This window comes from Quercus robur, chromosome 9 (genome assembly GCF_932294415.1).
Source record: "Quercus robur chromosome 9, dhQueRobu3.1, whole genome shotgun sequence".
NCBI classification, from domain to species: Eukaryota; Viridiplantae; Streptophyta; class Magnoliopsida; order Fagales; family Fagaceae; genus Quercus; species Quercus robur.
The window spans coordinates 8758403-8830093 of NC_065542.1; the positions used below are offsets into that span (position 1 = coordinate 8758403).

General features: G+C 34.7%; 4 protein-coding genes, 1 long non-coding RNA gene and 2 other non-coding genes across 9 annotated transcripts in view; 5 read left to right on the plus strand and 2 right to left on the minus strand.

Annotated features, from left to right (window-relative positions):
* The first annotated feature begins 2829 nt into the window (after nt 1-2829).
* Nucleotides 2830-5865, plus strand: LOC126699850 (histone-lysine N-methyltransferase ATXR6). The gene is made up of 6 exons (XM_050397825.1): nt 2830-3177; nt 3983-4063; nt 4170-4399; nt 4592-4692; nt 4773-4985; nt 5620-5865. Exons 1-6 carry the CDS (start codon nt 2883-2885, stop codon nt 5777-5779), a joined length of 1080 nt encoding a protein of 359 aa, XP_050253782.1. The 5' UTR covers nt 2830-2882; the 3' UTR covers nt 5780-5865.
* An 848-nt stretch (nt 5866-6713) lies between these two features.
* TRNAW-CCA (transfer RNA tryptophan (anticodon CCA)) lies at nt 6714-6785 on the plus strand. The gene has a single exon. It is a non-coding gene; the product is annotated as a tRNA-Trp (tRNA).
* Nucleotides 6786-25202: 18417 nt separating this feature from the next.
* On the plus strand, nt 25203-30665 carry LOC126698225 (uncharacterized). 2 transcript variants are annotated; one of them, XM_050395314.1, is made up of 8 exons: nt 25203-25374; nt 25868-27129; nt 27220-27310; nt 27462-27619; nt 27709-27760; nt 28433-28512; nt 28630-28723; nt 29065-30665. In XM_050395314.1, the coding sequence occupies exons 2-8, from the start codon at nt 25981-25983 to the stop codon at nt 29595-29597; spliced, it is 2157 nt and encodes a 718-aa protein (XP_050251271.1). In that variant the 5' UTR covers nt 25203-25374; nt 25868-25980; the 3' UTR covers nt 29598-30665. The 2 variants fall into 2 exon arrangements, with proteins under 2 accessions (XP_050251271.1, XP_050251273.1); XM_050395316.1 differs by having other exon boundaries at nt 27462-27574.
* Nucleotides 30666-43944: 13279 nt separating this feature from the next.
* LOC126698983 (thylakoid lumenal 17.4 kDa protein, chloroplastic) lies at nt 43945-49138 on the plus strand. Its single transcript, XM_050396527.1, has 4 exons — nt 43945-44117; nt 44557-44678; nt 46746-46992; nt 48689-49138. The coding sequence occupies exons 1-4, from the start codon at nt 44000-44002 to the stop codon at nt 48910-48912; spliced, it is 711 nt and encodes a 236-aa protein (XP_050252484.1). The 5' UTR covers nt 43945-43999; the 3' UTR covers nt 48913-49138.
* A 656-nt stretch (nt 49139-49794) lies between these two features.
* On the plus strand, nt 49795-49865 carry TRNAG-CCC (transfer RNA glycine (anticodon CCC)). Its single transcript has one exon. It is a non-coding gene; the product is annotated as a tRNA-Gly (tRNA).
* Nucleotides 49866-52315: 2450 nt separating this feature from the next.
* On the minus strand, nt 52316-53182 carry LOC126698984 (uncharacterized). The gene is made up of 2 exons (XR_007646660.1): nt 52809-53182; nt 52316-52728 (listed from the first exon to the last, which is right to left on the minus strand). It is a non-coding gene; the product is annotated as an uncharacterized LOC126698984 (long non-coding RNA).
* Nucleotides 53183-69891: 16709 nt separating this feature from the next.
* The window catches only part of LOC126700032 (uncharacterized), a 1954-nt gene continuing 154 nt past the window's right edge, over nt 69892-71691 (minus strand). The window contains exons 1-3 of one of the 2 annotated variants that reach the window (XM_050398012.1): nt 70771-71691; nt 70380-70687; nt 69892-70299 (exon numbers count right to left, since the gene is read on the minus strand). The exon at nt 70771-71691 is cut by the window's right edge and continues 154 nt beyond it. In XM_050398012.1, the coding sequence (XP_050253969.1) occupies nt 70529-70687; nt 70771-71394 (783 nt within the window). In that variant the 5' untranslated portion in view covers nt 71395-71691 and the 3' untranslated portion in view covers nt 69892-70299; nt 70380-70528. Of the gene's footprint in view, nt 70300-70379 lie in introns of both variants that reach the window. The other variant, XM_050398011.1, reaches the window with a different exon arrangement.

Below are 71691 nucleotides of genomic sequence, written 5' to 3' on the forward strand. Positions count from 1 at the left end.
GCAAGCATTGGGGATATTAAGGGTGTTTCTTGATGCGGTAATGGCCCTAAACTAACACATCTCCTCTTTGTAGATGATAGCCTAATTTTTTGCAGGGCTAAGGAAGATGAATGCTTAAAGTTGCTTGAGATTTTGGCGACCTATGAGAGAGCCTTGGGACAGCAAATTAATAGGGCTAAAACAACTCTCTTTTTCAGTAAATCAACCTCATATGATTTGCAAGAGGTGATCAAAGAGGCTCTTGGGGTACAGGTGGCTCAACAATATGAAAAGTATTTAGGTCTACCTTCTTTTGTGGGTAGAAAGAAAAAGGAGAGTTTTGCCAATCTAAAGCAAAGAATTTGGAAGAAATTGCAAGGATGGGAAGCTAAACTACTATCACAGGCAGGACGATAAATTTTACTCAAAGCGGTTGTACAAGCACTCCCTACCTATACGATGTCTTGTTTCAAGCTACCAATCACTCTTTGTCATGAGATTGAAGCTTTGATCCGGAAATTCTATTGGGGGCAACGTGGAGATGCTAGGAAGATACATTGGGTAAAGTGGCAAGAGTTGTGCAAACCAAAGTCACAAGGTGGTTTGGGCTTTAAGGACCTCTCCCGGTTTAATGATACTCTCTTGGCCAAACACACTTGGCAACTCCTCCATGATCATCACTCCTTATTTTATCGGGTCTTCAAGGCACGATTTTTCCTGGATTGTAGTATTATGGAAGCAAAAGAATCTAGTAACACTTCGTTTGTGTGGAGGAGTATCCTTAGGGGTCGAGATGTAATTAAAAGAGGGGCTATCTAGAGGATTGGGAATGGCAATTCAGTTCACATATGGAATGATAGGTGGCTGCCAGGGGCGGTCAATAATAAAATCATCTCCCCTACTATTATAGCAAATAATAATGCCACGGTTAGCTCCTTGATTGATCAGACCAGAATGGAAAGGGGAACTCATTGACTCCTATTTCTTTGAGTGGGAAGCTAATATCATCAAGAACATACCTCTTTGCCGTTCTATTCAAGAGGATGTACTAATATGGCCTTTTAGCCCGAACGGAGAGTATACGGTTCAAACAGGCTATAAGTTTCTACAGCAACAGTACACGGCTAGTGAAGCTGGATCCTCGGATGGTACCAAACTACAACCCCTGTGGAAGAAAATTTGGGGTTAAAAGTTCCTAGGAAGGTTAAACACTTGGTATGGCATGCATGCAAGAATGCGCTGCCCACCAAGACGAATTTGCTTAAACGCCAAGTGGTTACCAATGCTGTGTAATCTGCACACTGAAGACTCAGCCCATGCCTTATATCACTGCCCAAAACTGGAGAATCTTTGGTAGAGTACCTCCTTATGGTGTCATAGCACCATCAAGCAATGTAGCAGTTTTTTAGATATAATGTTTGTTGTTTGTGTAGATGGCAGGGACCCGGAGCTGTTCTTATCAGTGGCTTGGACTTTGTGGAATAGAAGGAACAATATCAGGCTTGGGAAACCCTCTCTCCCGCTGGAGCAAGTGCTGAACAAAGCTCGTGATCTCAAGTTGGGCTGCTTACCTGATCCTACAATGGTAACAGCAATGCCGAAACAGCCAATGACAGCGTGGTCACCTCCACCTTTCCACGCCTACAAGGTTAACTTCGACGACGCACTTTTTGAACGCAAAAACGGAGCTGGTTTGGGAGTAGTCATACGGAACCATGATGGCTTAGTGATGGCCTCGCTATTTGAAGTTGTTCCGTTGCCGGCCACAGTCATTGAAGTGGAAACTTTGGCAGCACGCAGAGTTGTGGAGTTTGCACTAGAACTGGGATTTGAAAACATCGTCCTTGAAGGAGACTCCGACGTCTTGATCAAGCTCTTGAACAGTTGCAGCAGGTCTTTGGCGCCCTTTGGTCACATTATCAATGATATTATGTTTCTTGCTGCGCGCTTCACTTGCTTTAGAGCTACACACGTCCGAAGACATTGTAATAAGGTTGCTCATTTACTAGCTAGAAAATCAATCTCATTCTCCCCTTTGTCCGTCTGGATGGAAGATGTTCCACCAGACCTTTTATTTGTCATCCAGGCTGATTTGAATAGCCGTCCTTAATAATATATTGTTGATTGTTTTCTCAAAAAAGAAAAAGAAAAAGAAAAAAGTAAACTGATATAAATAATAGTTGACTATAGCAAGTTGTTAAAAATAAAATAAAATATTTTATTAAGATTATATTTATTCTCTCAATTAAAAATCTCAAATTCTCTATCTTCCTTTATTATTTTAAATGAAGTGATAAAAAAAAAAAACATTTGATATTGGGTGTATTGTAAAGTGAGGTGGTAAAATAGATAAAATAACTTTTTATGATGTTAAAACTAAAATTTTTAGCACCATTACTATAAATGCTCTTACTTCAACAAAAAAAAAAAAAAAAAAAAATCCTAGCCAACCTAAAATAATGATTTTGTGTATTTATAATTATTTAATACCATATGAATGCTTATTTAGTTTTTTTTTTTTTTTTTCCTTTATACTCTGGCTCCTATTGGCTTAAAATCTTGGATCTGTCTTTGGCGATCATAGTTAATTATTAATTTGTTACCATATAAGTAAAACAACATGAAATGAAATTAATATAAAAGTGTTATGGATCATACTCAAAAAGGCCACAGCATAAGGCCCAACAACAAAATACGACCTTTGCCGGCAAAAAAAATATTGGCGCGGGTTTAGTCCACGTGGGCAGCCCAACGCCTGAAAACAGTGGCGCCAAAATTACCCATTTCCCGCGAAACCAAAATTTAGCGCCAAATCATTTCATTCAACATAAATAAACTCACACAATACCAATCAAATGATTACTACAACAACCATTTGAGAAATTTCTTTGAAGCTTTCAGCTATGGCGTCGAGACCAACAGCGAGAATGGTGCTGAGGCGAAGGACTCAAGCTCCAAAGCCAGTGGACGTGAAAGTGGAGGATGGGTCGGAGTCAGAAAATGGGTCGGGGTCGGATTCAGAGTACGACGGCGTTAGCTGCCAGGAATGTGGGTCGGGTGATTTCGGGTCGAAGCTTCTTCTGTGTGACAAATGCGATAAAGGGTACCATTTGTTTTGCCTTAGACCCATCCTTGTTTCCGTCCCCAAAGGCTCTTGGTTTTGTCACTCTTGCTCAAATCACCATAACAAGTTGAAGTGTAAGTTCACAGCTTTTTATTTATTTATTTTTTATTCAAAGAAATTTATTTGATGTAGTTTAGTATACTCACATGCTTATTTTTTTGATTTTTATTATTGGTTTATTTATTTATGCTAATTGCCAACTGGGTTGTGTCAAATGCTTTGTTTTGATGCGTATATATGGGTTTTATTGTGTACATGTATTAGATACGGGTTTTGATTTGGTCCCTTTAATTAAATCAAGGAATTTTAATGGTTGATTTATACATTTCATGCCTATTTTGCTTATTGCAAGCAGTATTTTTATCTCTAATGATCCATTTTGTTTGAGGGAGCGGAGGGAGAGGAGAGTAGAGTTGACCGAAAATTAGCTTAATTTTTGGCCAATTTTACTCTACTTTCCCTCCCTCTACCCTCAATACAAGCAAGCCATAAAAGAGCACCTTTGCATTAGGATGTTTGGTTTTTTTTTTTTTTTTTTAGGCACATAATAAAATAAACCCTTTTAATATTTCCCTTATTTATTCAAGCCTAAAAGTGTCATTTTCAAAACATTTGAGAAGTTAGGGATATTTTTTGTTAGTAAGCTAATAAATCTCATGGTTGTATTACATTGGTTAATGAGCCACATCATTGAATTTAATTGGCGAGCCTGAGGGACAATACTTACAAAATTGTACTAAATTTTGCCCTTTGTTAATATTTAATTAATCATTTAGCATAACTAGTAAAGATTGAAGATTGAACAACCTAAAATATTGTCTGTCCATTTGCATTGTAATTTGTCTCATATCAATTGGTTTCTTCAATGATGATGTGCAGCATTCCCCCTTGTTCAAACCAAAATTGTTGATTTCTTCCGCATTCAAAGATCTTCAGACCTAAGCAACAAACTAGTTGAAGGTAAAGAGAGTTTTGAACAATGTTGCAATTCTTCTGTCTAACACTTGTTTTTAATTTTTTTTTCATCTCTTATAGTTTGAAACTAATGTAGTATGTTTTTTTTTAGATTATCGAAAGAAACGGAGGCGACCTAGTAGCATAGTGATATCAAAGAAGAGAAGAAGATTGTTACCATTCAACCCGAGTGAGGAACCTGCGAGGAGATTGGAGCAAATGGCGTCACTTGCAACAGCATTGACAGCCACTCGGACAGAATTTAGTAATGAACTCACATACAGACCTGGCATGGCACCGAGGTCAGCTAATCGTGCAGCCCTTGAGCTGGGGGGAATGCAGGTAGATTGGAAATCAGTGGCTTTTAAATGAATATTTTCATTTTGGTCATGCAAAACTGTACATATACATTGTTATTAGTTCTCAAATCTCACTTGAGGGATATATACATGAAATACTCTTTTGCTGCTAGAGGTAATGTTTTGAAATTGATTGGTCAATATCTGATACCATTATGTCATAACTGGATTTCAGGTATTGTCAAAAGAAGATAATGAAACCTTAAATTTGTGCCAGAACATGATGGAGACGGGGGAATGGCCACCTCTCATGGTTGTTTTTGATCCTCAAGAAGGGTAAGTGATATACAATTAAGCTCTAAATTGATTTTTGCACATTTGGGTACTAGCTTTAGTAACCTTGTTTGATTAAACAGGTTCACGGTTGAGGCAGATAGATTTATAAAGGACTTAACGATAATTACAGAATATGTTGGAGATGTTGATTACTTGAAGAATCGTGAAAATGATGATGGAGATAGCATGATGACATTGCTTTCTGCGACTGATACTTCAAAAAGCCTTGTCATTTGTCCTGACAAGCGTAGTAACATTGCACGCTTCATCAATGGCATTAACAATCACACGCCGTAAGCTCATCTTCCACCTCAAATCTTGAATTTCTCCCTTTCAATCAGCACTAGCTACGCTTGTCAAATAATAGCCTCCAGAAAAATCTTCATGCTGGGACAGATGGGTGAGAGGGATTCATTGTTTTTTCATGTTTTAGACACTTATAGGACGGTTATGACTTATGGCACCCTGCAGAATTTTGTTATGTTCTGTGAAACATAATATACTGCATATCATAGTCAGGTAGCATTCTGGCACATGGATTGCCACTGGCAGTATCAATACATGGTAGGAGTCATTCCTGGCAATGAAAATAGAAAGCAGTTTATTTAGGACTCAGGAGACCTCTAGAGTAGCTAAGTGTTCAGAGAAACTAATAGGCCATTTAATTGTGTAAAGAGCACAAAATACTCACCTAGTCACCTATTGTTTTTGTTCTAGTCTAAATTAAAATCTAATATCTACCTCTGCCCTTCCCAGCCCTAGAAATATATCAATCGTTTTATAAGCTGCGTTAAGCTTCTTTAATTCTTATTTTCTATAGCCATCCAATTGGGCATCGCATTTCCATTATAAAATTGTAGATATATTTGAAAGTATAGGGGCTATGTTTGGTGCAATCTAATGAAGCAAACTGATCTTTTGTTGCAGGGAAGGGAGAAAGAAGCAGAATCTCAAATGTGTGAGGTTTGATGTCAACGGTCAGTGTCGGGTCTTACTGATTGCAAACAGAGATATACGAAAAGGAGAGAGATTGTACTATGATTACAATGGATATGAGAATGAATACCCAACTGAGCATTTTGTCTAACACTTTTTCCTTGTCACACATACCCTCACGGCCTCACTGTGTTCAATGAAAGCATTTGGCCACTAACAGGCTAATTATATTGTCAATTTTTCATGATCTCTTTCCCTTAGCCCACAATTCTCTTTTTATTTAACTGCAAATGCTGAAGAATGATACTCATTTAGGTGAGACATCGGAATAAGTCACTGCAATTCCAGTGCCATTCTTGACCAATTTGAAAGTCCTATGATTTTATAGTGTTCCAAGTGCCTTGAGACTAGCACAAAATGCATTATTTATTTATTTATTTTATTTTTTTACATAGTAACAATGATTATAATGGTGTAAAATTCCTACAAATTCAAAAAAGTTGATTCCAAGGGCGTGCAAAAAAAGGAAACTTGCGGGTAATAGTAATACGGTAATACCTTTGGAGTTGGAGTGACTGCAATAATTGAAGTAGAGTTGATTGTACTGAACGTGGACAGAGTTGTAAAAACTTTATTGTGGTTAACTATGATGGGGAATTTTCATAACCTGCTCCACTGGATCTTTTGGAACCTTTTACCAACTTGAAAGTGACTTCAATGGGTCCTCCACCTTCAATTTCTCATCTTGCAATAGTATTCATTGTGGTTGAGAAACTCCTTAAGATTCAAATCATTAAAATTCAGTAACTACTAGCTATGAAATATTGAGAATGCCCTTTAGAAAAAGGAAAAGAAGAAGATAAGCATTCAGAATAATTCAAAAAGAAAACCCTCAATTCTACAGTTTGAACTTTGTCACTCTGAATGATATGAAGAGATAACTAACTGCTAAGCAACTGAATATTTGTGTGTTACTGTTAAGTGATGTTTTGGTTTGTTTGACAGAAAAGGAGGAAACCAAAAAAAAAAAGGTTGTAAGTAAACAAAGTATATTAATAATAGAAGTACATTAAAAATATAAAAACGGATCCGTGGCGCAATGGTAGCGCGTCTGACTCCAGATCAGAAGGTTGCGTGTTCGATTCACGTCGGGTTCACTTTTTGGGCCTTTTTGGAGCTTCATTTTTAGTTGGCCCAATAGCTTTTTCATTTTCATTTTTGGGCCTTTTTGGAGCTTCATATTTATTGGCCCAATAGCTTCTTTTTCATTTTTTTTCTTTTTTCTTTTTTTTTGAAATTTCTAATTTAAAATTAAAAAAGAGAAAGAGATCAAACCGCGTAAAGATTGATTTTTTTTGGGTCTATGTCAAACTACGATGATGCTACATGAAAGGCTAGTATGGTATCCATCGTAATTAATGCACATTTCATTTTGCACGTCAAAATCATTGAAGTAGGTCTCATACTATACTATGTGTTAACATCAAAATTAATATTTTTGCCAATTTTTAATTATTTTATAAAACAAATTGTGTACCTATTTTAGTAGGTAAATTTGACTAATCAAACTTAAAAGGTGATTGATTGGATCCATTAAGTTTTGGTAATGGTGATTAGATTATTGGTGAGTAAAACTTTAGTTCAGTGTATTGAACAAGACTTAAGGTCAATATGCGATCAATTTTAGATAAGTGCTATGTTTATATTACATCTAGTGAATAGAGCATTAGACAAAAGTTAAACTCTCGAATAATACGCTAAGTTATACATTAAACAAGTTCAAATATCTTTTTTTATTTAGACCCTAAATAGTTCAATTTTTTAATTAGTTTTCCAAATCAATTAGTTGAATTGCATTTTTGACATTTTCTTTTCTCCCTCCCGCTTGGGGCACATGAACCAGGTACTGGATTATTCATTTTCCTTGAATAATTGAGCAGACGTTTTGATGCTTATAATTGTTTCTTTAATGATTCTTTACATTTTTCCATGTCTTATAGAGAGCTCAATGTGATTAAATCATAAAGAAAACTTAGAAAAGACACCAGACAAAGTTGGCATTGCATTATTAGTAATAATTACAAACTTGGCAGTGCTTTGTAGTGTTACTAAACAAAAATTAAAACAAAAAGCTTTTGCTATGGCATTCATTTATTCTCTAACATGGATTTGTAGCCAATAATATGGCATGGGAATAATGATAGAGAAACATTATGCACAGAAAACGTGTACAATTGTAATTTCTGCTGCAGAAATTAAAATAACTTTGAAGTCAATTAAAACCAATCTAAATGATTCTAATTCCTCTTAACCAAACTTGTGCCCTCTATAGGCTCTTAGCTATGAATAAAATGAGAGAAAATGACAAGAAGAAAAAAAAAATAGAGGGCAACGGTGCAGAGCCCAGGCTTAAAGACAAAAAGTGGCCTGTGGGTGCCCACTGCAATTAACACTATGCAGAGAAATGCAGCCATTAGAGACCTACCCCACAACCTCAAGCTTGTCTGGTGGAGGATTGTCTAACACTTCCTTAAAGTTTTACAACACTTACTTTTCAAATAGATTTATCCTAGCCGTAGTACTTTTAGAGGGTAAGGCCTAATCAACATAAATATCAATATCACAATCATCTTTGTAAAATGTCCATCCCACCACCTCTAGACAGTTTATTTATTTATTTATTTATTTATTTTTGTTCATTTCGCTTCTTGAAAGATATTAAAAAGATAACCCTTCTATCTTGTCTTGGGTTATTTGAATTGTAATTGGAGTTAGATGTCTTGTGTTGATTAGGGTGGGGTTTAGGACATAGATTGAAAAAAAATTGGTGGGTTGAAATGATCACGCGTGACTGAGTAAGAGTTTAAGTTCACACTAAACTCATCATCTTAAGATGTTACTAAAAGTGAACAATGACGTATAAACACATGAATGAGCCCACGTCAAACCAATGTAAGACTCACAAGAAACGATAAAATGTTTGGAACACAAATCCACACCAACAAATTTGATACTTGGAAATAATTTAAATATTGTAGGCCATTATTGTAATATTTATATTATTATATTCGATCTTTTGTAACTCCTCTAATAGTGCTTTTGTGAATGAAATCCTAATTTTGGGTGAACCACATAAGTTTAAATTTCAAAGCTTTTGTGGATGTGGTTTCTTGTTTTCTAATATTAATTATGGAATACGGTAAACCTCTATCAAAGTAGATATTGATGGATCTCATACTCCATATTTTTCCTTTTCCCAAAATTCCACTCTATCGAACAACTATATGGACATATTAATCATTCATATGCATTCCTCTAGAAGTAAATCATTAACACCTATACGGGATTCGTTACTCTCTGTATTATTCAAACAAACAAAATCCTTTTACCATTGAAAACATAAAGTAGAATGTTACTTTAACCAAAACTTGAATCATTCAACCATCTTTTAGTATCTTACATGATTCATATCCTTAAATAATTGGAGTTCCTATTGCATTCAAACTCTATCCTATCGCATTACAGAAAGACAAAAGGGAACAGAAAAAATGTTAGATGTGCTATGTGGGATTAAAACTCTTACGCATATGAAATCGAAGGCTAGTTTACAATTCATGAGGAGCATGTCACATCATGGTATGAAATTATGAATAGTGTAGGCGTCGTGTATTGTTTCAATAAGTGAACGGCAATAATTTATTTGCATGTCCACGCTGAACTCCACTAGATTTGAGTTAATTGAGAGAAACAATAGGCCATGACATGATAGTGACACGAATCATCTTTTTAATGGCAAGACTTGTCACGTTTTTATGGTCTTATCTTTGCCAAGATCAAATGCAATGGCTATTGTTGGCCCGTTATCTTCTTATACAGTACCTAACCTTACACACAAACTTACTAACTTACACGTGCGGTTGTGCTCATGTACTCAGGGAGATGGTTTAGTGGTAAGAAGAAGCCCACATTATATTGCGAGTTTGAAGTTGTAGATTTGAGTAGTGGCAAGTCTCATGCCATTCATGAGTAGGGTCTAAGTAGGTTGAGAGTAGTGACTACACCTATCGGCCCATTTTTTTTTTTTTTTTTAAATAAAAAAATGTTAGCTATATCTAAGCAAATAAATAAAGGATAATTGATTAATGCAACCATACTTAGCCCAAAAAACAAACTTCTTAATGCAACCGATGAAGCAAATCAAGTGAAAGTAAGGAGTGAATCACCAACAGGCTTGTAGCTCAATTGACATCTAGCCCTATTCTCAATCTTTGTGTTGTGAGTTCGGCTCGCCTCTTCCTCCTCTCCCCAAAAAAGGGGAAAATGTTTTTTTTTTATATAAATAAAAAGGTAAGAAGGGAATCAACTAAGTTGGACAGCACACAATACTCACCCTTAGTAGTTATCATAGCTTTTTAGTGGAGTTTGTGATTGCATTTGTGTTAAAATCTCATTCTTTGTGTTTGTGTGTGTGTGTGTGTTGTTTAAACTAAGTTTGACAGTGTTTTGCAATATACTTAGTTGTCTAGCTCTCTATTTGTTTTGATACTAACATTTTTTTGAAAAATGAAACATTTTTTTGAAAAATGAAACATTTTTCAAAAGGTATTTTTTTAAAACTATCTTATTTTCCTATATTTGATAGCGACCTTAAAATAAGTTGAAAAACTATTTTTTGACTTCTCTTATTTAGTTTGGTGTGAAATAGAATTGTTTTCCATATTAAGCTTAATTTGTGTGCGATAAAGTTGTTTTCCAGAAATTTTTTTTGTGGAAAACAACTCTATCTCACACCAAGTTAAATAAAGAAAATTAAGAGAGAGTTTTTCTTTGACATTTTTTTTTTCCTGATACTACCAAATAGAAAAGTGCAAAAAATTATATTTACATAAGATTTTCCATTGAAACAAACAAAGCTACTTCATGGTAATGTTTCATAAAACCTTCCAGCAGTCCATATTTGAAGTGGCAAAAATTAATATGGTTTTTCAACTTGGAGATTAATTTATAAACTCTACAAATCCATGTTCTCCAAGTAATAACCTTTTTATTATTTTATTATTATTATTATTATTATTATTATTATTATTATTTTGGTTTAATTCATCTGATCAATTTCCAAGTAATAACCTTATTATTAGACTAAATCTAACATATATGCTATCCTGCAAGGACTCTATTTTGAACTAAAACACCTCAATATATAGAAAGTAGGAATAAATATAAAAATCTTCAATAGTTATTGACTTAATTCTTTTTTTTATTTATTTATAAAACAGTCTAACTATATTTTTACATATCAAATCCTCACTAAACCTTAAATTTTAGACATTCTATCCTAAACCCATCGAATCCTATATATTTATATTTGAAAAACATAAATGTATACTAAACCCCCCTCATTTATCCTATCATAAGTTATTAAAATAGGTCCCATTAAATTGATTCAACCTAAAATTAAAAATTAAAAATATTACTATTTAACTTTGTTTAGAAAAAATACTATTTAACAAAATTTAAGCATTAGTAAGCACCTTTACACTGAAGTAAGTAATATTTTAGGAGAGAAAGAGATGAACACTTACTTTTATTATAAAAACCATATACTTTTCGTCTAAATAAAATGAAAAATATATGTATTTTAATCATTTAAATTGACAATTAGGTTTGATTCGGGTATATATCTAAGTTAAAAAAAAAAAAAAAAAAAAAAAAAAAAAAAAAAAAAAAAAAAAAAAAAAACTCAAATATTTTCCAAACCCATAAAACCCTTTTAAAAAATCCTAAACCTCAGGATCAAGTTGATTTAGACAACCCACATATCCGACCCATTACCATCCCCACTTCAATGATTGAGATTGAGCTTTCATATCTTGTCCTAAATCAAATATACGTACGAAGAGATTCTTCCCCACCCTACCTAATTGCATGAAGTAGAGTTGAACTTTTTGTGATTATTATGATGTGCAAACTAATACTCCAATGGTACCCCAGATTTTCAAGAGTTTTAATATCTTATCATGTACAATTAATTGAAATCTGAAACCAAGTGTTTAGAAACAGCCAAAATAACATATAGACTAAGAAAATCATAGTTGGAAATCTTCATAAATTGTCGGCCAAAACTGATCAACTAAGAAAAATCATATAATTGAAATTCTTCATAAATTAAACTAACAACTATAGATGTCTGAATTTTTTTTTAATACATGTCGGCTGTGTCATATTTTTATAGACTAAATTAAGAGTTGAACACCAATAATGTTCTTTATACAACCCATTCGTGAGCTCAATATATATGAGAGAGAGAAAGAGAGAGATTTAAATTGGCTAAATGAGATGCATCCTCTATATTCCAAGTGGTATTAACTTAATTTGTGTATGAATCATCAAAAAGAAAAGGGTAGGGTTCATTGGCAATTAAGGTAAACTAGGTCTAAAAGAAAGAGTTGTTGGGATTTGGGTTTCTTAAAAAACCTATAAATTATGAGCATGAAATATGTACAAGTCAACTGTGAAGAGAATTTGGTGCTGTTTCACAATTACACAACCATGCACCTTGGGATATCGTGGACTATAGGAAAGAGTTATTAGGGCTACAATCTTGGGGTGGACGTGTGGGGGTTTCCAGAGAATTATTTGTTCCTTAGGATGTAGGCATACCCTATAAATAAAATATATTCAATTACATGTAATGTCTGGTAGATTTACAACTCATGAATCATGATCATATATCTTAGAAATGACATGACAGAGAGCTATATAGCTCTTGTTTTTTAGAATCATAGGGCTTGTTGTTAGCCAAACTATAACCCCTGTTCTTGATTTGTTGGTACACCAACTTTTGCCCATTTTTATTGCACCATTAATAACAACAAGCATTACATGACACATAGCAATCATGCGTTTGAAGTTTGAACCCATGTGATATGAATAGATAAATATATCATCTTATTAAATTGTACTGCAAAGTTTCTTTAATCTTTATGCATGCTTGCATAAATCATGGAATGTTTTTCAAATACTTTTTTATTGGGATTTTGCTTCATGTAGATTGTAGAGGCACGAGGCAACTTCGCTCATGCATGACGATTATTGTAACAGATAAAATATTGTAGTGCAATATAATCTCATCCTTACATCATTAAGATTGACAACTCCTACATTTTTTTAGGCTAAATAATAAATTACTCGAAGCACTTGACTAGTTTCTAATATATACTTTATTGTAGAGTTTGAATCTACCTGATCTAAAAAAATGTTAAGAATGACCACCGCGGGGTGTGGCTTGATGGTAGAAGTCTTTAAATTGCTTCACTTGGTAAGTGGTTCAAGCGATAATTTCAGCAAAAACCTTATAGTACACGTGGTATTATTTATTGCTATCACGTGGCTTGTGGTCGATGAGTCTACACCAAAAACCTCATTTTTTCTTCAACCCAAAAAAAAAAAGTGATAAAGACTTAAAAAGAATGTGCATTTGACATAGGAAACAATGGTGTGTGGTAATCAATATATTTTTTGGTAAAAAGGAAATTGCATTAACGGAGAGAAACTAAGGGGGGAAGGGGAGGTTCAGTGATGGTTGTAATTAATATATACTTCATCAAAACAACATCAATGATGAGCTTTATAGCTTGATTACCGCCAAAGATGAAAAGTAAAAGTGTCCATCTACAATGCACAAGCAGCATTGTCTGCTTGTTTGGGGTTGAGTAAGACTTGAGCGGCACACAATTACACTAAAAAAAAGGTAAAACAAAAGAGAAGGCCGACAATGAAGTAGTAGTAGTTAGGTGAAACATTGTAGTTTACTAGCTTTTTTTCTCTTTTTTACTAGGGATCTCTTTTTTAACTAAAGGGTTATCATTTCTACCTTCTGTATAATCTATAGCAGCCCTTTTTTAACTTTGTTGTAGGCATCAAATATTTCATAATAATAATGCAATAGACAGCCTTTGCGTAGAAAGCTTTTGATATTGTCATCAAGACAATGACCAAACACTGAGACTATAATAAAGTGAAAGGTTAAAATTTTTTTTCTTTCTTTTTTTTGCTAGGTAAAGTGAATGCTAATTTGCTTGAATTGATGGAGCAAAAAGAATTCATAATTCAAATGGGTTGATGTCATGAAAGCAATCCAAGTAAATTGTTCGGTTAATTGGGGACAAAAGTCTCTTTTACTTTTTGACTTTTTAGGATTGTATGGCTTTAAACGAGACAATATAAGTCTTATAAAGGTAAACTAATCAGCATTAATGTCTCTAATCATTCTTTATGATCACCATATTGACACAAATGTTCAACATAAATTGCGGTGGTTTTCAACCTGATAATAATTTCTCATAATTAAAGTATAATTATAAGGATTATAATATGAATAAAAGTTAGATACATGTTCTTGACTAGCTCAACCCAAATAATGTTATCATTTTTAATGACTATTAAATTCAATGCAATTATAAGGTACAATAAAACTATGTACCATTAAAGTATGCAAAATTATTTCAAATAACTCCCCTCCAATTGCAAAATTATCACAAACATTCTTCACCTTGATCACAAAAATTATTTTCATATTTATTTATTATAATTAAAATCATTTAATATGATCTTAAAAAGTTAATCAATTACAAGGAACATGCTATACATTATTAAAACAGGCCCCAACGAGAATGAACATTAACTAAACAAATGATGGAAGGACACTATCCAAAAAAAAAAAAAAAACAATAAATCTAATTTTACAATAACTTTCACAATCATAGTTCATTATTATTGAAGTGACATATTATGATTAGTATATAATAAAAGGAAAAATTCTAGAGATATAAACTTTTTTGCCAAAAAAAAAAAATTAATGTTATTGGTCAGTTCAGATAAGAATCAGTAAGAAGTTGACAACAATAATAGTTTGTAAAAACATTGTAAAATAATTTATGGCTATGGTATTACTTTAATAAAAATATGGTCATGTTAAAGAATGCCCTTAAGAAACCATTTTAGGAAAAATTTTATACTATTTTTATGGAAAATTGAAAAGGCTATCAAAATTCTATCTTTTTAAAAATAGTTCACTAACAAATGTCTTCTTTAGGGTATTCATTAACATTAAAAGTATCGTTAAAGATAACCTAGTAATTTTGTATAAAAGTGATGTTCCATTAATAATAAAACTTAGAAACAGGATGAACAAGTTGGGCAATGGGCACAGATCATAACCCAAAACCCATGTCCCATAGATGATATAGATTGTCTCCAAAGGCAGACATGTCAGTCTGTTACCTGGTTATAAATGGAAATGTATTGGACTAAGGTTTGTGACATCAAAAATGCCCATACCATACACTGCCAAATTTAATTTTAATCAAAGGAAAAGGGGTTGACAATTTGGCTTGATCATCAACAACAATAACAACACCACTGATTGATTCAGAAATAAGGGAATAAAAACAATGTCTGGGTCATCTCTGACCGTTGACCAGTCCATCATGTGGTTATATGATATCACTTTTCAATATTTACTTGTATAGTTTACAAGTATATTTTATGAGAGAATAAAGTAATTTTCTTTTTGGTCATACAAGTTATATTATTTAATTTTTTTTGTACTTAAAATTTTGGAATTGACCCTTTTTTTTAAATGGAAAGTTGGGTAGTGTACCTACCCAAGCTTGCAATTTCGGCAGTACAAGAAACAAAAATCCTTGTTCCATTTTAACTAATATTTATTACTATATTTAATTCAAATCAGATTTGACTGGATTTGTGTAATGGATGATTATTTATTAGGGTATTTTGAAAATTTTTATTTTTTTTAATATCTAAGATATAGATTAGTAATTACTAGGATTGAGATCCGGTGCAATCAAAGGTTGAGATTAAAAGTTTTAAAATTCACTTTTAATTTTAACCTCTAAATGAAATAATTTTTAACCTTTAACTTTTTACTATTTTACTTTTATACTTTTTTTTTTTTTTTTTTTTAACTTCTTTCACACATCTAATGATAATAGTATTGCTATTGCATCGGATCCCAATCTTAATTGTTATGTCAAGACAATGTTGTAAATGGTATGATATTCTTATAATATTTTAGATATAAGTTATTTAGAATATTCTTTTTTAAGCAATTGATGGTGAAATTGATTGTAAAAAAAAAAAAAAATTGATGACGAAATTCTTAATTCTTATAAATTTAATAATATCTAATCTTTCTGTCTTGGATAAAATTATAAAGTGTTTTGTTGTTGTTGTTTAGTAAAGGGTAATGGAGAATAAAGTTTTTAGGTTCAATTCAAAGCCAACTTTTAAAAAGAAAACTCCAAGTCGGTAGTAGTTTAAAGAATATTTAATTTGACTATTCACATCTGTAGGGACACGATACGCAACGAACCACAACAATGTTGGGTTCGCACGCGAAAAGGCCCAGACAATATCATTTGTAGAGAGTGGGTTCGAAAGGCTAGGCCTTGGTTACCCGGCGGTGGGTTTTTTGTGGTGTTCATACGTGTTTAAGGCGTTTTCACTCCTGGAATCTTTCTCCTGGAGGTGGACTGGGAGGCCCTCCTTTTTGGCCATTTTTCCCGCCCCTTATCCAGATTACTTACTTTTTCTTTTATACTAGCCTGCGTTCGCTTTCCTTCGTCCACGTGTAGGGTCGACCTTTCCAAGACTGATACTTGTCCCGTCAATCCAAACCCAAAGTCGTTGGGGATGGTTGATAAAGCCAAAGAATACGGCTCTGTTAGGTGCAGAATATTGTACGGGAAGGATAGTAAGGGCAGCTTTTCCTTAATATTTTAGATTTTCTTTCAAGTTTGTTCCTATACCGTTTTTGCCCCTCTTCTCGGTGGAACTTTGGGTCAGCCGAGGACTGAGCTGTCCTCGGCTGCATCTCCGGGCCATTTTGTGCTTTATGTTATTGAGCTTGGGCCATAGCCTTCTTTGGCTTGGGCCTTTGGACTCTCCCATGAGTAAGTGGGCCTGGCCCATAAATTATTGGGCCTCATAACAGCCCCTCAAAACCCTGCTATCCGACCTCCTGGTTGGAGAGAGGGGTTTTGATACTACCGAACCTTTATTACGGCTCATTTAATTCAGCCTTTCACTGACGTTGGCAATTCTCCACCTGCCCAGGAAATGCACCGGTCTACGAGATGTTCTTCTTGATTTATTCACGATACGTTCATGTCGTTTGGTTATCCGAAGCATGTCTTTAATAGTTTCCCTTCACGAGACCTCTAAAATTTAATGGTTACTGATGGTGTGGGGGAGCGGAACGGGCACATTCTTGTTTGCAGATTTCCTTGGAGATCTGAACACATTAAGTACCCTCCTCTTCGTCCTTTATATAAAGAGAAAAGACAAGGGTTGTTTCTCCCATACATGAATCCCTTTAATCCCCCCGAAATTTGAAACCCTTAGATTCCTTCCAGAGTTTACTTTTACCCCCTGGTTATACCTTAACCTGAAATACGTTTACCATAGTAATAAGCAATGAAGAAGCCATTCCCCTCCCAAAAACACCATGTTCTAATAAATCTCGAAATGGCTCGGTCAGGGCAAGGATGGTGGAGACTCAAGATTTGTCTCACCTTCCTTTCAGCCAAAATCCGAAGCAGAGACTCGCCATGTCTCACTTTCGGCGTGACTGAGCCGAGGACACCCATTATCAGTACCATTCGCTCTCTCATGAGCATATCTAACATGGCACCAATGTGTTAGAAGTCAGGACTGGGGCAGGGACTAAGTGCCCTTACTTCTTCCTCTCTTCGTTCACTGGCGCCTCCTGTTGCCTCTCTTTCTTCTTCTTTCCACCACCAGATCCATCCTGGTGCTTTTCCTTCTCCTTCTTTTGCTCCTTTTTCTTTCTTTTCATCTCTTCCCTCTTCTTCTCCCCCTTCTTTTCATTCATCTCCTCCATCTTCTTCATTCATCTCCTCCATCTTTTTCTAAAGAAGGTCCTTCTCTCAATATGGGCGATACTGAGGCAGAGTTTGGAGGGACTTCGGAGACGAGTTTAAAAGACACCTGACCGTTTACTTATCTGTATTGCTGATGTTTTTTTTTTTTTTATTGTTTCGGCAGTTCACCTTTTGTATAGGCTGGTTTAAGCCCCTCTTTGTACGTTGTAATACATCTTTATATTAATAAAAATTGTTATCATTTTACTTCGCATGTTCTATCTCTATGTTTCCGAAATGATAACGCAATGCATAGACATACAATTTTGTAAAATTGTTTTTGTTTTTAAACCGTGACCGACGTCTAGGACCGAAGTTACGGTTAATAAAAAGATCTTGCCCGAATCGGTCGGGCACAATACCGCCGACCTTAGAGTACAATACTTAGGTCCTTAACTCCCTTATCAAAGAGAAGGGCGTTTTTACGAATTTGCAAGTGCTGTTCGGCACAATAATATAGCATTTGAATCAATGACAACTAGGGCCAAAATACTTGCTAAGAAAAAGATGTCGCCATAACTTTAATAGAATTGTTTGGCACAACAATGCAGACCTGTGAAGAACGATACTTACCCCAAAACTAGCCGAGATGAGAACTGGATGCTCGATACGGTGTAGGAAGTAACCATCCGAAGACATATCACCCGCAGAATGAACAGCCCCCTTAGGCTACTGAATAGTGGGGCGTTTCGCCATCTTCTTAACACTCTTATTGGCCTTAACCTTTTACAGTATTTGAGTCGAGGACTTTCCCCATCCGAGTAGTTGGTTTCCCCATAGGCTTGAGTCCGAGGACCTCGCAACGCCTTGGTTCTGTCCAAAACCTAGTTTTGTCATCCAAGTAGTTGATTTCCCCATAGGCTTGAGTCCGAGGACCATGCAGTGCTTTGGTTCTGCCCCTGAACTCAGTTTCTCCCTTTCTTCAGGTATTTCATGAGGTACCGAGCAGGAGGTTGTCTTCGGCAATGACTATTCCTCGGCATGGGCCGTAGCCCCTGGGCTTCCATGCAGAACGGGCCTGGGCCGCGAATTCATTAGCCCCACAATATCGGATTAAGAGGCATTCTTGTATTCTTTGGTCACGCGGTCCCCTTTGACATCCCAGTGTTCGAGATGCACCTTCACGAGAATCCTTTAATCTCATGGTTGCAGGTGGCGTTGGAGATTGAGCCGGAGCCATTTTGTCTGTAGCGTTCCTTGGGACACTGCATGAATTAAATGCCACTTCCTTATCTTTTTAAATAAATAGGAGAGGAAGTTGCTTTACCTACACACAAATCCTTCAGTTTCCTCCCAAACCATAATCCCTAAGCCATAATTACAACTCCCCCATCCGGTGCTATCTTCCCTTAGTATAACATGTTTGAGGCGCGAGTTGGGGTGAAGGAACTCCCTCCGCCACAGCGGCACTGGGTCCTTACGAGATTCAAGGTAGTATGGTCTGGGCATGGGGGGTACAGATTCAAGAAAATACTCCGTCTTGACGAAGGGAGAAATGGTGTTTCTCCTTCTTTTAGTCAAAATCCGAAGCAGGTTCTGTTCACGCCAGATTTTTGGTGTGTCAGAAGGAAGATTCTCCGCCATCAGCGCCGTCTGCCTTGTTACAGGCAAATTTTGGGGTAGGCTCCTCAACTTCCGGCTCCCTGCACCTTTCCTTCAACGGTGTGAGCCTCAAATTGGGTTCCCTGCACCTTTTCTTCGGCTGCGCTAGCCTGAAGCTGGGCTCTCTCTGCACCTTTTCTTTGATGGTGCAGGCCCCAAGCTGGGTTCTTTTGCTGCCTGAGTTATGGGCATGTAAAAGTATTGAGGAAGAACAAGGTCTTGAAACAGCAGCCAACCTCTCCTCTGTGCCACCTCCTCAGCTTTATCTTATTCTCTTGTACCTTTCTTTGCAATTATGTAGTTAGCTTTAGAAGCCAACCTCTCTTCTGTGCTGCCTCCTCGGCTTTATCTTATTCTCTTGTACCTTTCTCTTCGATTATGTAGTTAGCTTTGATATAAGCTGATTCCAGCTTTTCATTGTACGCTGTACTATTTCTTTGTTTTAGTAAAAAGGGAAATTTATTTACTTGTTTTGAATACTTTTCTTTTTGCAACACTACTTTGTGAATGGGTGTGCTCCATGTGTGTTTTTCTTCAATGATATTTAGAGCAGGAAACCTTGAAACATAATCCAACTAATTCTGATTTACCGACACTACCAGGCATTATAACGATAATTCATAGTAAGTTCAACTTAGGAAACTAACCGAGGTAACAGTTGAATATTCTGTAATAAGTGCGAGAATACCGTCCGAGAATGATAATCTCTAAATAATTCATCCGAGGAGGTGACTGAGCAGTAGGGAACTCTGATTGTATTTTAGGCAACATATTGCTCTATATTGCATCGATCCCTTTGGTGCTGAAGATCCGAGAGCAGACTTGAGAATCCTCGCAATTTAGGAATTAACCCAATTGTTAGTGGAGAGTTTTCCTCGGATAGATCCTAAGGTCCATGTAATGTAGTTTTTCCTTGTAAGTAGTTGGTCTTCCCAGGGGCTTGAGTTCGAGGACCATACAAGGCCTTGGTTCTGTCCAAAACTTGTATTTTGTTGTAAGTAGTTGGTTTCCCCAGAGGCTTGAGTCCGAAGACCATACAAGGCCTTGGTTCTGTCCAAAACTTGTATTTTGTTGTAAGTAGTTGGTTTCCCCAGAGGCTTGAGTCCGAGGACCATACAAGGCCTTGATTCTGTCCAAAACTTGTATTTCCGTTGTAAGTAGTTGGTTTTCCCAGAGGCTTGAGTCCGAGGACCATACAAGGCCTTGGTTCTGTCCAAAACTTGTATTTCCGTTGTAAGTAGTTGGTTTCCCCAGAGGCTTGAGTCCGAGGACCATACAAGGCCTTGGTTCTGTCCAAAACTTGTATTTCCGTTGTAAGTAGTTGGTTTCCCCAGAGGCTTGAGTCCGAGGACCATACAAGACCTTGGTTCTGTCCAAAACTTGTATTTGGTTGTAAGTAGTTGGTTTCCCCAGAGGCTTGAGTCCGAGGACCATGCAAGGCCTTGGTTCTGTCCAAAACTTGTATTTTGTTATAAGTAGTTGGTTTCCCCAGAGGCTTGAGTCCGAGGACCATACAAGGCATTGGTTCTGTCCAAAACTTGTATTTCCGTTGTAAGTAGTTGGTTTCCCCAGAGGCTTGAGTCCGAGGACCATACAAGGCCTTGGTTCTGTCCAAAACTTGTATTTTCGTTGTAAGTAGTTGGTTTCCCCAGAGGCTTGAGTCCGAGGACCATGCAAGGCCTTGGTTCTGTCCAAAACTTGTATTTCATTGTAAGTAGTTGGTTTTCCCAGAGGCTTGAGTCCGAGGACCATACAAGGTTTTGGTTTGGTCCAAAACTTGTATTTCCATTGTAAGTAATTGGTTTCCCCAGAGGCTTGAGTCCGAGGACCATACAAGGCCTTGGTTCTGTCCAAAACTTGTATTTTCGTTGTAAGTAGTTGGTTTCCCCAGAGGCTTGAGTCCGAGGACCATACAAGACCTTGGTTCTGTCCAAAACTTGTATTTCCGTTGTAAGTCGTTAGTTTCCCCAGAGGCTTGAGTCCGAGGACCATACAAGGCCTTGGTTCTGTCCAAAACTTGTATTTCCGTTGTAAGTAGTTGGTTTCCTCAAAGGCTTGAGTCCGAGGACCATACAAGGCCTTGGTTCTGTCCAAAACTTGTATTTCCGTTGTAAGTAGTTGGTTTCCCTATAGGCTTGAGTTCGAGGACCATACAAGGCCTTGGTTCTGTCCAAAACTTGTATTTCCGTTGTAAGTCGTTGGTTTCCCCAGAGGCTTGAGTCCGAGGACCATACAAGGCCTTGGTTCTGTCCAAAACTTGTATTTCCGTTGTAAGTAGTTGGTTTCCCCAGAGGCTTGAGTCCGAGGACCATACAAGGCCTTGGTTCTGTCCAAAACTTGTATTTCCGTTGTAAGTCGTTGGTTTCCCCAGAGGCTTGAGTCCGAGGACCATACAAGGCCTTGGTTCTGTCCAAAACTTGTATTTCCGTTGTAAGTAGTTGGTTTCCCCAGAGGCTTGAGTCCGAGGACCATACAAGGCCTTGGTTCTGTCCAAAACTTGTATTTGTTCATTTATTTATTTATTTTCTAAAGGTTAGCTCCTCGAATAGGGTGGAGGAAGTCAGCTTGATGTTTGAAGCCCCTAGACCTGCCCACGCCAGGGGCACTGCGAGGCGTAGCCTCTAGTAGGAACTTATGTTGGAACAACAACAATGTGTCGCCGGTCATAAAGGCATACTCATAGACTCTTGCTCGACAAAAACCTAACTCCACTGTCTTCTGAGCCAACGCGCAAGCCTTCCCCACAGACGGCGCCAATTGTAGGGACACGATACGCAACGAACCACAACAGTGTTGGGTTCGCACACGAAAAGGCCCAAACAATATCATTTGTAGAGAGTGGGTTCGAAAGGCTAGGCCTTGGTTACCCGGCGGTGGGTTTTTTGTGGTGTTCATACGTGTTTAAGGCGTTTTCACTCCTGGAATCTTTCTCCTGGAGGTGGACTGGGAGGCCCTCCTTTTTGGCCATTTTTCCCGCCCCTTATCTAGATTACTTACTTTTTCTTTTATACTAGCATGCGTTCGCTTTCCTTCGTCCACGTGTAGGGTCGACCTTTCCAAGACTGATACTTGTCCCATCAGTCCAAACCCAAAGTCGTTGGGGATGGTTGATAAAGTCAAAGAATACGGCTCTGTTAGGTGCAGAATATTGTACGGGAAGGGTAGTAAGGGCAGCTTTTCCTTAATATTTTAGATTTTCTTTCAAGTTTGTTCTTATACCGTTTTTGCCCCTCTTCTCGGTGGAACTTTGGGTCAGCCGATGACTGAGCTGTCCTCGGCTGCATCTTCGGGCCATTTTGTGCTTTATGTTATTGAGCTTGGGCCATAAGCTTCTTTGGCTTGGGCCTTTGGACTCTCCCATGAGTAAGTGGGTCTGGCCCATAAATTATTGGGTCTCACAACATCCATTATCCAATACCATTTCCCCCAAGTAGAAACAAAAATCAGAGGTATTAAAGCAACTATATTAATAGAATATAGTATCATTTATATCATCTTACCAAATTTGTGATTAGTCAATTCATAAAAGAAATTGTATATTAATCACAACTTATCATTTCATTTTTAGCGACCAACAAAAAAAAAAAAAACTAATCATCATCAATTTTTGCAAAAGTAAAAATTGTATTGGAAAAGTGATATCTATATATTTTCAGTTAAGTTAAAAAGAGGTATATATTTGTATATTTTATTTGCTCTTTGTATATATTTGAAATTTGTAATATAATTAGTAAAAGTTGTATTAGAAAAGTGATAAACTTGTATTTTATGTTAAGTTAAAAAAAGTCATATATTTGTATATTTTATTTACTCTTTGTATATACTTATAATTTGTAATATAATTCTATAATCTATATAAAATTGAAGAAAAAAAATAATTTTATAATATTTTGATATATAAAATGTGGGGCCCAATAGTTTAGGGGCCCGGCTCGCTCGCTTATGGAGAGTCCACAGGCCCCAAACTAAAGGAGGTCAGGACCCAAGTCCAAAAATAGGAAGCCCAAAGTGACCCGAAGATACAGCCGAGGACAGCTTAGTCCTCGGCAGACCCAAAGTCTCCCGGATTAGAGTGGAATACAAGCTAACTTGAGAGATCAGAAAATATCTTGGGGCAGTTGTCCTTAATACCCTTCACTGATATGACACTGCACCCAACAGAGCCGGATTTTTAGGCTTTATTGATCATCTCCAACAATTTCGGGATTAGATTGATGGGACAGATATCTGTCCTGGAAAGATCGACTCTACACGTGGACGAGGGACAACAAACGTAGGCTAGTATAAAAAGGAAAGGTAAACTAATAAGGAAGGGGATCCCATCTCACTTCCTGAGAAAAACTTCAGGAGGGAGAATGCCCGGAGAATATATGCGTATCACCCCGAAAAACCCACCGTCGGGTAACCGGAGAAAACATTAGTGCTCCTCGGACATGATCCGAGGAGCCAAATCTCTCGAGATACCAAGGTGTAAGGCCTGAATATCCAAACTAAAGCCTTCTCTTGTCTTGGTTCATCTAAAGCCCGGCCTGAACTAGCGCCCTGTGACCCAACGATGGCCTTTCAAGCCCACTCTCTACAAATGTTATTGTAAGGGATTTTCTGTAGGCGAGTCCAGCATCGTTGTTGGGCCGCTAGAGATTCGTGTCCCTACATAAAATTTTACAGGCTCATAATTTTTAATTTTTATTCAATTTTAGTAAAAAGGAGAATCATTCAACTAAACAGAAAGTTCAAGACAGAGTCTATTAAAGTACAATCCATAATAGTTTCGACAGGTAGTTATCCAAAATATGAGCAAGATGAAAATTAAAATACAGCAAAAAATCAGACAAGCTCACAATTTTGGACATCTTTATTGTAATATATATATATATATATATATATATATATAAAATTATTTCAACTTTATTTTTTTTGGAAAATTACATTTTTTTCACCATAAATTATACATCTGATTACACTTTGCACCATAAACTTTTCGAATACACGTTTTACACCCTAACTATAATCATTGTTACACACTGGACTCCAACATTAAGTTTATTGTTAATTTGGATAGAAAAATATGGTATCACGTTAAAAAACTTAATTTTCCATCTTTTTAAAGATTTAAAAACAAAGAAGATAAATTATTACCACCCTACATTATACTCCTGGTTATACTTTACACCCTAAATTTTGAATTTCTATCCAAGTTAACAGCAAATTTAACTTCAGGATACAAAAAGTATGAGGGATAAAGTATTTGGTATTAAATGATACCACGTCAATGGTATTAAAATCCATTAAATGTGAAATATGTCAACAAAAAATAACTAACCCACTAACAATTGAAAGACATGTTAGTGGAGTAGTTATTTTTGTACACATGTCTCTCGTTTATTGAATTTTGATATAAATGACGTGGTATCATTTGATATAAAATATTTTTTCGTAGTAGAGATTATAGTTTAGGATGCAAAACGCGTATTCGAAAGGTTTATGGTGCAAAGTGTAATATATAATATAGTTTAGATTGATAAAATGTAATTTTCCTTTGTTAAGGGGAGAAAATTATTTTAACATTAAAAAAAAAACTTATATTAAAAAAATAGTGTGAGTGAGTGACACATGTAATTAATTAAAAAATTACTCTCTTAAAAAAAAGAAAAACTAAAAAATTACAGACTAGTATTAAATAAAAAAAAAAAAAATGTACACAAAAATCCATTTTAGTAAGTTCGTAGGGACAGAAAATACAAAGACAGCCTATTCTCGAAATCTCGTAAATCGGGCCGATTCAGTTCACGAACATCGAAGAACCTTAATTCTTATTTCCTGTTTTACCCCTGCCTCTTTTACATATTTATTACACTCACACATAAAAATAAATAAAATTACTAAACATAATGTAATACTATATTACTGTATTACGGTACTTAGATTTACATGTTTCATTGTTTTTTGGACTATTATATATACATATTATATATATTATATTTTTTTTCCATTTTATTTCCTTGCTCTGCTTCCTCTGCTTCACACAGAGAGAGAGAGAGAGAGAGAGAGAGAGAAAGAGACAGATAGAGAGAGAGAGAGAGGAAGAGAGAGGCTTAAAAGAAAGCTCCAAATTTCCATGGATGTTTCGATCTATTATGTCCTCCTCAGTTTCAAACAAATCTCTTAGAAACAAACCCATGTAAGCAAATTTTCTTCTTCCTTTTTTTATTGGAGAAACCAGCAAATTTTCTTTATTTCACAGAAAGAATATCACATTTGTTTTTATAAATAAAAATTTGTTTTTGGCTTATAAATGCGTGTTTCTGATTCGTTTCTTCAGCTATAATCATATGATCTTTGATTTTTGTTAATGGGGTTCTGTTCTCTTTGTGCTGAGAGCTGTATTGGACCCTTAATTCTCTGCAAAATTCTGGGTTTTTATTGATTTTTTTTTTTTATATTTTTTTTTTGGGGATTGTTTGTGAGGTAAAATCATGGCCTTTATTTTATTTTTTTAATGTGTGGAAGACCAGGTTCAATGGTTGTGGATTGGGATCCATGTTGGATCTCTTGGTTTTTGTTTTTATAGTTATTGTTATCATTGTTGTTTGATTTAATATAATATTTTCTGTTACACTAATCTTGGATTTTGTGTTTTGTGTTTTTTGTTTTCTCTCCTTTTTTTATTTTAGTTTCTTTTATGTGGGGTTGCTTGTTTGGAGGGGATTGAGGATTTAGCACATTGCCTAGGACATATAATGTTGGTAACTTGAGGTGGGGTTTCATGGGTTGAACTCAAGGAATAATGGGAAGCTCTAGTGAAGATGAAGAAAATCGATATTTCGATGCTCTAGAGGACATAGCATCAACATCAAATGTTAGTCCTGTTGGCAATGAGATATATGAGTCTAATTCTAGTGTTAACATTCGAGTTTCGGATGGTTTTTCTTATGATATATGGATTCAGAGCCCGGGAAGTGTTAAGGAGCGTCGGAGCAAGTTTTTGGATTGGATGGGAATGAGTATGGATCGCATTGCACACAGGAATTCACTAGATGTATGTAGGGATGTACAGGAAGAAGTGGTTGATAGGATTAGAGAGAATAGTGGGGCTGTGTTGAGGAACTCGCGTTTTGAAGATGAGTTTTGTTCGGGTCGGTCTTCAATGACTTGTTGGTCTGAAGGTGATATGGATTCTTCTGAACCTTTTATCTCAAAGGAGAACTTTGTAAGCCAAGATGGGAATATCGATAGAGAAGCAAGTTCAGACCAGTCAGGTAGGGCTGTAGAGTCTCGGAGCACTTTTGGGTTAGAGTCTCGGAGCACTTTTGGGTTATCCCTCTCGTTTAAACGACTGAAAAAGAAGGATGTTGAGGTGACTAACAACTTGGTGGGGTCTGTGAGGACACCTAAGAGGGGTTGGTTAAGTAGATTGCGTTCCATGACGTGTGTCGTTGATAGTCAAGATGAAGCTAATCAACTGAGACCTGGTGATGATGATGCAATTCTACAGTCTAGGGTTCAGAGAGTTAAGGTCCGGCAATCCAAGAAGCGGTTGAAAGAACTCTCTGCTCTTTATATGGGGCAAGATATCCAGGCACATGATGGTCCAATTTTGGCAATGAAATTTAGTCCTGATGGGCAGTATCTTGCAAGTGCTGGTGAAGATGGGATTGTGCGATTGTGGCAGGTGGTGGAGGATGAGAGATCTAATGAACTTGACATTCCAGAAATAGACCCATCCTGCTTATATTTCACAGTGAATCATCTCTCTGAATTGAAACCCCTCTTTGCTGATAAAGAGAAAATGTGTAAAGTGAGCAGCCCGAGGAAATCATCAGACACAGCATGCGTAGTTTTCCCCCCTAAAGTTTTCCGGATTTTGGAGAAACCATTGCACGAGTTCCGCGGGCACAGTGGTGATATACTGGATCTCTCATGGTCTAGGAATAATGTAAGTAAATTATTTTAGTGCCAATTTAATTTTATGGATTAAGTATAAATGGTATTGATTTTCACGTATGTGATGTTTATTTTGATGCAGTATCTGCTCTCATCATCAATCGACCATACGGTTCGTCTGTGGCAAGTGGGATGTGATCATTGCCTCAAAGTGTTTACACATAGTAATTATGGTGAGCTCCTTGATGTTTCATTGTTTCAACCTAAAATCTATTTTGTTAGTTAAGGAACCAGCCGGGGTTGGATAAATGTTGGGGCAGTATCCCGATAGTTTTATTATGCTGAAGTTATTGTTGCTGATTTTTACGTTATGCTGTGATGCAGTGACCTGCGTTCAGTTTAACCCTGTTGATGATAATTACTTCATCAGTGGTTCAATAGATGGAAAAGTTCGTATTTGGGCTATTCATGGTTGTCAAGTTGTTGACTGGACTGACGTAAGAGAAATTGTCACTGCAGTGTGTTATCGCCCTGATGGGCAGGTTTGGTGATTTTCTTGCTCTTTTGTCTTATAGATAGGATCATCAATAGTAAGTGATGCTATGTTAACGTCTCTTTGTTTCTGTCACAGAGGAGCATTGTTGGCTCTATGGATGGAATGTGCCGCTTTTACAATATATCAGGTATGCTAGTTGATAAGTACTTGCACCCTGGCCATCCTTTTGCTTTGCTTCCTTTGTATAAGTTGCAGTTGTTACTTCGAACAAATTTTTTGTAGGATATTAACAAGTTGTGTGATAATCCCATCTGTGTGCTGTTTTTCTAATTCGTCATTATGTTTGAATGATACTATCTTAGCACTTCTTGGTATTATGTTAACATGATTTGTTGTTTATAACACAAAAAAAAATATCAGTACAAAGAATGTGGTTGGGTAGTTTTTAGTCTATGAATAGAAGAAAGTTTTGGTAGGCATGCATGTGGAATCCTCAGAGCAAAGTAGCCCAGGCACTTTCTCAAAGATTGGAGATGCTCTTTTATATTAACAGTGACAACAAGAAACTTAAGCTGCTTAAGATGAAGCTGATGTGAATTACATTGTTCTACCAAGAATTATTTTTTGCCTCAATTATATAGTTACCTTGGAATTTAAATGATATTATTAAGTTCTGTGGCAGTTTAATTGTTTTTGTAATCGAATTAGTGTAGTCTGTATCTCCTAGTCTGGAATTGTTGACTTTGACTGAAAATGTTATGATTGACAGTGGCTTTATAATTATGTAGTTGAATCACTTTTTCACATTGGATGTTATTTATAGGTTCAATTAATTCATTCTCTGTTTTTCTTGGATCAGATAATCACTTGCAATTTGATACCCAAATATACTTACACAGTAAGAAGAAACCACCCTGCAAAAAGATAACTGGCTTCCAGGTAGTTATTGCTTGCCCACGTTTTTTTTTTCTCCTTTTGGCTGTTTCTTTTATTTATCTTATTTTCCTTTTTCATTTAAGAAGTGCAAACTTCCTAATCATATGATATTTCCTTCAGTTTTTTCCACAAGACTCTAGCAAAATAATGGTAACCTGTGCTGATTCACAAGTCAGAATTCTTGATGGGCACAATGTGATTGGCAAATACAAGGGTATGTTGTTGTTCCTTCATCTTTTTTCTTTGAATTAGTCTTAAATTCTAGTTTTTCTTGGTTTCTGACATTGAGGCCCTTTAGAGGCTACTTTTGTCCTATGTAAGCTATGAATGATAAATTGGTGTATATTAACAAATTTAAAATTCTATTTACTGTGGAATTTATGTTGGGAAACCTAAATGACCATTTACAACATGATAGTGTATGAGCATTGTGATATCTATCTCCTTGCTTTTTAGTGCTGAGTTTAGTTCTGATCTAAATGAGGGCTTTGTTCTATTTTTGCTTTCCCCTCTTAATGAAATATTAAATATTAAATTTTCTCTTTCTCTTTTTAGGCCTTCGCAATGCGGGAAACATTATATCTGCGTCTTTCACTTCAGATGGGAAACATATTGTTTCAGCTTCTGAGGATTCTAATGTATATTTATGGAACTGTAGTCAAGAAGAGTCTGCTCTCCCCCAACCCAAAAATATAAGATCTTTTGAGCACTTCTCTATGAATGCATCTGTGGCGATACCTTGGTGTGGTCTGAAATGTGGGAACTCAGAAAATAGAAGGCAATATCAAGTCTTGGATGAGAATCTGGCAGAAACTCCGTCCTTCTCTTCACCTGCTTCTTTTGTGCTGAACCAAGAATTCTTCTTAGAGTCTTTTCCCAAGGGATCTGCAACTTGGCCAGAGGAGAAGCTTCCCACTTCAAGCCCAACGGCCAAGTCAACTACATTAAATAAATCTCAATACAAGTTTCTGAAAAATTCTTGCCAGAATATACCCAGTTCTCATGTGTGGGGTCTGGTTATTGTGACTGCAGGCTGGGATGGACGGATCAAGTCATTCCACAATTATGGGTTACCAGTATCTGTCTAAAATCCTAGTGGCTTGGCAGAGGGTTTCCACTTTCCAGAGAATCATAATTCTGATAGCTTTGATTGGGCGCTAAATAAGACCCTTCTTTGACTACCACATGCTGCATATCTAATGTTGGGAAAGTGGACAAGTGACTTTATGCTTGGTAGTATCAAGTGTCACAACAGGTTCTGTTTTGAACATTTGGTAGGCATGTGTAGCAAGGTTGATTTTGAGAATTTTGTGTTTTTCCAGAGGGCCCCTTCTCAGATATCAGGTGTTCTATTGCGGATTTAGTTCATGACAGGTGGCACCAGTTCCATGGTTGCAATATATAACCTGACCTGTAATCAGCAAATGGCTGAGGTGCTTATCTGGTTACTTTGCTCAATTTTGCTACCTGATTTGTTAGTCTCAGAAGTTTTGTCTGCCGGCCCAGCAAAAAGGTGTGAAGTCGTGTTAGGAAGGCCAATTTGAGATGTTTATCTATGTATAATGCAGCAGGTGCCTGTGGGGCCTTGTATAACCATTTTCTTTTGTTCTCTAAAATACAAGGAGGATTCCAGAGCTGGTGGTTGGAGTTCATTTGAGAAAAAAAATGGTGGGGAACTTGGCCACGATAATATCTTAGCTGCTTTCAATGATTGAATTGCTTGTCTGCCATTTACAATCACTCTCATGGTAGGGCCAGTCACAACCGGAGCTGGTGGTGGGAGTGCATGGCCGGCCATTTTTTGCAAATTGGATTTACAATTGCTGACCCAAGTGCTTGAATGTAATACATTGATGCTTGGTTTCGTAGGACATATCAGTCTAACTTGTCACTCTGCTTGAATGGTGTTTGCCTCTGTTGTTTTGCTAACAGAACTTGCAGATGCTACTCTCAATTTTTTAGCCTAACCCCCACCTTGCCAGTGGTATTTATAAGCTCAAATAAAATTGCCTTTTGAGTTTAGTATGGCATATATGTAACTGTAATTTCCTCGTGTACATAGAACTTTTTCAGTAGTTCTTTACATGTTTACACTTGTAGCATAATGGTTAAAAAGTAATAAAAAAGTAAAAAGAAACAAGAATATTGGTTTTGCATTTCTGCTGCTCTGTATGGTGAATGATGGAATTTTTCAATTGGCACTTGGCACTTTGGATTCCTCTTTTTCTAAGGGCTTTTAAAATTGGCTTGAGTTATAGGTACTGTTGGGAACAAGAAAGAGCTGCCTAGAAGAGCCTCATAAAATCTTTGGTTTCAAATCCAAATTCATTAATTGTTCCTTGCTGAGGGTACCTGTCTTGTGGGTATCTCCAAAAAGAAAAAAGGAATACATATATATAATTGAAGCTAGAGAGAGAGAAGTGGGTTCAAGAAGAAAGGCTAGAAGATATAGCTAGAGAAATATGGTGATGCCTTCTTTTGAAGAGATTCACTTTCTATAAACTATTGATTTTTTTCACTTTTACTTTTAGTCTCTATTTTTATTCGCTTGTTGACGTTTTTGGTCTTGGATGTTTTTACTTGGTCTTCCATATCATTATTAGCTTTTTTTAATCAGGTTGGAATTTGCAAACAGTGTTTGCACACATTATTTTTGCATTTTTTAAGTTTTTTCATTTAAATTCAAACACACTGTTGAATGCACTTGATAGAAGTTTTGTCCTTTCTCAAGACAATTAAATTTAATGTAACCAAAAGAGTAAATTTAGGTCTATTTCTTTAAGTGTTGTACTTTAAAGTTCCCTAAATAAATCAATGTCTGTTTTGAGAATTGCATCATGAACAGTGTTCTCTTTCAAGAACAATAAAATTCAACACATTTATTGCTTGAATTTAATTGGAGAATCTTAAATACAATAATTAAATTTGTTGTTTTCTTTTATTAATAAGTTAAACTCTAAGTGGATTTTGAACTACCATCTTATTATCATGGAAGTGAGGAACATGTGAGTTTAGTTAAAGTAAATATTGAACTTCAAAAAATTTTCTAAGATTGTTCTTGAAATAAATATCACTTGAGGTATAAATTTTTTTTTCCCTAGTATTTTACATTACGATTCTCAATTAAATTCAATTGCACAGTTACATAATTTCTAAAAAAATGACTGATGCTAAGTTAAGTTTGTCCTCAAAAAGATAATGTTCAAATGGGATGATCATCACCAAAGAATATGGTTAGCAACTCTAAAAAACAATCAAATTCATTGTGATTAATACTATTCAAAACTAACACAATGCATTGCAGAATAATGACGGCGCATAGAAGAAAGGAATCTACGTTATCAGAGTAAAAGCAAGCAAAGACGCTTTGTTTGAAAAACAAAAAACGAAGTGACTGATTTTGATTGAAACATCATGATGCTAGGCTTGCTTAGTCGTAAAAAAAGTCACATGAAAAAGAGCAAAATAATGAAGACATTTAAAGCCAAAGGTACCAAAACTAGGGGACAGTAACAACAAACATATTGTCTGATTAGTTTTAAGTACAAACATTAGTTGCTTATATAGGCTTAGCTGTTGCAGACTCTATTCAATGTTTTCAAATTTCAATTGTACCAAAAAGTAGTAATTTATTGGTGATTATAAGACAGTGTACCTCTTTTTTCTTTGCTTTAATTTCTTGCTGTTGGGCTATACCTACCAATCTATTGAACAAAGTATGTGTTTAGGAACATTCATGCAAAGAGTTAAACCGTGATTTGTGAACATCCTTAAGGCAGGACAAGAAGCTTTTGTTTTATGAGATCTAAATGTCCTGACAAAGTAGCATATGACCGATACTGTCTCTTTGTAGCTTATAATCATAGCCATTATTAACCTATTAATTTGTTGAAAATTTAAGTTTGTGTTTATTTTGTTGTACTTCCAAGAGAATCCTTTCCCCATATGGATGATAATATAAAAAGAAAAAAAGTTATACAACCTTTTGGGCATGAAAGGAGATGATAAAATATTAATCCTCATACAAAATTTGTGGGTCATTTAGTAGAAAGCATTGAGGCCCAGATAGTTCTATGTCAGTCTTGCAATAAAGATGTAGAAGAAGGCCCAATAAGCCCATACAACTAAAAAAAATCAAACTCGAAACATGGATAAATAATGCCAATTTATTGAAAAATAAGTCTAGTGACATTTTTTTTTCTTATACACTTTATCGAAATGAAATGTTGTGATTGATGTAGGAAAAAAAATGGAGTTAATAATAATGTTGCACTAATCATAACTTATCATCTTTGAAAATTGTGAAAAAAATTGTCCTCAACATTTGATTTTGCCTTTAAAGAAAGCTTTATTCTTTCTTAAATGGTTTAAGGCTACAAAGAATAAGTTATAACACAACCTTAGGAATTTGCTTCTTAGAAAAGTAGAATTATGATAAACTTAGTAAGAGTCTTTTAGCTTAATTGGTATTTTTTTTTTAATGTTTTCAATAGAGTTGTTCAAAATTCAAATCTTATGTTGCCCGATATAACTATTGAATTGAGAAAAAAAATCATGATAAGCATGTTAGGTAAAGCCCATCTTAGAAGCTTGACCGCTGGGTAAAAAAAGAGAAGTATGAATGTATGATCCACCAAACCATTTTACAGCCTTCATTAATGCTTCACAAAATAAAGGCCCATTCACCTATTTTAGACCCCATGTTCTCCAAATAATTGGAATTCTGAACTCTGAAGTGCCATAATAAATAAACTGTGAAATTATTAATTCGTTCATCCAACTATTAGAAAATTTAAGTATAATTTTTATTTGTGTTAATGTTACACTTCAACTTTTTAAAAATCAAGTGATTCCAAAAAAATAAAATAAAATAAAATCAGGCTGTTTTCATTACTGCGTCTCCTCTGTGTTAAAATCTTAACATGATTATATTATTTGACAGTAATGTTAAAAGTGGGATGAAGTGTGTATCTAAGCCTATCTTGACTAGTAGATCAGTCCAGTCATGCAGTCTCTACACAAGGATAAATTGGTGGAAATGAAGCAAGAAGAAAAAAAAAAGATGATTCACTGATTAAAATTCTCTCTCGGGGGCTTGTCAATTATTATATACAAAAGTAAGAGCAGAATACATCATCAAACATTGAAAAAACACAATAATCTCAGGAATCCAATTCCTTGCAATCTTCAAAACCAGTGAGCTCCAATAAATTCCAATCAAAACCAATAAGAGCATTATTGAAATTGAAAATTGTGGCCATATGCTTTGTGAAATGAAATTGATCATAACGTACATGTCCTCTACTTTTGTTGCTTTTTGCTCAAAATCCCCAATGTTGAATTGTTCTTTCACACTATTGTCTCTGGCACTTACCACTTGGTTGGTTCACAACAAATCTCCAATCAATTAGACCCCAGTGAGAACCTATAATAGTCTTCCACCATGGCCATCTTACTTAGCCTTCACAACACTTATGGCCTATGGGATAGATTTATCAAATTAAGATTTGGGTCATACTATATTGTTCCACTTAACTCTCTATAGAAACTAGCAGTGTGGTACCACAAGAGTTTGTTTTAGGACAATAACTTTTTTTTGTCACAACTTTGTCACAATACTGATGTGACAGACTGTAAATAGTTTATCACTTTCACATGAAACCATTATTTTTTCACTACCACTTACAGTCTCTCACATTAGAGTTTTGTGACAAAAAGTTGTGGTTTTAACTTTTCTCGATGCCACACTGCTATTTAGGATAGCGTGCCTTGACTTCTGCAGTTGGGGGCCCAAGAAATGCCCTTATAATAGCCAAGATTGCCAAGACTATGAAAACTAAGCCTATCATTGTTAGTACAATGCACATTGGAGGAGATATATTTTGTAGTGGGGAAGCAGCAACCAGTTTAGGTTGCAGTATCAGTAACATGAAAAAGAGAATAATCTTCACAATTTGCCCGCAAATGCTATGTCTATTACCCTATTCAAAAGAGAAAGATAATGTTACTAGCCATGAATAAATAAAATTATACAGAATAAAACAATCTTTTAAGTCTTTTGTCAGAAATTTTCATCTTTCCCTTGCAACTTGAAAAACTAGAATAAACTCAGATTAATAAATAGGCTAAAATGCAAAGCAGACCTTCTAAATTTCATTAGAATTAATTTCAGCCTTCTAAGTTTCAAGTTTATTCAATTAAGGTTTTTTCCTCAACTTTCATTAATTTTTTTCAAAATATGGAAAATATTTCAATAATTGGATTTTTTTTAAAGTTAAAATATATTGAAGAAAAAAAATTAACAATTTGGACAATTAACCACAATATTTAACAAAAGTTGATAGAGATGCTTTAATTGAATGAACTTGAAGCTTAGAGGATTGAAATGAACGAAAGCAAAATTAAAGGATTGAAATGAATTCTAGTAAAATATAGAGGGTGAATTTTGCATTTTAGCCTAAAAAATAATACTTACTAAATTTTCGAATGTCATAGTTGTACTTGTACTCTTAGCTATAAATTTTGATCAATACTAGTCCATATAGGGAATATAAAGAAAAAAAAAAGAAAATCATGACCTTAAGTCGCAAATTTGGAACAAATCAATGGAGTGATCAAATATCTATTTGTATTTTAGAAAGCCCCAAAATTTTCTAATAGGACTTGCATAATGAGCTCCTGCTTGAAATTTTATCTATAAACTCATGGGGAATAAGAACTGAGTTAACTAAATGGTTTTAAAGAATAAATAAAATTCTACATATTCAATATACACAAATTAAAAAAAAAAATGTATACAATTTGGCAATTTTTTACTTTTATTTTTTATCTGAGATAGAATTATATTCTAGCCTAATTTAATTGTATATGTGTATAAAACTCCCTCCTGAAAACTAGAATCCCGACCCTTGTCCCCCACACTCACAACAGAGGAGTGGAAGAAATTTTATCTATAAACCCGTAGAGGGGGAGAATAAGAACTGAGTTAATTGAATGGTTTGCACTTACTTCAACGATGGAGCTAATTATGACTTGCTGATAGTCCCCAGTCATGTGGTTTTCCATAAGACAAATTGATGAAAAAGAAGCCGAGGAAGAAGAGGAGGATGATGATGATGACGATGAACTCATGAATCCAGAGCAGTAGAGCACTCAAAGAGGCTTTTATTGGTTTTATATAGAATCGAACATTCATGCATATCTGAAGCAATCAACTATTACATCATGCACAGTTAGGAAAAGCAGAGTTGAATGGTGGAAAATTAAAATCCCAATCCCAAGAATCAATTCCATTAGTCTTAAATATCAAGGTTAATTAATTTATTTATTTATTAATATAGGCTTGGCATAATCATTATTCTTGTTATCTGGTAGTGTGGTTAGTGAGAGTGCTTGGAGATATTCCAATTGATAGGTTAGGTTAGTATAACATGTAATAATACCATTTAACTTATCAGTTTAAGCCTACAACTCTATTAGTCAATTATATTATATTAACAGCTCCGGTAAGTGATTATCCATAAGAATACTAGACATAGACCACCTTAATATTAATGTGAGGTTTATTTGTGTGAATCTAATATAATGGCAAGCCTCAATGGGAGGGTTTTGAATGATAAGCTAGCTCTACATTCTTACTTCTATACAAGTCATACATGATTGGATTGCTCGTGATCCTACAAGTATAAATTCTTGTTGAAAATATAATTACATAAAATCTTTCAAAGTATCTGTCACTCTTTACTCTTTTAATCTGTGGCTATAATTTTTTATACAAAACAGTAGAGATGACAATTTTGTCCCGCCCCACTTCGTCTTACGCAGGTTTTCCTCGCCCCGCAAAGGCAGTAGGGTGGGGATGGGGTGAGATTTTAGCTCCGTACCATGGGGCGGGGATGGGTTTAAACTTTTTAGACCCAACCCGTCCCGCCTCCCCTCTCCGCATTGATAAGGGTTAAACTGTAAATTTTTTATACCCTAAAACTCTTCTATTTAAACAAACATATCATCAGCTTATTTTATTTTACCCAACAAGGCTTTTTGCCCCTTTTTTTCTCTATCAAGGTTGGAAATAAGGTACCAATTTTAACATTTTTTTTGTTTTTATTATAAACAAATTTATATACTATTGAATCATTGATTTTGTATTATTATTCAATTTTTGCTAAAAATTAGTTTGATTTGATGCGATAAATTTATTTGTAATTTTAAGTATATTTTTATTAATGAAGCAGGTTTTATTAAAAAAAATTGTAATAGTTATGGGCAAATCAACGAGAAGTATAGTTTTATGGGGTGGGGTAGGGATTCGCGAGGCCCCAAGGGGCGGGGATGGGGTAAGAAAATTTTCTCTGTCATGCGAGATGAGGCAGGGATGGGGTAAGACAAAATCTTGCGAGGCGGGGGTGAAGACCCCATCCTTCTGACCTGCCTTGCCCCATTGCCATCTTTCGAAAACAGACATGAACTAAGACGGTATGCATTCAAAGTAACTTCAAACTTTAAACGTCAAAGAATGACAAAACCCATAAAGGATTTAAAAGATGCACATGTTCCACTATGACTTCTTTGATTAGGGATGAGAGGAATTTCTAAATGTAACATATAATATTCTTTTCATACGTGGCAATAAATGGTATAATTGACAAACACAAAACTTAGGTGGTCTAAATTCAATCTCGAATGAGGGACAAGACCCCTAGAGGATCTAATGGATAATATGTTTCCCCTAGGACCACCTTCAATAGGATTATAGGAATAAGAATAACTTCTAATTGTAGTTTAGTTTTCTAGGAATTTTTTTCTTCTATTTTTAAAAATAATCTTCTATGATTCTATTATAGTTTGCTGATTTTTTTTTTTTTTTCACTTTTGTAAATCAAAAGGAATTTGAATTAGTATACTTTATGAGCTAATATATATATATATATATATATTTTGGGATTGGAAAACCATCCATTATATTCCTTGATATTCATTTGTATCAAGATGGAATAATTGACTAATTGTTTCCCTTTATTGTGTTTTTTATTTTTTATTTTTTATATTTTTTTATTATGTCTGATTAAAAATAACTTACCTAAGAAAAAGACATATGTTTGAAGTATATTCCCAATTTGGTTCTACCACTGCCCTGGTTGTCTCGTTGGTAAACTTTTTCTTTTCTAGTTTTGACTTGTTTTTCAGTTAGGCCTTGTTTGGAAGAGGGAAATGGAATGGAATGAAAAATAATGAAAATAATAATTTTAGAATATTCTTCTCTTCCTTTATTTGGGAGTTTCAATAGAGAAAATGAAAAGTTCATTTTTTAATTTGGGAGTTTAAGTGAGAGGAAATGGAATGGGTAAGAGGGATTTGAATTAGTATACTTTATGAGCTAAAATATATATTTTGGGATTGGAAAACCATCCATTATATTCCTTGATAATCATTTGTATGAAGATGGAATAATTAACTAATTGTTTCCCTTTATTGTTGTAGGGACACGATTTATTTAACGGCCCAAGAATGACGTTGGGTTCGTATGCAAAGGGCCCCAACAATATGATTTATAGAGAGTGGGCTTGAAAGGCATGACCTTGGGCACAGGTGGACGGTTTAATCGTGGCGTCTATGAAAGTTCTTATATGGGCGGGCTTGGCTTGACTAGCTAAGCCATCCATTAGTACGGGTTGTAGGGTTTAAGTCCTTGGATGCTGTCCGAGGTGCCTTATATCCTTCCCTTTCTCCCTTTTACTGGGGGAGGGAGTCCTCCTTTTCTTCTGGGAGGTTTTTCCTTTTATACTAGTGTTTGTTTCCCCCTTTAAAGTCCACGTGTAAGTTTCACTTTTCTGGGGTGCAGACCTGTCCTGTCAACCCATACCTAGAGTGGTTTGGGGTCGTTGGGAAAGTTAAAGGGTATGGTTTAGAGTATGGACTTGTCAGATACATGGTTTTATATTATGATGTTGGCAGCTTTTTCCCTTGCCCTGCCCCTACACTCAGTTTGCCCCTTTCTTCAAGCATTTCGTGAGGTGCCGAGCATGAGGTCGTCCTCGGCAATGGCTCTCCTTGGCTTGGGCCCTAGGCCCTAATGCAGAGTGGGCCTGGCCCGCGAATTCTCTGCCCCCACAATAGCCTCTCAAAATCCTGCTGCCCGACTTTTAGTCGGGGAGGAGGGTTTTGGTAATGTTGGGCTTACATCATAGCTTGTTCAGATTCTGTACTCTACTAAGATTTGCGTTTTTCCATTTACATGGGAGACGTGCCATATTAGAGGCATTCCTTTACCCACTCACGTGGAGTCCTTTGACGCTTCAATACTCAAGGCGCGCCTTCACGAGGATCTTCAGATCCTACGGTTGCGAATGACATTGGAAATTGAACCAACTCTACCTTGTCCGTAACATTCCTTGGAAAGCTGCATGAATTGAATGCCCCCACCTTACCTCTTATATAAGTAGGATAAGAGGTTATTTTCCTTACACACAAACCCTTCGATTCTCTTCAAAATCATAACCCTTCAGCTACAATCACAGTTTCCGTCTTCAGTGCTATACGCCCTTTGTGCAATATGTTTGAGACACGGATAGGGGTAAAGGAACTCCATCCGCCACAGAGGCGCCGGGTCCTTTCGAAACTCAAGGTAGCGTGGTCTGGGCAAGGGAGGCACAGATTCAAGAAAATTTTCCGTCTTGACAAAGGGGGAAATGGTATTTCTCCTTCTTTTAGTCAAAATCCGAAGCAGGTACTGGTCGCACCAGATTCTTGGTGCGTCAGAAGTAAAGTTTTCCGCCATCAGCGCCGTCTGCTATATCGCAGGCGTGGTTACGTGGAGGCCCATCAACTTCCGGCTGCCTGCACCTTTTCTTCAATGGTGCTGGCCTCAAGTTGGGTTCCCTGCACCTTTTCTTCAGCTATGCTAGCCCGAAGTCGGGCTCTCTGCGCCTTTTCTTCAACGGTGCAAGCCCTGAGTTGGGCTCTTTGGCTGCCTGAGTTATAGGCATGTAAAAGTGTTGAGGAATGGTTTCCTTGAACAACGTCTTGGAACAGCAGCCAACCTCTCCTCTACACTTCTTCCTCGGCTTTCTCTTTATTCTCTTGTATCTTTCTTTTCGCTTATGTAGTTAGCTTTAGTATAAGCTTACTCCAGCTTTTCATTGTACGCTGTACTATTTCTTTGTCTTAATAAAAGATGAATTTATTTCTTTGTAAATACTTTTCCTTTCGGCAGCAACTACTTTGTGAACGGGTGCGCTATGTATGTATCTTCCTTTAGTGATGTTTAAAGCAGGAAACCTTGAAACAGAACCTTACCAATTGAGATAACGGCTTAATGCCCTGTAATGCATGCGCGGCGATCGTCCGAGAACGATAAATACTAAATATTTCATCCGAGAGGGTAGCCGAGCAGCGAGGGACTTTAACTGTGTTTTGACAACGTATGGCCCTATATTGCAGTTGCACCAATTCCCTTGGTACTGAGAATCCGAGGGTAGGCCGGGGAATCCATGCAGTCCTGGGATTAGCCCAACTATCAAATGGGGAATTCTTTCTCGGGGTAGATTCTAAGGGCTATCTAACGTCCAGGTTGTGTCCAAACCCCGTATTGTCTCTTCTAAGTAGTTGGTTTCCCTAGAGGCTTGAGTCCGAGGACCATACAAGGCCTTGGTTTTGTCCAAAACTTGTAGTTTTTCTTCTAAGTAGTTGGTTTCCCTAGAGGCTTGAGTCCGAGGACCATACAAGGCCTTGGTTCTGTCCAAAACTTGTAGTTTTTCTTCTAAGTAGTTGGTTTCCCTAGAGGCTTGAGTCCGAGGACCATACAAGGCCTTGGTTCTGTCCAAAACTTGTAGTTTTTCTTCTAAGTAGTTGGTTTCCCCAGAGGCTTGAGTCCGAGGACCATACAAGGCCTTGGTTCTGTCCAAAACTTGTATTTTTTTACTCATTTATTGATTTAATTTCCAAAGGTTAGCCCCTTGACCCAGGTGGGGAGGGGTTAGCTTGATGTTGGAAGCCCCTAGAATTGCTCGTGCCCTTGGCACTGCCAAGGCATAGCTCCTAGTGGGAACTTATGTTGGAACAACAACAACATGCCGCTGGAAATGAAGGCACCCTCGCAGACCCTTGCTTAACAAAGGCTCAACTCCGCCGCCGCCTGAGCCAACGCGCAAGCCATCCCCACAGACGGCGCCAATTGTAGGGACACGATTTATTTAACGGCCCAAGAATGACGTTGGGTTCGTATGCAAAGGGCCCCAACAATATGATTTGTAGAGAGTGGGCTTGAAAGGCATGACCTTGGGCACAGGTGGACGGTTTAATCGTGGCGTCTATGGAAGTTCTTATATGGGCGGGCTTGGCTTGACTAGCTAAGCCATCCATTAGTACGGGTTGTAGGGCTTAAGTCCTTGGACACTGTCCGAGGTGCCTTATATCCTTCCCTTTCTCCCTTTTACCGGGGGAGGGAATCCTCCTTTTCTTCTGGGAGGTTTTTCCTTTTATACTAGTGTTTGTTTCCCCCTTTAGAGTCCACGTGTAAGTTTCACTTTTCTGGGGTGCAGACCTGTCCTGTCAACCCATACCTAGAGTGGTTTGGGGTCGTTGGGAAAGTTAAAGGGTATGGTTTAGAGTATGGACTTGTCAGATACAGGGTTTTGTATTATGATGTTGGCAGCTTTTTCCCTTGCCCTGCCCCTACACTCAGTTTGCCCCTTTCTTTAGGCATTTCGTGAGGTGCCGAGCATGAGGTCATCCTCGGCAATGGCTCTCCTCGGCTTTGGCCCTGGGCCCTAATGCAAAGTTGGCCTGGCCCACAAATTCTCTGCCCCCACAGTTGTGTTTTTATTTTATTATGTCTGATTAAAAATAACTTACCTAAGAAAAAGGCATCTGTTTGAAGTATATTCCCAATTTGGTTCTACTACTGCCTTGGCTGTCTCGTCGGTAAGCTTTTTCTTTTCTAGTTTTGACTTGTTTTTCATTTAGGCCTCGTTTGGGAGAGGGAAATGAAATGAAATAGAAAAGAATAAAAATAATAATTTTAGAATATTTTTCTCTTCCCTTATTGGAGAGTTTTAATGAAGAGAATAAAAAATTTATTATTTTATTTGGGAGTTTAAGTGAGAGGAAATGGAATGGGTAAGAGGGAATACTCATTCCTCTCTATTGTCTTAAAATTTCAAATTTTTATTTCCCCCAAAATTGGGAGAAATGGGAGGAAATGAAATTAGATTTAATGATTTTTTTTTACTAAAACTCCCAAAATATCCCTATATATTCAATAGTTTGTTTTAAAATAGAGGTTTAATAGTAATATTGTCATAAAATGATTCCATTTATTCTCTCCATGTTACTCCCAAATAAGATTACTTACATTCCATTCATTTCCATTTCTTAATTTTAAAACATCCAATCAAGGTTACTTAATTCCTTTTTTTTCCATTCATTTCCTTTACTTAAATACATTCAATTCCATTCAATTCCCTTATGATCATTCCATTCCATGCCTTTATGAACTCCCAAACGAAGCCTTAGGGCTATATAAAAAGAATTTTTGATAATGCTATAAAATGCTAGTTCTTTTCTTGTTAATTTAGACCCTAAATTGCTTCTTTTATAGGAAAATTATTAGATACTCTCGGAGTACCATAAGTGCGTAGTCTCTCTCTCTCACATGAATGGTGGGTCCCACCATAAATTTAATTAGTGAGACATACCATTCATGTAAGAAAAGGGAGTACGCATATATGGTACTCTGAGAGTATATAATAATTTTCATCTTTTATAAACATGATTAGTTATTATCCAAGTTAAAACCATTTATATGCCAAAAAGTATTGGAATCTCATTCATAAGGATAATTCTTTCATTATCTGAAGTACCGACTATTTTATCAACCTTTTAAAAGTCTCTTCTTTTTTATTCATAAAGAGTGAGAGAAAAAGAAAATATAAGAAAAATATTGCAATATCTTTTTCTTGAGTCCAGATTTTCCTTTCTTGATATGAAATTCATGGAGAAAGTTAGGTGCCAGAAGAAAAAAAAAAAAAAAAAAAATGAAAGGGAACCAGTTTATATTACTTTCTTCATTTTCCCTCCACTTTCTTGGTTTAACCAAACGATGAAAAATAATTTCATTTCATTTTTACTCATTTTTCTTTTTATCTTTTACATTAAACTAAATGGCTATAGCTGCATGTTTTAGTATAGATCTGTTCCATGAAAAATTTTAGCTAATTGGTGTATCCTATATTTTCATGTAGCTTTGTTAAGTTTTAGATCCCGTTGTTGAATTACAAGTGAATTAAACCAAGTTATTTAAGTAGTCCGATCTTGCCAATTTATAATCATGAGTAGGGCAATTCAAAGCAAGCAAAAGGCAAATTAAATAATGTGTCACCAATCTTACCAAAACATTCACAAGTAAATGATAATACGGTGACGAAGTAAGAAACTGATTAGGAACACCCCAAAGGAAAAACCACTCTATTGAAAACATTTTCCCAATAAAGCAAATCCACTATAATAAGATAAGCAAATCCACAGAAAAATATTTTCCTAAACTGTACAGACTTGTGAAAAGGGTAGTTAACCAATTATATTACATTAAGCACCTTAACTTAGGAATATAAAATTTTTGAATATTTGTTACATCACAATTTAAAATGTGATTTATTAGACTCCCAAAAAAAAGTGATTTATTGTAATTGTTTACATAATATAAATTGCCTTCAATTTTTTTGTTTTTTAAATGTTATTGTAGCACAATCAAGCTCTCCTGTGGTTAGGGGTGTACATGGGTTGGGTTGGGTCGGATTAAGGAGATTTTTTGACCCAACCCACCGTGGTAAGTTAAAAAATTTTCAACCCAACCCAAACCATCACATAAGTCCAACTTAATCCAACCCATATGGGTCAGGTTGGGTTGGGTTGAACCCATGGGTTGAACAATTTTTTTTATTACTATTATTATTAAATTGAGCAGAAAAAATATAAATATAAATATATTAAAAAAAACTCAAAGATTAGTATCAATATAACTTCTTAAAGGCAAACAACAATAATGACTAAGTAACAATAGTAATTTATTAGGGTTTGTATGAATTAATTGACTTTTATATAGGATAAGAAGAACTGATTATTTTAAAAAAATATTAATTATATAATATATTTTAAATATATGAGTAGGTAGGTTTGACAGATTTAAAATTTTATGATTCAAATCTAACCCAATCCTCTATCAAAAAAATTTTGTTACTCAACCCAATCCACTAAGCTCTAAAAACCGACCAAATCCAATGAGTTAGATTGGATTGAGTTTAGTCAGTTTTGGCGAGTTAATGAGTTGGCGGCACATCCTACCTGTGGTGTCCAGACAACTCCAATCCACAATCCTACGTGTCATGTCACGTCAGAAAGATATTTCGTATCTACCCGCTAGAACCATCAACGGATAAGATACATGCCTGATCATAGACACAGAAAAGCTTCCAAATATTGAAAAAAAATAAAAATGGCTGCTCTTTCAATTCCACTCTCTCCAAACAGTTTCTGTCTCCGAAGTTTTACACCCAAAAGCCAAGTTTTTCCCATTCCAAAACTCCACTCTTCCATCACAATCACTTGTTCTGGTAAGACTCCCACATTTCTTAAACCAAAGTTCAAACTTTTGTTCTCATTCTTTTTACTTGTTTTGTTGTTATGTTTATAAGATTGAATTTTATTTTGATATTTGAATGAAACTGACGGAAGATGAATGATAACCAAGATATGAGTATAACCATTTGTACTTTTATACATACTTATAAAATTTATAAGATAAAAGTTTGAATTTTGGTTTAACTGGTTGACTTTGAATTCTGAGGTTGTCTTGACTAGTAAAGAAAAGTTTGTGGTTATGAATAGTTCATCATGTTATATGGATATTTAGTTTGAATTCATGCAAATTGCTTATACAGAAAATCTCCAGTATTTCTTTGATTTTAGTTTGATTCTGTTGATGCCCACTAAGTGAAGTTTAATATTGTCAAGCTGATAGATGCTATTGATGTTTGGTGTGCTTGGGAGCAGCTAGAGATGGTTCTGAATCCAAAAGAAGCATATTCCATTTCAAGGAAATTAAGAATGTAGCTTGTGGTATTCTTGCTGTTTGGGCTTTGACTGCTACCTCACCTGTAATTGCTGCTAATCAGGTTCAGATCACACACTTCTATATAAGTATTTCATGAAACACTCAATTTCGTGATCCCTTTTTTTTTTTTTTCTTCATAAGCAATTACTAATGTGCATAGAGTAACTAGCTTGCTTCTTTGTTTTCTTGAAAGCGTTTGCATATCTGCCACATATATCTATAACATATTTAACTGAATTATGCCTAAAGGTTGGACATTGCTTTGAAAATTGAGAAGCTACAACTGAGCTATGGTTTGACTCATGAAATTTAATCAAGAAATTAAGATACATTCGTCAAGGGGCTCACATCAATGAAGGCGTCTTAGTATTATACGTAGTGGCTTCCTAGATGGGTATGTCTCCAGCAAGCCCTGGGTAGGCATGGATGTTTCATGCCAGTCTAAGTCAGAAGGAGGGTCCAGGATACCCGTCAGGGCTTGGCAGACTTAAGTTGATTGGGAATACCTTAAGGGGTTTGGTTTGAGGTATTGGTCAAGGGCAATCTTGTGGGGGTAATGCCTTAGGGAGGACGTCAAGGCCACTGCCTTTCACATTCTCAATAAGTTATATCACTATGTCCTCAAGAGTGATAAATCTGTCATTGTGTTTTGTGATGTTAGGATTATGAAACTTGTCACAATAGTGTCACAATCCCTGATACCTCATACCTAAAAACAATTGTCACCTCCAATGATTAGCTAAAGGAAAAATGGTCTTTATCTATAAATATTTAGGCCTAGTAATCGATAAGTATAACTCGAGGAATTTAGACTCTTAGGACATTCCAAAAAGGGAAATGTCATTACTCCTTACTACTTTGGGATTCAAACATCCCATTGCCCAATGGCACCTGGTCCAGCAGCTTTACCCTGTTTGAGGATAAACTCTTTTGGACTTGAACAGGGAATCATGTTGAAAATCCTTTAGTGATTTGCCATCAATGTAATACTCAGTTATGACTGTTTTGATTTCCTCCTGCTTCCTTAATGGGGTCCATTGTTCTGAGAACCATGAGGCATCTTCTCTGCTGAATCTACCAGCTCCTCATTCACAGTTATTTGGTTGAAGTAACCGTATGAAACCACCTTTTTATTTCATCCATGAAAAATGATTCAATCTTAGAAGTGTGTGAAATTAGGAAGGAAATTTAGTATGGTTAAGAGGCTATTATGAAAGAATGTCTGGAATGTTTATATTCTAATTGATAAAGATTGAAAAATTATGTGACGTGTTGATTGGGATGTTCAGCTTTGCAATCTTAGCTTGGAATAATGAGCTATAGTAGCCTATTTTTTTTGCTAAGCTACACAAGCACCCATTGTGTTTTGAATCTGGAACTTTACCCTCCAACTTGTTTTATGACGAGAGAAGGTGCCATTTAAGCTAGGGAGAAACCATTTTTCTGCAAAGATAGAATTCAAAATGGGAACTCTTTTTTCTCCTTTCTAATTGATATTCATTTTAATATCTTAGTGGTAATTTATATCTTTTTATAATAGCTAATAGATTTAACCCCGCATAAAGTTGTTAGCTTTCTGTAATTATGAGAGAGATATTTGGCAACAGGTGGTTGGAAAACAGGGAAGTGGAAAATGAAATGGTTGTTGCATGATCTGCAGAGATGCATAATCAGTGAATGAGCTATTGCTTCGTTCTCTGATGATCTGGAATCTATTTACATTTTTGTTTTCCTGACTTGAGAATAGTAGGGAGAAGACAAGTTTGGGTTTGTGTCTTCTCAATAGGTGTTGTATTTGGATGGATGAAAATAGAGGGGTTTTTGACCCCTGAATTCTTCAAGTTTGAAGTTGAAGAGCATGGTGCTCATGTACTCGTTCACGTGGTTTTTCTTCTCTGATAGGGTCTTTTAATGTCTTTTTGGTCTCTTTGTGTGTTTTACATGCATGTTCTCTCTCTCTTTTTTTTTTCTTTTTTTTTTTCAGACAATCACACAGTTTATCGGGTAACAAGAAGACTATGTAGATCATTCTTACCACAAAAACACTGACCTAAATTTCATGGAAGAATACAAATTTTACTTGTAAAGGACTTGACTTGAACAAATGTATTTCATGTTTGCTATACAGAGGCTGCCTCCATTATCAACAGAGCCCAATCGATGTGAGAAAGCATTCGTTGGTAACACGATAGGTCAGGCAAATGGTGTTTATGACAAGCCGATTGATCTCCGATTCTGTGATTACACAAATGATAAATCCAACCTCAAGGGGAAGTCTCTCGCAGCAGCACTTATGTCAAATGCCAAGTTTGATGGTGCAGACATGACAGAAGTGGTGATGTCAAAGGCATATGCTGCTGGAGCTAGCTTCAAAGGTAATTTCCTATCTATAAATCATCCTTGAAGTTTTGTTTTGTGAAATAATCCACTTATTTGTTGTTCATATGGTTTACCAGTGCAAATCTTTTAGCTAAGGATATTTAGATAATTAGCTGGCATACACTATTACAAGCTTAACACTTCAGTATCTATATTTTTTAAATGGGCCTGATCTGAGGTACTATGAGAAGAATGATTCTCTTTATTTGTTTTATACTTTCCCTCATATCATTTACAGGTACTTCCATTTACTTATTATTATTATTATTTTAAAAGGCATTCCCATGTACTTCCATCCCCTTGAATAAAGTTTAAACAATGACAGATCTTGATACTCTGGGGATGATCTGTTTGTGTTATGTGATGAACGTAGAGAATTCCATTTAAATCACATATATATGTATACGCATGAATACTGTAAGAATTTTTGTGACATAGATCTGATACCATATTAGAATTTATGTTGGTATTAAGAGTGAAAGAGTGAAGAGAGAGAAAAAAGAAAGAAAGCGGATGTACTTAGAAATAAATGTAGTTCGACCTAACAGCCTGCATTCATAGTGGAAAGCCCTTGAGCAGCTACATTTTTATTGTTTTGAATTGTGTTATAGTGAGTCTGTTGGCACGATATATAGAGAGATTAATCCTAGGCTAAATATAGACTAACCCTGGGGTTACTTTACTTGCACTAGAACTACTAGTAGGTTCTGGTCTATTGAATTTAGACTAGTTGCAGTGGGATCATGTCTTGGACCTTGATATCTCTAAAAAATATGTTCCATTGTAAGACACAAAAAGACAGTTGAAATGTAAGGATCAAAAAATTAAAGGATCTGCCATTTCATTTGGAACTCTGTAACTACTATGAAGCTACTAATTCTCTGTCTGGAATTAGAATAGAACTTTCTAAACAAGAAAAACCCGGAGTCCCCATTCTTGTAATCTTGTCAGTTTTACGTCAGTTTAAAAATTAAAAAAAAGTACACATTTACATGCCTCATCATGCTTTTTCTAAATATGTTCAATTGTAAGACACAAAAGATAGTGAAATGTAAGGATCAAATAATATAAGGATTGGCCATTTCATTTGGAACTCTGTAACTACTATGAAGCTACTAATTCTTTGTCTGGAATTAGAATAGAACTTTCTAAACAAGAAAAACGCAAGGTCCCCATTCTTGTAATCTCGTCATTTTTAAGTCAGTTTTTTTCTTTTAAAACATATCCACATGCCTCATTGTTCTTTTTCTAAATATGATAATTTCATAACAATCTTAGCTTTGGGCAAAAGAGGGAGAAGATAAGCCGATATGATGAACTGATCGGTAATATATGATGCGGGAGGCTTGAAGAGAAAATTATTTCCATTTAAAGTTCTATGAATGTCTTCAAAGCTGACTCACCTTTCACAAGTTGTCTCCTTTTTCTTGGTTAAGGCTAAAAGAATACTTAAAATTTACAAACACTTATCTGGTCATAGCTACGAAAAACTAAAAGGCATCTGAGCAAGAATCCTTGAAATTAACCATTACTTTCAATAAAAGAAATAAGCCTATGTGGATTTGCAAACCAAACCAGATGTCTCAGTAGCAAATTTTAAGATCATTGTCTGTCCTCTAATTTGAAGATACCAACTATACAAAATTGTATTATAAATTCATGTTGACTAATAGTGACCATAATTGTTTGTAGGTGTAGATTTCTCAAATGCAGTTTTGGATCGTGTTAATTTCGAGAAAGCTGATCTCAAAGGAGCTGTATTTAGAAACACTGTATTGTCTGGCTCCACCTTTAATCAAGCTCAGTTGGAAGATGCAGTTTTTGAGGACACCATTATTGGCTACATTGATCTTCAAAAGCTTTGTACTAATACTTCAATCAGTGCTGATGGAAGAGCTGAGTTAGGATGTCGATGACCTCTTATTATCATCTTTCACACATTTCTTCTATCCTTTGAATAAACAAACGTAGGCTACTATGTCACATGAAGAATTTTGTAATAGATACCCCATTAAATAATTATTGTTGTAAAGGAATTATATATGTGTTGATCATTGCTATTTCTTTGTATCTTGGTAAATTTTATTGATTTTGACCTACAATTTAAGGAAGAAGGTATTATATGGCTTGAGTTTCTAAAAAGGAGGTATTATATGGTTTGCTGTTGTATTTCCTTTTACTTATTTATTTATATTTTGCTTTTACTATTATTTATTTATTTTTGAGATAAAAGATAGAAACTATTATTTATTTAATATCATTTCTTCATCATCTCCTATTGAAAGCTTGATGGGGTAACGAATAATATTTAGAGAAAAAAAAAAAAAAAAAAGCCCCTTCAATAAACACAAATAATAGTTTTGAATCACTTTCTTGTAGACTATTAATCATATGGATTAATAATTAGAAGGAACAAAATTTTATGGGATAATTACACTTTAACTTTACACACCTATGATTAAGATAAGTTTCACTTTGCCTACTGATGATTTGAAAAGTATCACCTTTTCAATTGAAGGTAAGCTCCATTGAGCAAATTTAAAATTCATCTCACAATTTTCTTTAGGAGAATACTTTTAAGTCATAAAACATAAAAGAAGAGAAATTCAAAGACACTCTTTAAGAATATTTTCATTGTGAAATCCTATATCATGATCCCCCTTAAAATCGTAAAATCTTACATCTATGCTAATTTGTCAAGAAACTCTATATAATTTTATGAATTTACAAGTAATAATTCTTAAAATAGGCTTACATCATTAGTTATATAAGTTTTGAGTAGTTAGCATGTCAAATTAGCGCATCTGGTGTAGTGGTATCATAGTACCCTCCCACGGTACTGACCAGGGTTCGATTCCCTGGATGCGCATACCCTTTCTTTTTGTTAAATATTTTGGGTTAGTGTCTTGTAAAATTAATTATAAATTTCTGGTGTACTTCTTTGTTGAAACGGTTTTGGTTATTGAAAATGGCAATGTGTTTTAATCAAGTGGAAACCAATTAATTAAGGAGAGAAAAAAAATGCTAGTATTAATTAGGCAATAAAATGAAAAGTAATAAAATTTAATGATATTTTTTTAACTATTAGATCTTTTAATGATTTAAGGTGTAAAAAATGTGTGACTTGAACCCATTTCTATATATATATATATATATATATATATAATAGCATAACATACCTGTTTTGTCAAATATTTTGGGTCATTGTGTTGCATTGATTGGGCCATGGACTGACTAGGTTCAATTCATAGATGCGTTTGTCAAATATTTTGGGGGTCAGTGGCTTGCATAGATTATGTTTTGTCAAATATTTTTGGTCATTGTCTTGCATTGATTGGGCCATGAACTGACCAAGGTTCGATTCCTTGGACGCGTTTGTCAAATATTTTGGGTCAGTGTCTTGCATTGATTGGGCATGGGCGGATGTGGATACCTGTTTTGTCAAATATTTTGGGTTAGTTTCTTTCATTGATTGGGCATGAGCTATATATATTCCTTAAATATAATAGCATAACATACCTGTTTTGTCAAATATTTTGGGTCAGTGTCTTGCATTGATTGGGCATGGGCTGTGTGTGTGCAAATATTTGGGTCAATGTCTTGCATTGATTGGGCATGGGCTATGTGTGTATAATTTTTTTTATGTATTTACATATTCCTTACATATAATAGCATACCATACATGTGTGTATATATATATATATATATATATTTTTTTTTTTTCTTAAATATAATTCAATAAAGAAAAAGAGGGGTTTGCGTTGATCCATCTTGATCTTTGGGACAAAGACCCAAGAGGGAAGAGGAAAAAAGATGATAAAGGGTCGATTCTACTTACAAAAAATTGGGCCAGTGTCTTGCATTGATTGGACATGGGCTGTGTGTATATATATATTCTTAAATATAATTTAATAAAGAAAAAGAAGGGTTTGTGTTGATCCATCTTGATCTTTGGGACAAAGACCAAAGAGGGGAGAGGAAAAAAGATGATAAAGGATCGGTCCCACTTACAAAAAATAGCATAACGAGCAATGTTATGAGTAAGAAATTGTCTCACATTGAATGGGTCATGGGCTGTATCATCTCCTTTCCCCTCTCCTCTTAGGTCTTTGTCCCAAAGATGAAGATGGATCAACGCAAACCTCTCTTTTTCTTTATTGAATTATATTTAAGAATATATATATATATATATATATATTCTTTAAATATAATTCCATAAAGAGAAAAAGGAATGAGGGGCAAAGACGCATTGGTCCATCGGTCCATCTCGATCTTTGGGACAAAGACTTAAGAGGGGAGAGGAGAGGAAATGATAAAGGGCTTGTCCCACTTACAAAAAATAGTATAATGAGTAATAAAATTTACATGCTTAGGGATAAAGGGTCTATCCCACTTAAAAAAAAATAGCATAATGAGCGATGTTATGAGTAAGAAAGAAAGAGGGGCAAAGACGCATTGGTCCATTGGTCCATCTTGATCTTTGGGACAAAGACTTAAAAGGGGAGAGGAAAAGAAATGATAAGAGGCTTGTCCCACTTACAAAAAAATAGTATAACGAGCAATGTTATGAATAAGAAAGTTTACATGCCCAGGGATAAAGGGTCTGTCCCACTTACAAAAAATAGCATAATGAGCAATGTTACGAGTAAGAAAGAAAGAGGGGCAAAGGCGCGTTGGTCCATTGGTCCATCTCGATCTTTGGGACAAAGCTTAAGAGGGGAGGGGAGAGGAGAAGAAATAATAAGGGGCTTGTCCCACTTACAAAAAATAGTATAACGAGCAATGTTATAAGTAAGAAAGTTTACATGCCTAAGGATAAAGGGTCTATCCCACTTACAAAAAATAGCATAACGAGCAATGTTACGAGTAAGAAAGTGTCTTGCATTGAATGGGCTATGGGCTGTGTGTGTATATATATATATTCCCTAAATATAATTCAATAAAGAGAAAGAGGATCGAGGGGCAAAGACACTTAAGAGGGGAGAGGAGAGGAAATAAAAAAAGTTTATAACGAGCAATGTTATGAGTAAGAAAGTTTACATGCCTAAGGATAAAGGGTCTATCCCACTTACAAAAAATAGCATAACGAGCAATGTTACGAGTAAGAAAGTGTTTTGCATTGAATGGGCTATGGGCTGTGTGTGTATATATATATATTCCCTAAATATAATTCAATAAAGAGAAAGAGGATTGAGGGGCAAAGACACTTAAGAGGGGAGAGGAGAGGAAATAAAAATAGCATAACGAGCAATGTTATGAGTAAGAAAGTTTAAATGCCTAGGGAAAAAAAAGAAAAAACAAAGTCTCAATACACAAAAATGAATTGAGAATAGGTTTGAATTCATCAAGGATACAAGCTAACTCTGGATTGGGGGATGAGGAAGACATAGCGTTAACAATACGCTGGGATCACCATCAAACAGCACATAGTTGAGCATGTGATGCATACATGCATAGTTACTCTCAAGTCATGGGCCTCTATGTATAGTTACTCTCAAGTTGTCGGATTCATTAATATGGCAGCACATGGAGATGCTTCTTCAAGTGTGATGATAATAAAATTGAAGTGATACGAACCTGTAATTTCAAACAGCACATAGTTGAGCTTGAGATGCATAGTTACTCAAGTCTTGGGCTCTATATATGTATAGTTACTCTCAAGTTGTCTGGTTCATGCATATTCCATATGACAGCACAAGTAGATGCTTCTTCAAGTGTGATAAAGATTGAACCTGCACATAAACCAAAATTATTGCCATCTCTTTTTGCCAAAAATTAAAAAAATTATGAACTTTCTTCAAAATGCCCATACTTTGCACATGGGACAAAAAGTAAATGCTTCCCTGAACTGTGATAAAGATTGGAAGTGACATAAACCTGCACGCTAAGCATGGTTATTGCATCTCTTTCACCAAAAATGTAAAACTTTCTTGAAAATGTGGTTGCGTGATTAGCCCTATGGCAAACAAATCAAAGTCACCAGTGAGCAAAACAAGAAGTAGCTCAAACATCCTAATCAAACTTTGGTCTAAATAATATTATATGGTAAATATCCAAATCCCATTACTTTGGTCCAAGCATATATAAGGTCTATATCCGCACACGGTAGTTAGGTCCTGCTAGTTCTTGGAGCAGAACTAGGTAGATATATAGATCGGATTCTCCAACTCTGATAAAGACTGGCATTCAAAACCTACACACAAAGCATAACATTTCATTGTAAAAGCTGTTTCTCAAAGTCAAGTAAGCAAAACAAATGAAGTAGCTCAAACATCCTTATCGAAACTGTCATTTTTTTATATTTCTTCTTGAAAATCAAGAAGATATTGTGAATCCAAATCCCAATAATAGCTAGGTTAAAAATTATTAGGTCGGCGATTATGATTGAAGTTGTTGGTAACTTTGGTAAAGAAGAGAAGAAAAAAATCTCTTAACTTTTCTTGGTTGCCGACTTCTCTTTTAGTTCTTAGTTCCCACACCAACCTCCTGTCCAATCCAAATGACATCACATTACCTTTTGGCTTCATCCCTCTCAAAACAAAATACAGCTAGGATGTAATTCAATTTCTTGGGGTCTTTTTTTTTTTTGGGTCCATGGTCCTTTTGCTGCTTTTATTAAAAGGATTTTATTCATGTGTGTCCTAAGGGCATACATTAATTTCTATTTTTAGAAAAAAAAATTTTGAGAATTGAAAAAGTAATGACAGCTTTTTTAATTCCCAAGAAAATATTTCCAAAAATAGAAAGTTTAATGTGTGCCCTTAGACCCTTATTATTAAAAAACAAAAATTATAGTACGTATAATCATTAATCTCTCCCCCCTCCAAAATTCCTCTTGGAAACAAAATTAAATGATTGGCTCATTAATTATAGAGCTAGACAAGCTAGTTTTCTTTTTCCTTTTATATTGTAAAATTTGCTCTTATTGGTTCTATTGTAATTTTGAATCATTGATTCTATTGTAATTGCTTTATTCATTTTAGTAGATAATTTGGTAATTTATATTAAAAATAAAAAATTTTAAAAAAGTTTATATGGAGATGCATGGTAATAGATTAATTTTTTCTATAAAAGTGTAACTTTGATAAGAAATAATATATATATATATATATATAGTACAAGTTCATCATCAAATTAGATAAATTTCGTGTACTCAGTTAGAATTTAAAGAGAAGTTGATAAGTTCTAAACTTTTTAGTAAATATATGTACATTAAAATTGATAATTTTTTGCATGTAATATATTTAAAAATTATAACTCACTTTATTATTAGAAAATTATTATTATTATTATTATTATTATTATTATTATCATCATTATATGCACGTACGTGTATGTGCATGCAAGGTTTGTCCTGATCAATATATCAGTACCATAACTCGATCTCCAAATAAAAATTCCTAACTCTATCTAGGTGTGCTTTAATATATATGTTGGTGCTTAGATTAAAATTTAGGGTAATGGTGAAGGTGTTCAATGGCAAAATGGTTAACTATTGTTATTTTGAGTATGAGATGTTTAGCAGTAATGCTTATTTTTTTTATGGAGGATATCAATATTGAGGTTATTAACAGGTGAGTCCGGACAATTAAATAATTAAAAAAAAAAAAAGAATTTTATGGCAAATTAATTTAATAGAAAGTACTAAAGAGGAGGGTAATTAATTATTAATTGGAAACCAAAAAAATTAATTATTAATTATAAAAAGGTACGGGGGACATCATAATTAACTATCCCACCCCCAACAGTGGAAAAAGTGCGATTAATTTATTCCTCGTACTTTCAATTCAAAAATCAATGCATATGGAAAAAAAATTCATCTTCTACATTAATTATTCTTGGAATTCTATGACTCGATTTTACTTTTTCCTCTACATTTCTAGAGAAAGGTTAGGTACACATAATTGTGTGCCACAACTCTCCATCTAGAGATTTAGAATTAGTTAAAATGTGACGTTGGACTATATAGGAATACATTTTTATTAATCACAACTTACCATAAATTCTGTCAAGTTATGTATCCTAACATTACTCGCATTTCTATGACATTGTGCAAAAGTTTCCAAGGAGCCGTAAATTAGGGAGAAATTATATGTCGTCTGGTGGATCACGTCACTTATTCACCATTTTACTAAAAAATTTCTACTTGTTTAAAATTGCTGAGTCAGTAATTAGTTTTTGTTATAAAAAAAATTTAAACTTAGTAATTTTAAATAAGTGGTAGTTTTTAAGTGGAATGGTAGATCACGTCTGGGGATGGCCATACCCATTAGGTAATGGATATCCAACCCTACCCGATCCAAATGTTCCGAGTAATACCCAGTTCTTCATGGGTAAAGGTAATCAGGTAGGGTTTGGATATTACTTGAATTTTGTGGGTAGGGTATGGATATTACCCAAACCCGACCCATACTAAAAAAACCTAAATATCTTTCTCTCAAAGCTCTCTACCTCTCCTTAAACACACAAACACAATCAGATCAAACCCATCCAAAAAAAAAAAAAAACCTCGATCAACCCAAATTAATAGTCATGAGAGAGAACATGATTAGAGAGAGAGAACGTAATTAAAGAGAGAGAGAAGGTTATCAATCTTCAAAATCATGATAGAGAACAGGATTGGAGCTTTCTGTGATGTACCTAAGCAGCGAGAAAAGGTGATTGGAGTGGGTCATGGTCAATCAAACTCAACTCAGCTTTCTCCATTACGCGAGCTTGTTGGGAAGCCGTTGTTGATGGCGATTACAGTTTCGGCATCTGGTTCTTAAGACACAAAGCCATGGCGTTGAGAGAGAGGCACATCTAGTTCTTCACCTCATACTGCATTTCACAGAAAGCAATTGGTGAAATCACAAGGCTTCCAAAAGAGAGAGAAAAACTGAGAAACGAAGCTATGGAGAAAGAGAGAACATCTAGTTTACTTGGCTAGTCTTGCTGAGCAAGCTGAGTGAGATACAATGGTATCTTCTTTTTTTTCTTTTTTTCTTTTTTCTATTTCAACAAAATTTTGATAATATGTATATTCGTGTTTTTTTTTTTAATTTTTTAATTTTTTTTTTGCTTTATTGATTGGAAGGTCTATAGGTGTATGATATTCTATGCATTTTTTTAAATGGGTTTTGGGTAGGATATGGATATCCATGGATAATAAATTCGGGCAAGGATCGGGTATGGATATTAATGGGTATTGGTATCCAGGTATCCATGGGCAAATATTTCGGATAAGGTATGGGTATACCCGATCCATACCCTACTCATGGTCATTCTTAATCACGTCACTTGTCCACCATGAGAATTTCATAATTTCTCTAAATGGGAAAGTTACTGTGGTCAGGATTTGAATTCCATGCAATAATTGCATGGGGCAATTACGGTGTAGTCCTGAGATGTAAAAGTTTGAAATATTTTAAGGTAAAAAATGGAAAGGTTAAAAAGTTTTTTGATTTGAGAACTGAGATTAAAAGTTAATTTTAACTTTCAATATTTCATTGATTCATTACTACATGATGAGCTATTGTACCAGATCTGGATCCCAAAGTTTTGATTTTGCTACCCATTATTTCAAAATAACAATGATTGTCCTAACTTCATCATTATTTCTTTCTATTTATAATACTATTAGACGCATGTGGTGGCAGAAGACTATGTTTAATGTAGTTCCAAATGATTATTGAATAGTTAATGAACAGAAGAATGCACTATGTTTTCGGGTAAGCACCAAACCACAAAACCTTGACCCAAAGTCAATTCACCATTATTAAGCAATAAGCATATACTCTCGGTCTACTTATTAGCCATTATAATAAGGGTTCGTTTGATTGGAGGAGTGGAAAAGTGAGATGATAGAAAATAGAGAGAGGATAGAAAAGTGGAAAGATAGAAAAGATTTAGTTTTCTCCTATTTGTGTTTGGTTGGAATGATGGAAATGTGGAGAGATAGAAAACTTATTTGTTTGGTTGAGAAGAAAAATGAGAAGATGGAAAAGTGAAGTTGGTATAAATTTACAATTATGTTCACATTAAATAAAACAAAAAGCAACACATTTTTTAAACAAAAAAAATTGTGTATATACAAGTGGATGAAAAATAAAAAGAAAAGAAAAGGAGCAAACTATTGTTTTTCGTCCTTCCATTCCATCTAAAGGTTGTTTAAGTTTTTTAACTGTCCTTACCCGATATGTCTAAATAAAAATGGTCAAATATGATTATGTGGATTTATTAAATATCCAAAATCTTTAATCAATTATTTATTTTCATATTTTGGGGTTTACTCTTAAAAGATTCTTCTCACACTCTTTATAAGGGATTTGAGATTGAATATCTTTTTCACCAAAACAATGTCTTGAATTAATAATAAAACAAATCACTATGAAAAATTGAATGAAAATTCGCAAGATATCAAACTAAGCTATCTCTAACCTTATAAGATAACTTATAATCTTACGCATAGTAGAAAAGTTAACCTATTTCGAAATGAATGTTTCTTGAGGTATTTAGTGCATGGATTGCAAATTTAAGAACAACTATTTATTAAGTCCTCAATTTTCAAATCATTTTAAAAGAAGGAAAACTATGACAATTTTAAAAATATAGAATGATGATTTTGCTCTATCTGCATAAGTAAAATTGAAAACTATTATTTTATTTTAAAAATATATATACATTCTCACAGTGGGTTGGAAAATACTTATTAGTTCCAAAATAGTACTCTGAACTTTTATATGGGGTGGACGTCACAATCCATGTGAGATTTCAGAGCATTGTTCTGAAATATCAAAGTATTACTCCAAAGGGCTTGTTTTTACCCCAAAGGACATCAAAGTATTACATCAAACTATCTGTGGGATCCACTCTCATGTGAAAATGCTCCGGGACAATCAAAGTACTACCCAAAATAGTTTGTCTTTAATTAAGTCTAGTAATCTACTATGGAAGGATCTCTTTGATCCCAAATATCACTATCTATAGGGCTCAGTCTCATATGAGAATGCTCCGAGACAATCAACGTATTACCCAAAAATAAAATAATTTGTCTTTAATTAAATTTGTCATATCCCTAGTATCCCAGTACATTTAATGTTGGGCGCAATGCCATATGTATCATATCCTATTTTCTTTTTTGAGAAGCCCATATGTATTTTCACGTACAAATCTATAAAAAAGTGTGGTTGCCATTGTAAATTGAATTTGGGCAGTGTGCCGTATATTCTATTATTCTGACCATTGAAAGATTGGCTTAGTTTAAAGTCTTAATTCTCCTTTCTTTCTTTCTTTCTTTCTTTTTTTTTTTTTTTTTTTTTTTTTTTTTTTTTTTGGAGAATCTTAATTCTCCTTTGAAACAAATGTAAACATATAATTGTATTCAATAATATTTTGTGGATGTTTCAAATTCTAATTTATTTGTATTTATATAAGGTAGAAATACTACACTAATTATATCTAAATGTATATACGTGTAAAGTTTCTTTTTGAAAATTTAAACCTCGACTCTTACTCCCCACACTTCACAAATACTAGCATTTATATTTGTGGACTAACCATTGTGTTAAGGTTGTGCAGTGGTTTCAAGTTCTAATCTTAGTTTCAAATCACTTTGACTTAAATTCTAATATTGGTTTCAAATCACTTTGACTTGTCTCAATAATTTTTTTTTTTTTTTTAAACAACAGATAGTAATCAAACTACAGAAATGTGGAGAACAATGTGACGCAATATAAATATGGGGTAGGTGGAGCAAGTAAGCACATGATGTTTCTAACCTATAGTATGTACTTTAGCTTGAGTTGGCTAGAACGTGGACCTTTTTTTTTTTTTAATTATTTTTTTTTAAGAAGTTGTAGTCTGTCTAAAGCTTAAGAACATATAAACAAACTCTTTTATGACGAAACTGTGTAATCATTAATTATTAATTATTTTTATGTCGGTGCAATATCTAAAGTACCATTGATTGTAATCTCTTGAAAAGTCCCCACAATTTTAACCATGTTTGTCATAAGTACTATTTTTCATCCTTCCATTTTATCGAAAGGTCTTCAATTTTTTTACAATACTTACTCAATAGGACTAAGGATTCATTTGGATACAGTTGAAAATTGAAAACTGAAACTGAATACTGAAAAACACTGTAGCAAAATAATTTTTAAATATGTAAATAGTATCATGGGACCCATTTTTAATAAAAAAAATTGTTGAAAAGTGATGTTTGTGGGTCCCATGAACAATGCACCCGTGCACTATTCATGGGAGAAAAGTCAAAAATTCCGGCTTTGAAAAAAAAAATAAAAAGTCACAAAAACGCAAATGTGCGTTTGGGAAGCGCATATGTGGATTTATGAAATATACAAAACCTTTAATCAAATATTTATATTTTCATATTTTTGGGTTTACTTTTAAAAATTATTTTCACACTCTTTATATATATATATTAAAACTCAACTTCTCCACAGAGTGATTCTAATATTTTCATTTTTTTTTTTTTTATAAAAAAAACCACCTTAGCGTCTCTCTCTCTCTCTAAACACGTTAAAGATGTAATAAATATTGAATAATCTTCTCTCTCTAAACATGATTGTAATAAATAAGGTATAGACAGAAAAAAAAAAAAAAGCTTTTGAATTGAATTAATTTAGGTGGTGTGACAAGCAATAAATGTTTAATAATGACATAGACAATTCGATTTTTTAACCATTAGATCTAAAAGAAATTTACAGTCTCAAAAATGTGTAATTCTTGTGAAGTTACACCAAATGTGTGTATCTTTTTTGGAAGTTTAACTTATAATTTTCTTATAAATTCTAGTCAGATCAAGTAGTAAAATCATTTGTCCTCAAATAAAGGGTTTGAAATTCAATGTATTCTTGACTGAAAACACTATAGTAATGTCTTGATTGAATAATAAGACAAATCATTATGGAAAAAATTATGTGAAAAATCATGAGATCTTTAAACTATCTTTTAACTGTTAAAGTCTCTGATGGTTATATAAGAGATCTAGGGTTCAATCCTCGTCTATACCAAAAACCGATTGGTGTCTTGGTCTGATGATAAAGAACTATTATCAGAAGCGGACGCCATAGGTTGAAATTCTCAAAAAAAAAAAAAAAAAACTCTTAACTTATAAACTAATGCATAGTAGAAAATCATTGTCCTATGTCCAAATTAATGTTTCTTGAGGTATTTTGTGCATGGATTGCAAATTTAATAACTACTATTTATTAAAAAAAATCCACATTTTCCAATTTATTTGAAAAGAGAAAAACTATGAGAAATTTAAAAATCATAACTTCACGCTAATTTATCAAATGTAGAATGATAATTTTACTCTATCTACATAATTGAAATTGAGAACTATTATTATATTTTAAAAGTACATATACCTTTTTACAATGGGTTGGAAAATACTTAAGTAGTCCTAGAGCACAACTCCGAGAGACTACCTAAGTATAAGTTGTATAATTCCAAACGGGTTATCTTGTTCTTAGACTACTTAAGTTTTACCCGAAAAAGGTTTGTTTGGCGTTCAATAATCTGGTGCTCTCGATGCAGTAAAATACTGATGTATATACTATCCATACAATGAAACACTCTCCACCCATTTGTTTCATTCCACGATCAGTGCCGTGTATATTATTCTGACCATTGAAAGATTGGCTTTCTTAAAGTCTTAATTCTCGGCCGTAATAAATGTAAACATAATTTTATTTAATAAATTAATTCTCCACCCATTGTGGATGTTTCAGATTCTATCATGGTGTCAAATCACATTGTCATGTCTTAATCATTCTTTCTTTTTTAATTTAATTTGTTTTTACAAAATATAATAATCAAATTCCAGAGATATGGAACAATGCGACACAATATAATCTCAACTATTTGTATGTCAGCTTGTTGACATGATTATCGGCTGTAGCCTTGTGGGTGTCAGAACATTTTTTTTTAAGTAAACAGTAATTAGAATACACAAAAATAATAATAGTGTTTTAATCTTTTGTAGTTGAAGACTAGAGTTATAAACAACAGACACTAGATACATACAACTAATGTGGGATTAATATTTATATTTTCTTTTTTTGAGTAAACAGTTATATTTATTAGAATACATACAAAAATTAAAATAATTATAAAAACAATTGATTATGAGATATTAAAATAATTATTGAAAACAAGTATGCACAGTATGGTCCTTTCAATAAAATAAAGGATCGAGATTGGAAAAAATATCATTCAAACTTCCTTTAAAAAATTAATATTGTTATATAAAACATGCATATTAAATCTCGTTCAAATTATACGTTAATTACTATTAAATTTATAAATGTATTTATTATGCATAATCTTTAATTTTCTTGAAATTGTGCAAGTATGGAAGAAATAATAAGAAAATAGAATCTAACAGTAAATTTGTCAAAATTTAAATTCAATAAAAAAGATATAATGAGAAGTATGAAGGATTTCTCTTTAAACTTAATTTAAAAAATAAACTTTGTCATAAAGTTAAAAGGACAACGTAAATTTTACAATATTTTTTTCAAAATTATTAGATATATTATGATTAATGTACGAAAAATGTAATACTAATGAAGATTTCAACAAAAATGGTGTTTCATTTATTATAAATGATAAAATTGTGTTCGTAACATTGATGTTTTGTTTTTTTGTTGACTAGTATAAACTTAGTAGTGCCGTAGTTCTAATTGTGTCTTTGATTTGTTCGTTTCTCTTGGTTGTTGAGCTACAACCATCTTTAGCTGCCATTCTATCAGCAACTACAATTCCTTCTGTGGATAATTCTTTAAACCGACTGTCAATGCCAACCATGCCCTCCACTATAAACTTCTCAATCAGTCCAAAAAAAAAAAATTTGGATTACCCACAATACCCTTAGCACACAATGGCATTTAGTTAAATATGATGTACGTGGATATCCTAGTTAATTGTTTTGTCATTTTCTTGAAGGGTTAAAAAAAAAATTGATAGGTCTTTTTTAGTTTTTACTTTTAAATAATTCAATAGTCTGGAGAGAAAGAGAGAGAGAATTTTAGGGCCTGTTTGTTAGTGTTGTTTAAATAACACAACATGTATTTCCACAACACTTAAACAATATTATTAGAACAATATTACCAAACAGACCCTAAACTTTTGATGTTTCAAGAGATGTCAACTTGTAAAGTTACAAGGCTCGGACTTTTATTTATTTATTTTAACGTTTTTCATGGCTCGAAAATATGGCAATTTGGTAATCTAGCATTGGGTTCCTTGCATATATATGTGTATGGTCTGCATTGAAACACTTTAACAGGAAGGCATGTATACAGTCTGTCTAGGTAGTGTTGCGGGAGAGACAGATTGAGAGTTGAACCGTTGAATAATCCTCTTTGTAATGTTTCTTGCTCAAATGAGTATTCCAACCACAGTTGCACATTCTATATAGTAGTCTTTTCTCTCTATGACTATGACTATGGTGCTACATGGTGCTGAGATGCTCATTTGAGCAAGCAATGTTACAAGTGGAAGTTTTTGCACCATGGGTCATCATCTCGTCTCTCTCGGCTACCAGAAATTTGATCAGCCTGTGTCAGATAAGTTTTTTTTTTTTTTTCCTTTTCCTTTTATGTTTTTTTTTTCCTGCTAGCCAAACAAACAATAGTAATCATATAGAGTTATTGCCAGTGAAGAGGTTTCTTTGGTTTTTCTACATAACTAACCTTTTCATTTCATGTGGTACTAGTAATCAAATTTTGTGTAGCCCTACGGAGATATTTCTGAAAAGATATATATTTCTGTCATTTAAATCCAAAAAAGTAAAGAAAAAAAGAAAAAAAAGATGATATATAAATATAACTAAAGAGGTTTAGGTTAAATGAGTTCATAACGAAGGTAAGGGTTGTAAAAATCCTTATCAACCATTTGGTTGATTTGAAGACTCTGAGCTTTGGGAGGCATTTTTGTTATATTCTCTTCTGAAATTATTTATTTATTTTTGGTGAAAGGGAAATTTTATTAATCCAAATTAAGAAGTACAAAGTTTAGGATGTACAGTTCCCATAAGCTAAACGCTAGTACAGAGTATAGGAAAGAGGAGATTATTACAACACAAAACTATCGGGAGAAGTGCTGCCTTTCTTAGTCAAAAGGACCGCACAAAACTATCGCTAGAAGTACGGCCTTGCAGTGCCTGTTAACAAAACTTTGCATATATTTTATGTTGGATTCGGTTAATGTGTGTTCTTAAATTTTCTATTTTGAAAATATTTTCTCAAAATTGGAAAAAGCTGTCATTATGTTTCAAAAAAAAAACTGTCATTATTTTTTCAATTTTTAAATTTTTTTTTCCAAAAATAAAAATTAAGGACAAACATTAATAAAACACTTTTATATTTATATGGAATGCACAATTGCATCAACCATCTAGCTAACCCATCAGTACAACCGCATTCAAGTAAATAGTACAAATTTCTATCCTCCCCATCAACCATCTAGCTAACCCATCAGTACAACCGCATTCAAGTAAATAGTACAAATTTCTATCCTCCCCTCCCCCACAAAAAAAGTAACCCATCAGTACCAACCCCCCCCCCCCCCCCCCCCCAAAAAAAAAAAAAAAAAGAGTAAAAACAAAAGTTGGTCTAAAATCACAAAACTTGATGATATATGCCACTATGATTTGTGAATATAAATTTCACATGCATTTCCTACTTTTTCTTCATTATTTATAGTTGCACATATCAGAATCGTGGCACAAAAATTATTTCTACAAGCTTTCTCCTAAGTTTCTCCTAAGTTAGTTAAGCTTGTGGGTGACCAATAATAAGTTCAGAGTTTCACAAGTGGATATTAGGACTAACAAAATATATGTTTTTGATTGCCAAAAAAATAGTTAAGAGTGAAAAACATAGATTCAAATTTTAGTTAGAATATATATATTTTTTTTGTTGCAAATAATTTAAATAGATTGGGATCTTTGAACATTAAAAAGTAAAAAAGTTAACTGCTTGGAAGCTTTTCATTATTTGGATGGACCTATTTCTATCTCATCTCTTTTTCCTTAGGTTTTCTCCCCCAAAAACTAACATAGGCTAAGACCATTCTTTGTTTCCCTATTTATATTACTAGTGTATAGCCTCGTGCATATGCACGGCTACAATTAAAAATAATCACAATTATACCGTTCAAAACTTCAAATTATACATTTTTTTAAAGAAAATATTTAAATTATACATGGTATTAACTTACACTTTTTTTAAGCCATACATTTCAAAAATATGTAATAGTTTCTCACTTTATATATATATATATGTGTGTGTGTGTGTGTGTGTGTGTGTGTGTGTGTGTGTGTGTGTGTGTGTGTGTAAGGACCCGAACTTGAGTTCCTAGCCCAGCACGTGGACGGACTTTGACCCAAGAGGCCCAAAACAATGAATTTGTAGAGGAATAGGTTGAAACACTGGGCTTTAGTTAATCAGACAACGATATAGATAGGCTTGATGACAAAAAGATAAAAATGGACTATTATGAAATGAAGAAAAAACGTCCTTGGTGAAATCCGAGGACAATAGTTCTAATATAATGTTCTTAGAAAGTGTTACAAATTTGATTGTGGATTGCTATAGTATTTCTTCTCTCCAATTTTCCGATCCTCTTCCTTGTTCTTTCTGGTCCTCTTTTATACTCACCTCCCTTTTCACCTCCACCGTCCATCTGTATGCTAGATGGCTAGGGCTGATACTTGTCCCATCAGCCCTTCTCATAAGTCCTCAAGTAATAGCTGTAAGGCTGAAATACACTGTTAATGTATCACTTCTACATTAATGCGGCTAAGGGATTAGTTGTAGTAAATTTAATACGGACGCAGCAGCTTTCTCCCTAGATATTTTGGGGCTCATCCTTATCTTATATCTCTGCAGTGCTTGTTCGCCCCAATTGTATTTTAGGAATTGTCATCTTTGCTGTCAATCAATTTTCCAGGACCTCGGCCAAGTTCGGCCGAGGAAGTTTTCATCCTCAGCACACTTTCTGGAGCCTTTAGGACCAAAACCCACCTTTTATTTATCAGCGCAATCTCCTCTGACAAAGACATCTCTTCCTCGGGCGGATCTTTGTTCTCGACTTGGCCCATAGGCCCAATATATGAATAAATAATGCACTTCTGGGCCCAAGGACCTTACAATATGATTTATAAATTAATTGATTTTAGACTCTTAAGTTTTTGCACCCAATAATTCATTTGCCATAAAAATTAAAAACTTAGATGGACATGTGGCAGAAAATTGGAATCCAATTTAGAATCTAATTAGATTTGAACTCTTTGGTTTTTACATTCAATAATTCACTTGGGAAAAAATTAAAAATTAAATGGGACACGTGGCACAAAATTGAGAATTCAATTAAAATCTAATTATATTTTCTCTGAGTTTTGGCTATTAATATATACTAGTCGCTAACCCGTGCAATGCAGACTAAGACACCAATTGGTTTTTGGTGTAGATGGGGATTGAACCCTAGATCTTTTATTCAACCATTAGAGACTTTACCAATTGAGCTAACTATAATCCACGTGTTTTTAATTCTAGACGTGGCAGTAATTTATGTAGTCATATGGCGCAATGAGGAGTGGTTAACAAAAAGTCAGATGTTTCACTTTTATATTATACTAGGCATGGATTATTTATGAAACATCTTAAATAGTTTTTTTTTTAATAAAAAAATTCAAAAGCAATAAAACTCCAATGTGTACTCTTACTTATTACACAGCCTAGAAACTATCCTATAAGATATATGTCCTATTTATTTAACAAAAAGCATGAATTTGTTTTGACACATCCGAAATCTCTTTCAAGCATGGTTCCTGCAATCCAATTGATGCCAATAACTATAAGTTGGCAAACTCCAATCAAATCTCTGATCCACATTTCATGACAGGAGTGTAATGATCTCAATAGAGCGTGGTAGCCATCCAAAGTGGTTTTCCTTGGCAAGGAATTAATTTAGTATGAACTATAATAGGAGAACCATGACTATCTCTAAAAAAATGCCCAAACCTGCGTAGTTGGTGGCTTTGAAAAAAGGCCAGTGCCATGTCCATTTTGAGATGAGGAGAAACAAAAGCAGCAATTGTTGACTTACTTTTTTAAACCTAAATACTCAATGGTTGTAAATTGAAACCTTCACATTTAATTAAAAAAAAAATACCCAATTGCATAGAAAAGTTCCTAATGTTTGGTAATTGAGGGAAAAACAAAGGCACATGATTAACTGCAACTAAGAAACTCAAACTTATGATTGGATTGGCTAATGTTATATTAAGTAGCAAAAGAAGGATTAGTGGGAGGAAAAATAAAAATAAAAATAAATTAGATTTGTTAATTTGATGGACCCAGATTACAAAAGCAAGCAACCTTTCATAAACTTATCAACATTGAAAATTTTGCACTATAGGTTGAATTTATCATGTAATAATTTGTTATGCTGTAATTTTTTTTTTTTTTTTGATAGATATTATGCTGTAAATTTATGTTGAAGATGACATTAATACTTATTCCTAATACGTAGAAAAAATGTAGCAGGAAATTTTTTTTAAAAAAAATTACAGAAATTGTGAACAAACTTGGAGTTGATGTAGTTCTTAATCCAAAAAAGAGAGTAAGACCTACAAAATAAGTTTTTCTTTTTTAAATTTTTAATTAAAAATTAAAACTATTTGTAAGGGAATAATGTGGATCAATAATAGTGCAATAAATGATCTGATTAATTGTTCGATATTGAATATATATATATTTTTTTATGCAGCACAAACTTTTCTTTTAAAAAACTACAGAAATTATTAACAAACCTCGAGTTGACACAGTTAAATATGCAGCTCTTTATCCCAAAATGAAAATAGAACCTGCAAAATAAGTAGTTTTTTTAATTTTTTTTCCCTTAAAAAGTAAAACTAATTTGTAAAGAGAATAATGTAGATCAACAATAGTGCAGTAAATGATCTAATTAATGGTTTTATACTGAATAGTGAATATTTATATATTTGTTTGTTTGACATGCATAAGTAAAACATAATTTAAAAAAAATATTATCTTGGACTTAGAGATTCATAAATAAAAGGAACAAAGGAGTAAAGAAGAAGAAGAATAAGAAGAAGAAAGAAAGAAAGGCCAAACTAAATACTGAGTCTAGAAGCTGAATATTAAGGAATCAGATAGAGAGAGACTCAGAATCCTTCCTATGAAACTTTATATTCAACTAAACTGAAAATACTCAAAGAAAGCACGAAATTAAAACCCAAAAGAAGAACATTAAAATTCAAGGTTCTTCTTAAACCCCTGTCATTCACAAAACAGTGAAATTAAAATGCTAAGACTAAGTCTATGTTCAATACCAACAACACAACCAAATGCCCTATCAAATTAGTAAAAATATCTAATGGAGCAAGACTTAGGTACAGTACTTAGGTGTTATTCTTTAGGTTCCCCTTTTAAGATTCTGTCATGTGGTTTTTTTCTCATGGGATGAAAATATATTTTTTAATTAAATAGCCACATAGCTGAATCTTAAGAGTGGAACCTAAGGAATAGCACTTAAGGTACTGTACCTAAATTTTGTCATATCTAATGTATGAGACTTTACATTCGTAGACTCACAATTTTTTTTTTCCAAATATACATTGAAAAACACCTAGCCACCTTTAAATCATGCCCAAATTCATTGAACCCACAATTCTCTCTTGATGATAATTGTCAAATTTGCAGAAAAAATAAAAAATTTAATCTCAATGCACAAACCAACAATGAAATAATTCATTGTCAAATCAGATCCACTTCACCGAGTCCAAGTTCAATGTCAATCCCATAACCAAGATAAGGGACTAACTACACCATCAATAACATTTCTCTTTTTATTTAATAGCATTCTTCTATTTACTAAAACATCTGAAAGATTTCCTCTTAATGAAGAATTTGTAAATTTGGTAGGCATATTTTTGTTTCTTTTTTGTGACAATCAGTCTTCTTCTTGCTTTTGAAAAAAAAAAAGAGTAGACTCCATACTTTGGGAATATAATAAAGAACAAATTATTTATAAAAGATCAAATCATATAAATATTACTGTATAAATTAAAGACAACAAATAGACGTTAAAAAATGTAATATTCTTTCAAGCATATATTAATTGTTAATTAGCAATTTCAAGAAATTTAAAAAACATAGTTATTTGGAATTTCTTTGCTCTCAGTTATAATTTGTTATGCTGTAAATTTATGTGGAAGATGAAATTAATAATTATTCCTAATACGTAGAAAACAAATGCAGCGGGAAATTGTTTAAAAAAAATTTACAGAAATTGTTAACAAACCTGGAGTTGATGCAGTTAAGTTTTCAGCTCTTTATCCAAAAAAGAGAGTAGGACCTACAAAATAATTTTTGGGGATAATTACAGTAAACCTACTTGAGGTTTGGCCCGTTTGCACTTTGCCTATTCGTGGTTCAAAACTTATCACTTTGCCCACCTGTACATCAATCCGTTACCCCCCCCCCCCCCGGTTACTCACCTCACCCTCAGACGTTAGAAAAACACCCTTTTATGCCAAATTAGAACATAACACGGATCAAACAACACGAACTCACTCTCTTTTTCTCACGAGCCCTAGAAACGCGAAAATCCCTGTAACTAAGCTGGGGTTTTGATTTTTCTGATCGTGCTTTCGTGTGAGGGTGAGGTTCTGACTTTGGGTTGTCTTGAGTCATTGAATATTCGAAGATAGATCATCACCAGGTACGACATTTCTGCTTTATGGTTCTGAGCTGGGGTTTCAAGTTTTGATGATAGCTTTGATTCACAGGAAGTTAATAATCTATGTCTTCTTCGAGTGGAAATTACTCAGGTTCAAGTGGGCATTTATGTACATATGAGACTTGTGTGCTGAGAACAAGTCTGACAGTGGATAATTTTGGGGGAAGGTTTCTGGGTTGTAGCCAATATAAGGTAAGTATACTTTTTACTTAATCTAGCTGATTCACGTGAGATTGGAATGTGATGTGTTCAATTCAATTTATGAACAGATTGGTCCCAAGTGCCCTTTCTTTAAATGAATTGATAATCCCACTTGTATGTGTGGGAATGAAGCTGCCCATTTGGTGCAACAAAAGCTAGATTTACTGTGGAGTGAGCTGCAACTTGCACATGAAAGGGAAAGAGAAGCTACCCAGGCAGCAGCAGAAGCTACCCAAATGGCAGAAATTGCTCAAGACAGGGCAGCAAAAGCCATTGAGAGGGAGAGAAAGTTTGTAGCTTCCTCTGTTCAAGCCAAGGAGATAGCAGTGAGAGCTTTAAAGCAAGAGAGAAAGTGCAGAATTGCACTAATTCTGTCATGGTTTTTTTTTTTTTTTGGTTATGTTGTTTTCAAGTTTTGGCTCAAGTGAAAATGTTGGAATGATGAGATTGAGTCTGCCTGATGGGTTGTAATATAATCTGGTCCTCAATTGTATTGTAATAGAACTATGAAAGAATTTTTTGAAAATGAGAACTATGTAAGGTGGTAGATGCTATTGGCTTGAAGCCACTTAATAATATAAGCATTTTTAAGATAAAGTGTTATTTATGTTAGATGCTGTTGGTATTTTTGTTTAAAGTGAATTGGTTACTTGTGAGCTGTGAGCTGTTGGTGTTGGTGTTTTGTTGGATGTTGTGAGCTGTGTTGGTTTGTGCATAAAGTGCATTGTGTGAAAACAATTGTGTTGAAAGTGAATTTAAAGTGCATGACAATCTGTCAACTTGCAAGAAAAGACAACAAATTCAACACATACACCTGCTATTCAACACATACACCCTGCACACATAAACAAACTCATATAATAATAACTCATATGACAAACTGCAATAATCAGAACAATAATTCTGAACACCTGTCATTAAGTTAGGAAATTGTATACATATTTTAAGGTGGCATTGAATAGTCTTTCATCAACCACCAGTAAATATAAGGCATTTGGTACAACAACCAAAACAGTTGCAGCTGCCCAATGTTTACAAAACTTACAAAAATACAAAAAGTGTTTGAACAGCTATATAAAAAAGTGTCTTGCCATTGTCTGCCCTGCCATTGTCTACAAACTACATAAAACCCTAACACTACATAACCCTAATACATTATACATAGCAATAAAAGTGTCTTGACTTAGTCTTCATTTACTGCCCCTGCCCCTGCCTCTCCCACCAAAACTGGCCTTTCCACCTCTTGTTCTACATTTCTGAGCTCTAGCTGCATCACCCCTTCCTCTCCAAGCAGCTCCTCTGGTAGCAGGTGGTCTTGTAGGCTACAAAGTACAAGAATTCACATGTTAGCTACCAGTATCACAATTTTATGAATAAAACATCAAATCTAACACTACAGTACCTGTGATGATAGTGCTCTACTGTCCCATGTTTCTGCAGGGGTGTGTGGTGTTGGCTGGCTTGAAGAGAACCAAGGAGCTCCTCTAACTGTGTACCTGAAGTCTGAAGAGTACCATTGACTTAGGTTCTGTGACCATGGAGCTGGTGGCCCTAACCATGGAGCTGGAGCTTGTGGCTGTGACCCTGCTGCCTGGTTGGATGAGGCCATAGAATAAAGCTGATGTGTTGGTGGGGGCTGAGCTGAGGATTGGGTCTGTGATGAAGATGGAGCCTGGGATCCTTGTCTGTGTGTAGAAGACCTTCCACTTCCTTACAACCAAATATGAACATGTTTTTACAGTGTCGGTTATTGGAATTTTGCATTTGAATAAAAAAATTTTGTAAAAACTTACAGATTTCCCTTTCTGCAATCTCTCCCTCCTCTCACATGCTGTCTCACCAGTGATATTGGCCTTGCATCCCCTTGCATTGTGCCCTTCCTGTTGACACCTTCCACACCTCATTGGCTTGTTTCCTCTAGACACCTTATAAGGGTTCGGCTCATCAGCATCTCTCTTCCTCTTCATGGGTGGCCTGCTTGGTGGCTTATAGATAGTAGGTGCAACAGGCTTGAGTTGGCCACTTGACATCCACTCAGACTGGCCAGGCATGGGAGGTATGGGTGTCTTGTATGTCTCCACATAAGCATCCTTGTAGTAGCATGGATGGGTGTAGTCTTTTAGTTTCTCACGATTCACAAAAATGACTGCAACTTCATGCTTGTAAGGGATTCCTGTCAAGTCCCATACTCTACAACTGCATGTTCTATTTACTAAGTCCACCATATGCCTTTCCCTCTCATTGTCAACCTCATACACAAACCTCCTAGAAGGAACTGCACAGAAACCCTTACACTCTAATTTTAACTGCTCCAACTTTTTTTGTATGCTTGGACACAAATTGCCACCATACTTTTCTATGCCAGTCTTCTTTATATACAGCTTGCTTATAAGCCTAACTCTGATCCACTCCAACATTGATAAGATGAGCTTGTCTCAAGCCTTCACAATCATAGAGTTAAAACTCTCACTCAGATTGTTTACCATACAATCTGTCAAAACTCTTGAAGAAAAGTGGGATCTAGTCCACTGTGCAGGCTCTATATCAGCCAGGTACTTCCAAGCTTCTTCATCCAAACTCTTAAGATGGTCCATCACTCTCTCAAATTCCTTGGTTGATGTTGTGCCAGCACACCTCCACAGTACACTCTTCAACTCCATGCCCTTGTGGTTAACCTTGAAGTTGTTGTATATGTGCTTCACAGAATACCTGTG

What these genes read in the sequence shown, in the direction of transcription:
- LOC126698225 (XM_050395314.1), top strand. Translation starts at nt 25,981, where the DNA reads ATGGGAAGCTCTAGTGAAGATGAAGAAAATCGATATTTCGATGCTCTA. An exon ending in GTTTACACATAGTAATTATG is followed by an intron (nt 27,311 to 27,461) that starts GTGAGCTCCTTG and finishes GCTGTGATGCAG; the next exon opens with TGACCTGCGTTCAGTTTAAC. An exon ending in GTTATCGCCCTGATGGGCAG is followed by an intron (nt 27,620 to 27,708) that starts GTTTGGTGATTT and finishes TTTCTGTCACAG; the next exon opens with AGGAGCATTGTTGGCTCTAT.
- LOC126698983 (XM_050396527.1), top strand. Translation starts at nt 44,000, where the DNA reads ATGGCTGCTCTTTCAATTCCACTCTCTCCAAACAGTTTCTGTCTCCGA. An exon ending in CTGTAATTGCTGCTAATCAG is followed by an intron (nt 44,679 to 46,745) that starts GTTCAGATCACA and finishes TTTGCTATACAG; the next exon opens with AGGCTGCCTCCATTATCAAC. An exon ending in TGCTGGAGCTAGCTTCAAAG is followed by an intron (nt 46,993 to 48,688) that starts GTAATTTCCTAT and finishes AATTGTTTGTAG; the next exon opens with GTGTAGATTTCTCAAATGCA.
- LOC126699850 (XM_050397825.1), top strand. Translation starts at nt 2,883, where the DNA reads ATGGCGTCGAGACCAACAGCGAGAATGGTGCTGAGGCGAAGGACTCAA. An exon ending in TTGAGCTGGGGGGAATGCAG is followed by an intron (nt 4,400 to 4,591) that starts GTAGATTGGAAA and finishes ACTGGATTTCAG; the next exon opens with GTATTGTCAAAAGAAGATAA. An exon ending in GGCATTAACAATCACACGCC is followed by an intron (nt 4,986 to 5,619) that starts GTAAGCTCATCT and finishes CTTTTGTTGCAG; the next exon opens with GGAAGGGAGAAAGAAGCAGA.